Here is a 69,830-nt window from a genome sequence, read left to right as displayed (position 1 = left end):
CCGCCGATATGAACTTACACAGTCAAACTGGTTAGAAAAATGATTTATTGTATCAACGATGAGAAGAACTTATGATGTTCGGAACAAACCTAATTATGATTTTTTGGTACACAAATTAAGCATTCATATGTTCGAAACCAACATGTTAATGAAATATTTGAAAAAAACGGGTACCATTGTGATACTGCCCAATGAAGTACATTTCCCTAAACATGATTTCGGCCACTATACATTATAGTACACAATAGTACACGGTGTATTGGCTCAGACTTGGTCCCTTCCGATTATCATTCTTTTTTATCGATGGGACACGTATTGGCTGAGCATCACTTCGTTTCCTACGAGGATGTCGAAAATGGATGACAAATTGGTTTGCTTCAAAAGTCGAAGAATTCTTTCGTCTGGGAATCCACAATTTAGCAGAGAGATAGGAGAAATGTGTATCTAGCGATGGCACATACTTTGAACAAAGTAGAATTTTTCATTTCACTGTAATAAACATTTGATGTCTGAAAAAAGTTCGATTCTCAAGTTTTAGGCCGGTATATCCCTAGGACCAACTTACCATTAATTGTAGTTTTATTGTTTTTTGCTTGTTTTTTAATTTTTTTATTGTTATTCTTTTTTATAGAGTAGGTCGCCTTGTGGCCTCGTGAACTGTGTATTATAATGAAATACACTGTAAAAATTACTATCAATGTAATTACTATTAATTTGCTTGGCACTCAAATGCGAATGCATGAGAGAATCCATAAAATACGCCATTTGCAGCGGTATAAAGAGCCACGCTCGGACCAGTACTTGATTCAATTAACTGCAATAATCAACAGTTAACGTTTCGTCAATATGATGCTTTCATTCAGTGTTGTTTGATTTACCCAAATGGCCTTTCCGACATCATTCGGTTCAATCAATTAACTAGCCTTCAATTTCATCTATTTCGATACGGGAACTTTAAGAGCGTTGCAAGCGAATGGTGAATTGCTAGTTGATGGTCTACTTCTGTTATAAGGACATTCTGATAATTCACATCATCGAGTTTGCTGCGCTCCACGCTGGGAGCATAGTGCTGTCGTCAGAAACTTCCATCCTGGGTGATTCGCAGCTCTCGCCTTGACCTGTGTCCAGGTCAAACTCGGGTCGACTCTCCTGATGTCATCGTTGAGGCTGTGACGACAAGAACCTCTGGGTCTTCCTCTGCAGCGACGTCCTTGCGGGTTCCAGTCTAGCAGATCTCGGTACCGTTCCTTTGTAAAGTGTTGTCGACCCACCGCCACTCCTGATGTCATCGTTGAGGCTGTGACGCCAGGAACTTCTGGGTCTTCCTCTGCAACGACGTCCTTGCGGGTTCCAGTCTAGCAGATCTCGGTACCGTTCCTTCGTAAAGTGTTGCCGACCCACCGCCACTTTCGCTCCAGGATCTCTGTTGATATTGGCCTCTGGTGGCAACGCCGGTGAAGCTCTCGCTTGCGTAGAGCAGCACAGATTTCACGTTGGAGTTGAAGATCCGGATTTTTGTACGGTGTCTAATCTGGTTTGATCTCCATGTATTTCTCAAGCTCGCATAGGCAGCTCTTGCCTTCTCAATACGTGCGCATATGGCGGCGCAGATTCAGCCATCCGTCGCTATCTGGCTATCAAGATACTGGAAGTTTTCAACCGTATCCACTGCTTGCCCATCTACTGTGAACCTGAGAGGCGTGACCGTGTTTATGTCCATTACTCTACTCATACATTAAACTCTACTCATACTGCGCTGTTACGAGGTCGACTATCTTATCCGGGACTCCTTTGCGTCTCAGGGCGTTCCAGAGATTCTCGTGGTTCAGCCGATCGAAAGCTTTTTCATAATCAATGAATACCATGTAAAGGGACTCCTGGAATTCATTGATCTGTTTAACAATGATGCGCAGCGTGGCAATATGGTTATTGCAGGCTCTGCCCGCTCGAAATCCTCCCTGCTGCCGCCGTAGAGTCGCATCGACCTTCTCCTTGATTCGATTTAAGATAATCTTACACAGTACTTTTAGAGTAGTATACAGCAGCGTGAACTTGAGGACCTTTATGAGGATGTCCTGCCTCCAGTCGACCGGAAAAGTCACGGTGTCCAATACAATTTAGAATAGTTTATATAACATTCGCGCTGATATTTCTGGGTCGGCTTTGAGCATCTCAGCTTTGATGCGATCAATCCCCGGGGCTTTGTTTGTCTTCATACCAGATGTGGCTGCTTTTTTCTCCTGCAGTGATGGCGCCTCTGTGCTTACGCGGTTGATGCGTCTTGTTGGAGGTGGATCCTGCCGAGATGTTGGATGCTGGTTATTCGCTGGCACTTGGAGCAGCTACTCAAAGTGCTCGAACCGGCGTATCTTCGTATTTGATCTCGAACCGTTTAAGCGTCATAGAGGAGACCTCATAGAGGATTCGAAGGTCCCCGGAAGTTGCGGTACTCTCCCCTACGTCAGCAAGGGAGTCTGTCCACGCTCGCTTGTTCTGTCGACATGAGCTTGTCCATGACCATGTCGTTATTTCCACAGAACTCTGCAAACAACTCGCCATTTTCGCTCATTTTGCCTAGACCATGGCGTCCCATGACGCGATCATAGTCCGTGTTATCGGAGCCAATCTTTGCATTGAAGTCGCCCATCAGGATCTTGATGTCACCCTATGGAATCCTATCCACGACGGCATTTAGCTGGATCACCTTGTCGCTAATAGGTTCCCACCGTAGCAGTACCGCGTGGACCTGTACGCTTAGTAGGAAGCCAACGCCACGGTGTTGCGGAGCCTTGTCTCCTCGTATGCCAGAGTATAATAGCACCTGTCCTGATGGTAGTCGTTGTTCTCCATACTCCGTCCAACGAACCTCGAGAGGCCCAGTACCTCGAGCTTCATGCGCCGGGCCTCATTTGCTAGCTAGGCTAGCTTACCCGTCTACGCTAAGGTCAAAATATTCCACGTTCCAATTCGTGTCCTTTGTTTCATGCTTAAAGTCGTTGCCATTGAATCAGTTTGGGAGTTTCTAATTTCGGTTTCCGTAATATGTTGAGTTAGGGTACAATATGTTATTAGCCCAGGGTCCCTATCCTCCGTGGTGGGGCTGCAACCTTAGCTTCGGAGGAGGAGCATTTAGTATCTCAGTCGCTGGATGCCAGACAGACGCTGTGCGAGCCGCACCTCACCTGGAGAACGGACGCTCAGGTTTCGCACCCCCTAGCTTAGCTACTCCGGACGGAGCATTTCCGGGTCAGGCCACGGGGAGTCGCTAGGTACGGACTCGAGAGAGGGGCTATATTTTGCGCTCCATAGTCTCTCCAATTCAAACCCAATTGTGATTGTGATAATTCACAGAGTAATGTAACATTGTTTTGCGATGCGATTTAAACTAAGGGTGCATCAAGTGTTTGGATTTAAAACTACCGGTTACTTGATTTGACCGGACGAACATCAAACTTGTAAACATTTATTATAAACTTTAACATTTACGAAATAGGACGCTATACACTGGTAGAAAATTAAGAAATATTAAAACGCACGAAACTAACTGTACGAAATTTGAGGAGCTCATTACATTTAAGTTCATTTCCACCTCAGTGATTATTTTAGTAAGCAGAGTTGTCGTATTTGGCGTACGTTGGTAGCGGAATTGCGGACATTGCTGTTTTTGATTAATTATTTTGATTAAACGTTTGTCCGTGAAGCGGCTATTTTAAGAGTGGATACATCGTTTTTTACAGTAAAATAGAAGTGAACTAAAAAGAAGGTTTTTGTCGGTGTATCATAATGGACGAAACTTGGAACAAACACTTTATTCCAGATCCTGAATGATTATCATCATTGTGAGTAGGGTCCGGAGAAATGCATATTAGGCTACAAAAACGCAAAAGTCGGATTAGAAGGCAATAGTTAAAATATTTTGAGATGCAGCTGATAGTAATTCATTTATTAGTTTGTTTCAGGAAACAGGACGATTTGAAGGCAGTGCTTTCCTAGGAGATCTTTTTTTTAACTCATTGACCTTTGTGCTCAGTTAGTCTCGCTGAAATAAAAGGTATTTACAGAATAATTAAATTCTTAAATAAGAGTAAAGTGGGAAATCAAAATAAAAAAGAGCAAGAAAAAGTTTTCCGTACTACCAAGACTATCAAAATGGGCAGGCCAAGAGCAAGGCTTCCTGAATTGATATTGTACACCACGTAGTGTAAACGTGCTGCTATAAGTACGACTATGCGGTTCGCTGTTAAAAGGTTGCGCAAACGAGCGAATCGGAACCAGAATGAATGGAAAACTAGGAGAGGGTTACTGGAAAAGAATGAGAAAACCAGGAAAGGGAGGGAGCTACTGAACCACTACCACTCTTTATGTCAAATGAAAACATTTTCTGCTCACTTCAATTGGGTTAGCCTAAGTGACGGAATGCCATGTAAAATGTTCACAAAATACAAGCCTTATTACACCATACCAAATGGCTGTTGGTTGGTTGGTTGTTGGCATGAGGTGGACCCAATGCCTCATTCCGCGAATTGGACGTCGAAAGCGAAAATGTGGAACTTTATGCATGTTACACAAAGATGCGAAACAAAGTTGTTTGTGTACATTATGTAACGGTTTCATGCAGTTTTCAGTCTACGTGCCAAATCTTAATTGTTGGAGTAAATATGTAAGACAAGGTAATTAATCAAAGTATTGTGGAAACCTTCAAATTAATTACTCTCCATATTGTCTTGCTACGTGCTGACGTGTAGCCTATTTATCACCCAACTTCTGAGTTTGAGGCCTGACATTAGATGTAGCTAGACTTCCGTTTTTCACTTTATGCTTTGCCGTTGAAAGGTATGGCCCAGCACGTCAACATCAGCGAAGAGCACGGGACACGGTAATGCGTAATTGTATAATTGAATTCATCACTAAAGCGAGACAAACAGCGTAGATAGGCCGGGAGCGACATGCCAGCCACCATGCTCTTTGAATTGAAACCTAAGGCTCTGCTTTAATGATGATTTGTCGGGAAGCATGCTCATTCATTCAAACCGTGCGGGGTTTAGCACTAATTTTTTGTTAAATTTAAGGTAATTTCATCAACGCAACGAGGACCTGGCCGTTTCGATTCGTATACGTCCTGTTGTCGAAAGCATACATATCATCTGGCAACAACAGTATCTGAATTTTGATAATAAAGTATGTTGATTATGCGATTAATTTGATAATGCTCCAAACTTTTTCGTCAAAAAAAACTTAGGCTACCTCAGTTCATCGGCATCGATGTGTCTTCGTCATTGGTTATCGTTAGCATCATCGTTTGTCCGTTTAACAACCCATGAATTAACATTTTATATTTATACTTATCGTTCAATTTAATGAATTTTGCGAATGAAAGTTTTCTTTTAAGATTTTACTGAACGTTCTCTTGTTCGTGCATTAAGACTAAATTTGAGATCTGTTCTCCATAGGTGTGCGTCACCAATAACTAAATCTTACTTCCACTTATTATTTGAAACGAAATGTTTGTGACGCTCAACAGCTAAAATAAAGTTGATTGGCATTACTAGAGGTATAAAAAGTAGTAGGCCTTTTTTTATACTTTTCTTCCGACTACACCTAAATTTGTTGATCCCCCGGGAGAGTTTAGCCGTCCTTCAGCGTGCTCTATATTGTTCCGTATTAACAATCGTCCTGCGAAATAAGGCTTGGAAAAAAGGTGCAAAATGAGAATATTTCCTAGCGAGCCACGTTCGCGTGATACATCTTTGCGCATACGCAAAGTGGAACGTTAAAGAGCCTCTGCATACCAAGCTGTTCAATAAGTTTTGCGGATCGATAAGACAAACACAATTTTAGGGTTTGAAATACACTTTATTATTCAGTGTGGTCTCCCTGAACATCTGGAAAAGCTGCAAATGGATGCTTCAAGAATTCGGAACAATTCATGGATTTTTGTCAATGTCAAAATGCCCTGTTGACACGGTGCATTGTCCTGATGAAAAAATCCTTTTTCTTCTGCAAACCGTGTCTTATTTAACGAATTTTCGCCTTCAACTTGTCTAAAAGCTACAATAATATTCAGAGTTTATTGTTTTACCAGTTTCACACCACTCTTTAGCCTCTTGTTTTGACTCAGAATCATGGTGAAATGGTGATGGCTCGAAATTTAATGAAATTGAAATGAAACTTCTCGGCCACTGAGCACGGCTTTGTTATTCAACCATGAAACTTATAGAACACCCCAGCACATTTTGCACCTGGAGGGACCTACTCCCCAATTTGGATCATATTTCTCGTTGACGGACATTCATTAACCTAACGAATGGTGCGTGCAAGGCACAGCTATTATCTCCCCACAAGCCGTAGGCCAAATTCAAGAGTGCTTTCGTTCTTTTAAAAAGTGACAACGTCATTACACATGTACTCATCACCAATCAACTTTTCCAGACATTTTCTTATAACTTATGCAACATAATTGAAGGTTGATAAATGTTTTATTTCTGTTATAACATATTGAACAGAGACTTTTTTAAAAGAAATACAACTTAATAGCATTTAGAAAGCCCAATTAAAATGTGTTAACGATGTAAAACAAGGAAAGCTTTTGCCATCACACACACATAGTGGCTAAGTTTCTTATCAAAGTGCCATTAAAACGTTAGGACGGCTCGGACCATGTTGTCACGCATCGCGATTTTCGCAGTTCACTTCGATGTCTTCGTCATTACGGGGGTCTAGCGGAGCAAGTGATTCGCAACCAATGCTAAACGAGTATCCTCATAAATTAAGTGAAGTATCTCCGTAAACAATGATACTTATTAACCCAACGTAAGCATAATCTATGGTGCTTACTGTTTTCAAGCACAGTTTGAAGGCCGTATCTTGATGGCACTCACATGTGTTCGGATTTTGGCGAGTCGGCACTGACCATGTGTGCCGGGAAAGAGGCAGTAAGCAACGTGCAAAACTTAAGCACCGTCTAATCTATAAAAGGTCACCTTTATGTGTGGTTCGGAAAATTGTCTGTGTTTAATAAACGGCGAAGAGTATAATGTACGGCGAAGTTTACCCTGAAAATAAACGCAATCATGATATAATCATAACTGAAAAAGGTTGAGTAAAATCAAAGGTGAATGAATGGTCTCATTTTCTGCAAAAAATCTCAACTTAAATCAATGCTTTCATCAGTTTTTAAACTCAATTGTCGATGAAACCAACTTATAAGGCCTACAAAGTTTGTGTCTTCAAGTGAGCTAGATCTTATCGTTCAACAAACAATTATATATTTTACTAAAAATACTTATATCTTTCAATCAATCATCGAAATTTGGATTACACATTAAAAATTGCTATGTAGTGTCGCACGCGCATAGTAGCTTGAACATCATTTTAGACTTATTGTAGAAAGTACATAAAAAACCTACTAAGAGCTTCTATTGAGGTGTTAAATGATGGAAGGAAACTGAATTAAATGGAAAAAGTAAGCCAGGTCGAGTTAAACTGCTGCCGAGCTGTGATGATTGTGTTTATTCGGCTATGACGGTTACATGGCTGTTGTTTGTCGGTCATGGGCACTGCAAAGTTAAGATACTACAAAAATCAGCTAGCTAGTCAGCAAGCGTTCGTCGAATATTGATACCGCACCGACACTCGAGATGTCCACTCGAAAGTCTGGTGTCGGTGTCCTTAGACAGGTGTCAGGATATGTAGAGTGACCGGTATAAGAGCACTCCGGTGTGAAAATCGGCATAATCGGAAATGCTTTTTTAGGCCTCAGTGTGGATCGATAATTTTTGGAAATGCTGTTCCGAGGCTGCCGGGTCGATCCTGCCGTTGCTGCAAACCGAAACGAGGGTCCGTGGCTTTTCTGGCCAACTGTGACCGATATGATCGACCGGGTTTGCCACGGCAGAGTGGAGTTTTAGTACAGCTTAATGGTTTTCCCTCGTAACGGTTCGATATGAATAATTTAGTATCTATTCCACCCATTTTTGGTTCGCTGCAGGAGCGTATACCGGGATGTTGGCGGTGTCTTGGTGGAAGTTTGACGGGTCTGTCTGTTATAGGAGATGCACAGCTTCACTGCGGGAAGGTCGGCTTGCTCTATTTGGTAGGTTCTTGTGTCGGGTTCTTTGGTGTGCTGTATGATGAGGATTGATTGAACCCTGCACTAACCGGTGCTAACCGGTGAAGGGACGCGGTTCTTTCTGCTTGAAATATTGTTTGCTTGAAAATTCGTCGATGACTCTCCCTGGAAGCGCTCATCAAGTTTTATTATAACCACGTGCACAAGAATACGTAGCAGGAACGATTTATATCCGATATCGGCGCTAGAGATGTGATAAAATTAGATCAACGACCTTATTTGGGAACCCTATGCGAATGATATTAAAAAACAAGTAACATACATTTTCATACAATTTTCCCAAAACATTAATCAGGTAATCGGATTCTGTAGGTGTTAAATTTCAATAAAAAGTTACACAAAAATAAGCATCCTTGAAAGCATCGGTAGCAATATGTCGAATAATTATGTAGCAATCTTTACGATAATGCGTTCGACAAAATTTGCTATGCACTCTCGTGAGATCAGGCACGGCTCGCTGCGTGCATTGGTGTGTTTATTTGCGACGGTAAAGTTGCTGGAAACTTTTCTTTCGGACCAACTTTCGGTACTGTCGGAAAAGTTCAGAACTGACTGCTCACCGTGATGGTGATGAAAATGGATTAGAGTTAGTAACAAAATATTTTTCGCCATTCTGCCGAAAGCCCGCCTGGTCAATGAACGAAGTGTAGCCGTTTGCGTCGTGAGTGTCCGTTGAAATTTGGCTGGCGTATTTGTGGTTTCGGTGAGATTTGATCGAGTTGGGCTGAAAATAATTTTGCTTCTTCCATTTCTGGACTTCACGATGGCAATGGGAGACGTTTCAATCGGTGACATGCCGCTATGGCGCGAAGGAAAACGTTTTTTCTTCAACCTCGAGTTTTATAACACGAAATCGGAAACTTCCTAAATAACTTCTTATTGCAACCACTTTCCCCGTTGGCGGCAGAGCTGAAATGGAGTAGATTTGATTCAATTTCTTTCAAACCAATCAACTGTCCAATTGCAAGGGACACGTTAGGCAATCATTTTTATCTTCACTTTTGAATCCAATTTAACACTCTCCACTGTGATGGCAACTTTCCCGTACATTTTTGCCGGTATGTTGTAAACTTGGTTACTTGGAGTAGTGATCTCAGTCCAACAGCCCCACGCTGAGAAAGGTCATAAACGTGAAAAAGTCCGTTGGAAGTATCACGTATCACCTGCCAATCGATGTCTAGTACAACGGATTAAATGTGTTGCTGCAAATTGCTGTCGCCTCCATTAAATCGACTAATACAATATCCGTGCGGCTAGGAAAATACACTCAATAATGGGTGAAAAGTCCGTTTCACAAATGCTAGCGAAATATTGTGCATAATTTATACTCCCAACCACGGTTTCGATCGATTTGCTGCCAGAGCTATGTGTTCCCGCGAAGCTTCAAGTGCACTGAGGAGGAGACAGTTGGATGTTAAGAGTTGCTAGTCCAGACTACGGTTAACCCTGACATAGAAAAGCATAAGCAGAAAACTCATGCGGTTCACATCACGTTACATCCGTTCCACGCTACACGGAGCGGAAATTGGAAAGGAAATTATATCATATTCAATCAATTAAACCGAACATCTTCCTATTGCTATATTTAGATGACTCCCAGTTGTGACACAGGTTGAACAGCTTAGCACAGCACGTCTCTTTTGGATTAAACGCAGCCGTTAAGTAGTCCCATATTCCATTGAAGTCGGATCATTTTACAAGTGTTTGAAGATGGTTCATGGGATTTTGCATTTCGAAACACGCCGTTCTGGATACCATTTTTGACGTCGAGTATAAGTAGATGACTGTCCTTCGGTGAGTGGACGCTTTCTCGAAATTCCAGCACGCAAATCACCTAATTCGCTTACACGTTTTATGCTTCCCGTTAACGAATATTCTATTTTTATTTCAAAGAATGAAAAGAGCCATGTTTTGTTCTTTTTAAATTGTTGCGTGTAGATTCGGCCGCTATTAGAACTCGGATGCCCGAATGGGACGATTTTAGCGATATAAGTTTTATTTATGTACACATGTTTATGTTTATGTACTTTGTTGTACAAAAATCCCCGACAAAGTGCCAGCGACAAAGAAAGAAAGTAATTAGGTCTATCAACAAAAATGAGTTTGCCGGGAAACTCGTCTGAAGCACCGCAGTGTCGGAGTGTTTCCAGTGTTCTGCATGCTTCTGAATGTGGAGGGATCGGTGATGATGCTTCACAGCGGCGGTGAACTCGCCTTAAAACCATGATGGCATAATCAAGTGACGTGGCTCAACAATACGAACAGCACACTCGTCGCTGACGAGCAAAGAACAAACTGGCAGTGCGCACACTGATGAAGGACGAGCGGAGTTAACCGTGACTCCGTGTGGAGTGTCTAGCAGCTGGAGAAAGCATAAACAAGCCGTCTTGGAAATGCTACCCTACGCGGCCTAACTCTGTCGATGATGAAACGTTAGCGAATCGCAGCAGACGAAGAAGATGAAATGTTGATGATGGTTTTGTTTATTGCTCGCAACCGCACCATCGTCACCGGAAGTTGCGGAGAGGTTTTGCGGTCGCGTTGAGACGCTAAGCTTGAGTTATGGTTGATTACAAACCGTTGAACCGAACGCGTATAGCAAACCTGTGTCAATACGACTGCAAATAGAAGTTTGTTTGACATGCTTTTTCACTTGGCAGAATATTGTTGACTGCAATAGTTGGTATAAAATGGAAAAGTTCGACAGACAGATGGGCATAATAATAACAAGAAAACCCCCAATTGTAATTACTTCACAATGCTGCTGAGGAAAGCTAGCTTGACAAGGACGGCAGTATTGCGAAATATTTGGGTTCTTATCTGGTGAGCACACGGGTCCAGTTTGCTCTCTGCCGAGAGCATATGCTCCTGAATCGCAGATGTGTGCACGGAAAAGCTCCGATTTTCCCTCTCTGCGATTCTAAGCTGTTTACTCTCCTAATTTCAATTAAGCTCCCGGTCTTGGCACCGCAGTTCACTCACCTATCCTGCTGCTCAGGCCATCGCATTTTCCTGCTGCTCAGAGAGTGGCCAGAAACAGCGTCGGCCGTAACAGGTTGGTATTGCTCTGCCGCGAGAATGGGTCAGTCCGAGATAAGCTTTTGGCCGGTGTGGTCGTGTACGGGTCGTGACGGTTTTGCTTTCAGCGCGCATCTTTTCGAACAGTGTTAGCATAGAAGTTAGTGTAATATTTGCTTGTCTTTCCGTTGTGTCATTGTGGTGCGATGGAAGTGAAGTGCAAAGTGATAGGCTACACTATACGAGATCCAACACTAAATGATAGCATGCTGATCTCATCGGCTGCAAAAGTTGCCCTCTTCGGATAATGTGCGTTGAATTTCGAAGACGAAAAAGCAGTTGCAAAGTGTAATATGAGTTTTGTGTTTGCCTTCATACTCAGCCTTCTGTGCAAGCATTTGCGTTACGGTACTGGTTCTCCAGATCCCCGGTGCTTACCACCCGCGATGCTAATTGAAACATACGAGCATAAGCGTGAATTGAAAATGAAATATTTTCAAGAGAACGTTGGCCGTTTTTTGTGTAACAAAAAATCCAATACGAGATTAAACTCACAAGTACACATGAAACAACTATAATACTATTTAATTATTAACAAAACGCAAATAAAAAGAAACATAAACGTGGCCGTGGTAGTGGCAATAATACATATTTTATGATCAATGTTTCGTTAGTGAACGTCACTTCGTGATGTGCAGGAAATTTTATTTCACATTCTAGCAACTGCAACAACTTTTACATTGAAATCCACTTTGCAGCATCGCATCGCGTAACATACGAGTATGGTGAAAGAAGGGCGAGTGTTTGAATGCTCATGAATTAATAGATTTATGGATGGATTATAGATCACTCATTGCTGGAAATAAGGTAAGTCGTACATTCTTCCAATCGATTCTTTTAGTTTAACAAACTTGCTACTAACGACTAAACTAACGACTTGTGCAAGCCGCCGTTGAATACGGCTTTATGTTTTTATACAAAACTTGTTCATCCCGGTTGCGGTTTCCTATCGTCACGGAACGACGCACACGGTTTAGAGGTTGCTGGCGCTGAAGGTTGCTCGTCATGTTTATCATCATGTCTTCCTGCGGTTCATGAGCGAGATTTATAACCTACTGGAATTTGTTGCCTTTCTTCTGGAATTTGTTTATAACCCAACACGGTGGGCAGCTTGAAACAGCAAGACGAGAACTGCGTTGGAGCATTGTACAGCCATCCAACATTTATTGCAAACTGAAGATTGTTGTTCTGGATCGAATTTTGAGTAGGTTAAGGTTTCACTGCGAGTAGAGATTGTTTACCGAACACTAATTTCGGATTGAAACCCGTTTCACTCTCTGGCAGGATATCTACCCTAGTGCAGTGTGGCAAGCTAGAAATATGACGTGTTTTCGACACAATCATTAAAGGAAGAAATCGTTTGTCAGAAATCTGAACTAGTCTGCAAACTCGGCACACACATTGTTAGACTTGTAGCGGGTGCTCTTATTCCGTGCGCGTGAAGGTGAACACCGGGTGGCAATCTGAATAAATAAATATATTTAATTTAAGCTAAACTAACGCTGTTGGCGCTACCTGGCCTGCCTGGTGTGCCACCGGGGTGCCCGGTTATAGGTTTTTTGCTCTCCCGAACTCTCGATTCGGGGTTCGTTTTGCGAAAATTTGCCATCGAAAAACGGTGAAAGGGCAAAAGAGCGGCAAAACACGCAAAGAAGAAAGTGAACGAAAACAGCGCGTGATGGCAAAAAAGGCGAAGCATTGACGAACACAGGCTCGTACGGTGCGGCTCCTAAAATGAGTCGGCGTCTCCAGCGGCGTCACTAATTCCTGTGCACCGTGCCGCTCTAGCTTTGCGTTAGTCATTTCACCGGCGCCGTGAAAAATAACCAAAATAAGGTGTTCTTAAAAAGAAACGGAAAACCTTTGATAAGCCCGCGTGTTGAGTGTGTTCCCGCACGCGCGCGCGCGTGTGTTCGTGTATGGAAATGGGAAAGAAAGCGAACTAACAAGATGCTCGAATGGGCGCTTGGCCACAAACAAGTGATCATCGTTGTGTAAACAAACAACTTCATGTTCACTTGCGCGCACTTTGCCAACGTGCGTACGCTGGCGGCAACTCCTTGTGGCCAGCTCGGCTCCTGAAGCACCATGCGTCTCCATCGGGGGCCGCGACAGGTGGGAGTGACTTCAATTATATTTATATTACGACGGGCACGGAAGCAGAAATCGAAAGCAATTCATGGCGCTTATGGCGAACGGTGTGACAACAGCAGGGCCCGGACCAGCTGACAGAAGCTGGGTGGCCAAGGATGAAAGTGGGAAAAACATCGCACGCGCGCACCGCCACACGTGGCGCTGTTGTGCCGTTAGACACCGAGTGTAGCCGTTTATCTACGTGTGGTTCCTTCGTGCGCGTTTATCCCGGGTTTCTTACACGCTAAGCACCAGCACCACCAGCAGGAAGGAAAACTGTTTGCCAACCATCATTTCCGGATTCGTCGTACCCTTTTTGTGTGGCAGCGGCGACGGCGGCGTTGTTATCGATTATTTACAAATTTTATCTGTCGTTACGATCCACCGTGTTGCTTCCGCAGTCCCTGGTGTGTGCCGGGAAAGTGAATGCAACCGTGAGTGTGCGTGTGTGTGTGTCTGGATGCCGTGCACGTGACATCATTTGACTTGCTTGTCACCTTTCATTTTAAAAGTACCATCTTTCTGCGGGCTGAGGCCTGTGTTGAATAAAACACCACCCCATCAGACAGACGCGCACCGGGTGCGGTACGTTATGTAATGCGGCGAAAGCAACTTGTGGCATAAAATATACAGTGTAATAATAATATCCAACGTAATAACAGCAATTGAGGAGAGTGCTCTCCCTTCGCTCCCTACGTGTTGCTTGTTTTACTTTAAGTTAGTTTAGTTTTATGTGTGTTCACTGCTCATATTTTATGAAAGTACGTACAAAGAGATGCTCTTTTAATGTGGAGCTTGAACGGCGAACATGCACGCAACTTATCTCCAACACTTACTTATCACGCGGCCCGGTATGAAATAGGATTATCGGAGGTATTTGGCTGACACTATCAGCTATTTCGAGTAGCTTCCAGTAATTTCATACGATATTAAACATAGCGCTGGAAGATATGGGCGTGCGTGTTATGTCAACAGATCCGTCTTTAGAAAAGTGCCCAAAATCAATTAAATTGTACGGTCTATTCATAAGTGTCGAATATGAGACAGTTTCAGTTGCATAATAATCGTTAAATCAGCAAAATTGATTAATTATCAGGTTAACGCCTTGTACACGATCACCGCGCGAAATGCTCAAAGTGTTACAAACGTGTGATGTTTACGCTGCAACAAATTAGCAAAGAAACTTTTTGAGTTGAACATAACGGTGGCTAAGTGTCTTTCACAGACGATGCAAGCTCATCCACGGGTATTACGTGGCGTGTTTTCCGGTTTCGCGTTAAAGGGGCTCTGATTTGTCGCGGAGAGCATGGTCGTGCCTTTGTACAATACCGCAGGCGTATTGCGCTCTTTGTTGACATGCAGCATTTTTTGTTCGGTGCCGTTCGGCGTGAGACTGTTATTTTATCTTACTCCAAACATTATACACAACAGACGTGAGTCAACAGACGCGCGGAATCGTAGCGATCACGGTGGCGATAGCACGGCGAGACGGTGGCAACACTGGCAGGAGATGCTTCAGAAGCTCCGCCGATCGGCAGGGGGATAGTGTTTAAATATTTACCTAAGCCATCTAAAGCTGGGACCGTTTTTACTGCCGCCAGCACATTTTTTGATGGCGCGTTAACGAGCCGCAAACGCCTCGGAATGGACTGTGGCCTTTTAATCGTGTTAACTCTGCTGTGGCCTGTGTACATCATGAGACCAGGAGAACACACCGAAGCAAGTCCGTGGCTGGAAAATTGCCGAGCAATGACAAGCGAAATTAATTTATCATCAGCGGGGGAAATTGTTTTCGGCCTCCGTAGCGTGAAAACTGATTTTCCTTGTTTATGGTGCGTTAAAAAAAAACGGTTAGCTAGTTATAATTATTAATGACGGTCCCGGCTACCTGCAGCGGCGGATTTGTTTCTCTTAATTAAGTTTAATAAGAGTTTTAAACTTGAACCACCTTAACCACAATCTTGTTTTGTTATAACTTAGCAATGACAGCAGGAAAAAAACATTTTGAAACAGGCAAACAAAACATAACTAGCATGTTAATACTAAACGTTGGAGAGCTTGTCAGAGGTTTTGAACGATGAAGTATTGGAAAAACATGATTATTTGACCATGGATCTAGAAAGAAAACACCAACTTCCAATGATTAGCATTGTTAGCAAGCGTACGATGTTAATTACTCACAGCTATTGTGCGAACTGGAGTAGGATATCTGTTTAGTATGTCTTAACAAAGCAGCGAAACTTCAGCATAATCGACAACTTCTCGTACAGTCCGTGGAGTGGTCGTGACTACAAAGAATGCGGGGAACGATGAAAATACTGATTACAAACGCCATCAAGCTTTAATAAGCATCATTAATCTAGCTCCATTGCACGGTCTGATCACTTGTAGGTTGACGAGGCCTGGACTCGCTGGTCGCCAAGAGTTTGTTGTAACGGTAAATGATGATGATGATGATGTTCATGATGCTGGTTAGGACAGCTGTAATGAATCGTGTGATGTTTCTGGCAAGGTGGCGTAGTAACCTGCGAATTGTTGGCAGTCTCAATTGGAATCCCATTTGCGGTCATCCCCAAGTATTCAGCGTTAACATTGGGAAGCAATAAACGTGTAATAGATTAGACAATGGTGTAAAGGTAAGATATTGCCGAACTTTACTAGGTGTTGAGCCGAATCAGGTGCGTGTTTTCCAAGTCTTTCTTTCTTTTTCTTTTCATTTAAATTTATCCAATAGCAGAAAAATATGCCATTATATGAACTGTCCAATAAGAATATTTAAAGTTTTCACCAGCTTCACCATATTCACGCGAGCAAGGAAGGGAAAAAAATTGAAATTTTGCTAGAAGAGCCTCAACATTAGCATAAATTAAAATATAGTCCTCTCAGTTCAGCTGACCCTTGAAGAGCGCTTACGGGCTGGGACTTTCAATGCCCTTCAGAACGCTGAGAAAACGCGTTTGGTGTTTAAAGCACAGCTTATGTGGCACTAAGGACGGTTTTATAGAAGGGAAGGTCAATATGGGTGAAGTTAATTTTACGAATTAGTACATGACTGTCACGCACAGGCGCACACGTTGGATGACTCTGAAAACATAAGATCAGCAACATAAAAGAGATGTGAAGAAAAACATTACAAAATTTGTCATAACAATGCGAACTTTATTAAACAGGTTGTTGTTCCACATTGAATTTCGGATAAGTACAAAAAGGTGTTATACTTATTGAAATACATTTTAAAAATATTCTTAATACTTCAATTAGTTTCTATTACATCATTATTGCGTGATTCTTCCAAAAAGGCGTACTGCTTGTAGCACGTGTGTAGAGCAATGTTCTACACATCACCAACGGAATAATCCATGCTCATTTTTAACTCCTGTGTTCCAATAATCAGTCAAATGAATGCTCGAGCCGGCAGAGGCAGATCGTTCGTTCACGAAATCATAATTGGTCTTTAGTCCTTTATTACCGTTTAGTATACTGTTGTTTGTTTTCCGTTGCAAATTACAATTCAAACACGTTTTTGTTGCCCAGTTTCATACCAATGTTCTTCTTTTGTTTCTTGTAACGTGTCGAAAAATACCCCAATAGCGCTGTGCATGGCATTCGTTGTTCAAATGTCAAGATTTGCGGTCGAATTGTGGAAGTGCTTGACCATGGCATTAAAAGTCATATTATTGAAGAAATGTGGTTAGTTTTTCATGTACACAACGCTTTGGTTTAAGGTATTTAAGATGGCGTTGAAAGAAATGCCTTCTGATAAGCTGTAGGACGGATAAACATACAACTGCTCTTGAATTACCTCACACTTAATGTAAGGTACAGTGAAATCTCTGGCAAATGCGATGAATTCTGTGAATCCGCTTCAGAACAATGACAAACCAAAAAAAAAGAAGTTTAATATCGATAAGACAAAATATTTGAAGGTAATCCTGAAAATTTGATATTTTTTCATAAATTTGGGGTGCTATATTGATTTACGTGTCCGCCAATAAATTTAACGAAATGTAAAGCTTATAAATTTGAAGGTTGAAATCGTTTGAAAGTAGATCATAAATGCCTAGCCCATGCAACCAAATGCATTTCCTGTCTATGACCAGTGTTAGAAAAAGACGATCGAACACGATTGTTCGCTGGGACTCGAACCGCCAGGTTCCACGGACCCGTTCGCTGCAATAAACCGAAAATATCGCTTGAGGAAGTATTAATCAATAAGTCGATTACACGCTCGGGGGCTACGAAAAGTGTTTGCAGGATGGCACCGGGTTGTTGGATCACATTGCCGGCTGACTGACCTCTAGGACTACAAGGGAGGTAAGATGTGACGCGGGCGGTTTTCGCCAAGAGCACATTTTTTGCACCAAGCCCGATTTTGGTGTACGGAGCGGATGTTTGCTGTACGTGCAACCATAACATTGAAACCCCAGTTGCCGGTCCCATAGCTGCCGGATCGTTCGGATACGAACACGGAAGACTGTGGAGAATTCTGAGCTTCACGGTTTCAACGTGTCACTCAAAACTTTCTTTATCTTCGTCGCTGGGAATCTTCAGCAGCTTGTAATACACTTTCTGCCACCGTTACCATTATCTCCGTCTCCGTTGCACGCGTTGCATGGTTTGGTGAGGTGGAACACGCACAGAAATTTTCACGCAGATTACTAATCCCCCAGGAGGTGGTGGGCCTCCGCTATCGTCTCGGCAGGTGTAGAATTTAATAACATTAACGTTACGGTGCGGCTTACCCGACGCACAGCGGGCGCCATCTGTGCAACAGGTGTGTTGGTGTGCCTCTGCCAGTGTAGGCGAGTATGGTACTTGTTGAAGTAGTAACCCTCCCGCCCAGCATTACGTTCGTAAAATCCATACTTGCCAAACCCAGCCCATGTTTTATAGTCTAAGGCTCGGATTTTCATAACGCATGTTGGTTCGTACATATTTCACGAGACGCCTATCTATCGATAGTACTAGGCTGTTCAATAAGTTTTGCGGTTCTTATCGAACCGCACAATTAAAGCACAATTTTATAATTTGAAATACACTTTATTATTCAGTGTCAAACACTTGTTTTAACGAGATTACAATTTATCCCTGAAGCTGGAATCTGGCTGAAAAATATACTTCCACAGCTGTTATGAGCTCATCTTTTGATAAAAAACGCTTTTGTGCATGATTGTTTTGGGTTTTTTTTTTTACAGTAAGGTTTTAAAAATCTTCTAAACACGTAGCGTGGGATTCGCTACCGCGCCTACCCACTAATTATTGTTTTGGGTCTGGAAACAGATAAAAGTCGTAAGGGCCAAATCTGGTGAATACGGTGGATGCTCCAACAATTTTGAACTTTAATTCATAGATTTTTGCCATTGTCAAAATGATGTTTTGGACGTCCTTGACGTGGAACGTCTTCAAGCCTTGTACGACCACATTTAAATTCATTCATTCATTCACATAAATTCATTGTTTTTTTCATTGTAATAAAATACTGTGATACGGTGATACGGTACGGTTGAAAACAAAGAATTAGTTTACAGATTGAAATGAAACTTCACTTACGGTCATACCAAGACTGTAGCGACATAATAAAATAAATTTTGTGTTAGACCTTCGCCCTCTGTTATTGAACCGCAAAACTTATAGAACCATGGAGTTTTAAAGAAATTACTGTTTAGAGTAAATAACATTCTGTCAGAGTTATTGTCCATGTTGTACATTTGATACGAACGAACGAACACGAACCACGAACATTTGTTATATTTGATATACTTGTTTTGGTTCTTTTAGAGTAAACTTTTAGACTGATTGTAGACTCTGAATTATTTTAGTTCATACATATGTTTAAGTTTAAGTTTATGTGTGCATTGTAATGCTGCAACATTATTAGTTTTTAATGCTTTCCCCAACCTGCAATATGTTGCCAATCAATACTAAAATATAATCATTGTTGTTGTTGATACGGCTCGCGAAACACGGTTATAAAACGCCCGACCAACAGTCCAACGGTTATCCTTACCTAATTAGAGGGATGAAGCAGAACGATGACATGATGACTTCAAATTTTCCTCCAAAGCCGAACGGGTACGGTGAGAGTAAGGAAAACTCGGCTCTTCCGGTTCCCGGTCAGAAGTTTGCCGCCCAGAAGGAAAACTGGTCACATTTAGGACCTTTCTGAGGCACTCAAGCGTGGAAGGACGATAAATACTTTTTACTTCTTGAAGTTGCTTCTGAGCTCTTGAGGGATTACCACCACGCGAAGACTCGTAGAAAAAACAGAAGAATGTCAGGTTTTGTGCTTTTGGTCCCACTCTCTCTCTCTCTCTCTCTTTCTACCGCTCGCTTTCTTTCTGTGTCTTTCTTCTGAAAGGCTGGTGCACCCTTTTTCGGGTGCTTTTTCTTGTGGTGCGTGTACGGCTTTTCTTGCGGACTATTCCGTAAACTCATCGTCCGCTTTTTCCGGTTGCGTTCTTTTGTTGAGCGTTTGATAAATGAAGCGCAAACAGTGTGGCGCTGGCGCGGAAATGAGCTCAACTTCACAGAATGATAAATCTTCGACCGAGCGGCGAAAATCTGCGGAAGTTTCCTCGTCTGCCACTATGCGGAGCCATCGGGTAATTCAGGGAGTCTAGAGAAACTTCCGACGCCCAAAAGAGGACCGGACGTCTCGCACCAGGTTGGCTTAAATGAAATCCTCATTTGGATACTACCAAACCGGAACAGGCCACAGCAAAGCTCCAATAGTCGATATTTGTTTGGCGTAAAGCTGGAGCAAGAACATGTTTCTTCGGGCTGAAGGTGGGAAAAATATATATGTTTCCAATCGGATCATGGCTGAATAGCATTACCCGACACTTGGGATGTTGGATTGAAATTCAACATAAACGCTCACCGTTTGGATAGTCAGCATGGTTTGAGGTATTCATCAAATGCGCACTAGAGGTGGAAACCTTTCATGTCAGATGCAGATTTGCATACGTCTTCCATTCACACGACACGATTGGATGCCACTTGTGCATGGACACCTCTTTCCATAGCTAACGGGATAACTGCACGACGAAATGTGGTACTACTAGCCCCACTTTCCGCGTCTTAATGCAAATAGGATTGCTCATATGGGTTGTTATTTTCGCAAATCGTTTTATACAGTAAGGTATTTGGATTTGGAAGCAATACAAACCGTTTTAACATGATTCAATAAACCATTATTTTAGTCTTGAATTCATTTTTGCGATGGAATGTTTACTGTTTTGGCTCACATTGAAACCATGACATTGGAAACACTTTTTTGCATCATTTACGGTTTCCGATTGGAGGTAATAAAAACTTATGTTGCTGTTAAAAGCAGCAAACCGTATCTTTTTGGGATGTGTGGCCATAACTTGTGGATTGGAGATTGGAGATCTAAATAAGGTAATTAACTTCCTTCGACAACTTAGTCAACAACTAAAGAAATTATTGAATACGACAATTTGACGACAAAAAATGCTCCACAGATAATGGTATAGAAAGGATCGGTAGCTCGTGGAGATGGGTAATATTACGAGTATATTTTATTTTTTTCTTCAACAAAGCTTAGCCGAAGAAGAAATATATCGCTTTACGATGTCTTTCAACTGGTTCAACCGTTTTGCAAGCCAGAAATCCCCTTAAAGAAAAGCCCTGCTACGTTTGATGGAATTCGGACGTGCCTCCGGGAAATGTGGTTTATTTTACATCTATATTCGGACGACCTGCAATGCCGCGTTCACGGGGATCACGATATTCAAGGGAGCAGGCTGATGAAACTGTAAAATAACTCTCAACCTCCGTAAAATTGTAAAAGCAAGTCTTTCGCCTCTTCGCGGTATGAATTTGAAATGAACCAGGTGTTTGGCTTACAACCAATACACCCCCCCACAGGAAAGGAGTCAATAAAAGTTTCCGATGGATTAATGGTGAAGAATTAAGAGTTCGAAGAATCGGAAGAAAGAGAGAAATCTTTTAAAAGATTATCATGAACAGTGGCAACTACATATGTTCCAAGGAGACTGACTTGCTCAATGATTTGCATTTGTGGAAAGTCATTTAAAAAGTTTGTTTTCAGTTACGAAACAGGCCACTAATGAATGTTAACTGTTTATTTTGAATGCCTTTTAGGATAATATTCTGTTTCAATATTCACGGGAAAGTATAATTCGAACAAACGTGAGATAACAAGCAAACATTACAAAATGTTGGTCATTTGAAAGTGGTAATTTGAATTAAAGTTGTTGTATTCATGCTCTTCCTCTATTATCGGCCTTTGTGAGCATATTTACTGTTGGACAGCTTCCCATATTCCGACCCTTCACCATGTTCGATCTTTCCCATAAAGTTTACCGCACAAAATCAAGTTCAATAAATATTTAGTCGAGAAAGGCAGGTCAAACAGTTAAATACTTACCTACGTACGCGAATAAACGTGATCCGACTTGCTTCTTCTAACATAACCCAGCAGTATCAATTGAAACTCCGGTACGGGCCGAAGCCCACAGTGCGCAAGTGTGCAAATAAAATACGATAAAAACGAACAACCATCGCAACCTTCTAAATATATATAATTCCTATGTTGTTTCCATAAATTTTACTATTCTTCTTTAGGCCCCTCGCCAGTTTAAATTCTCTAAAAGACCTTTGACTCTTTCGTGACGTTATCAATCGATATCGGTAGTAACAAAACTTAACATAAATCAATTTCCGCTCAGTATTTTATTTGCATCCGATTTTCAATGCTTTCGTTTGCCGGTTTCTTTCGCAGAATGGCGTCATCGAGCATCTCTGGTGTGGCCTGCGGACACCGTAAGCAATAAATTGTGCACCGAGCCGATGTAATTTTCCACCCAGCCGATTGCATCGAGCGCATCAGCGCCTGGCGAGCGGAGACGAGGGGAGGGAAGTTTTATTATCCAGTGTCCCCCATGGCACCTAATTCTCGACCGATTGGAGCTTAACGCACACAGACGCGAACGCGAAGACAAATGCAATCAGCATGGCCGCTGCCATAGAGGATGCCGTGTTCAATGCTCTTCGCGGCCATCACAACGAGAACACAAAGCTGCCAGCACCGCGCATTATAAAAATCTACATAGCAAGCTTGAAAGATGGTAAGTTTGAGCCTAAACCAAACGCTATCTCACCAATGATGCTTTTGTAAAGTCTTTTGGTTAACGCTGAACACCGCGTATAATGCTTTAATTTAAAACACCGTATTTCTTTGCTGCCAGACTTCAAAGAAGAGCGCCGATTATTGCTGGAAGTGATTGGACCGGATCTACAATCGCTCTACGATGACAGACAAATCGAGGTAATCGATCCCGTTCCACCAATCCTCCCAATGGTGCAGCCATTTGTCAGCGTTGTTCCACTTTGCATACTTTTCACGCCGATTTGCTTCTCACCGACAGGTCGAAATAGTCGATTTCCACTTCGGAACTGGCAGCGATGGGTTGACGGCCGTGGACCTAGATCCGTACGTGCTCGAGGATCATCTGGACGAGATCGAAACGTGTCAATCCGTTTCGAAGAGCATATTTTTAATCGTAAGTAGCCGCCGGGTCGGTGTGATGACGACTCACAGCGTTTTCCAAGCGTTTTTCTTCCACTGCTTCGAGTTGACCCGTCACCAAGGATCAGCGTCACGAGCAGAAGGATTTCAGTTCTTTCGCCCTCCCTGGCGAGATTGATTCGTAATGGCATGTTTCTCTTCCGGACGATTGAATTGATTTATCAGCAAAACGAGCGCACTGGAGGAGGTTGCGTAAGCAGGGCTAGTGTGAAAAAAGTTAAAGCATTTCCTTTTTTCTCGGTCACTTTGTCGAAGCATCCCGGCGGATGGAAGCGAGAAAAGTGCTCCGTCACAAGTGGACTCGTAGATGAACCAGCAATAGCTAAGGCTATCGCACGGTTGAATGAGGTAGAATTTCGAACGAAATGAATATGCTTCCGTAATGATGATTTATGACTGGTACAAAATGGCAGCCCACAAGACATGGGGTCGTTTGTTTTCGTGCTTCCCGAGTGGCGTTAAAAAAGTAAGATGCATGCTCACCTGAGCGCGAATCCGCCCAGTCACGCTCTAAGCAGCATTTGAGAAAGTACCTTATTATGCGCGCTATAGCTGTCGTATGACTTGAGCTTGTTTAAGTCACAAAATCTGGCCAACAGTTGCACGAGTGAAACAATTTACAGTTCAAATGTACGACCAATCGACCGTCTAGGTTTCGTTTGATGTCGTTACGCCAGGCTGAGATGGGCGGCCGAGAGGTTATGAGTTTGTCTCCGCCGGCGTCACCGTCGTCGTTTATCAACGCTGCATGATGATTGGTATTTCCGGAACGTCTCTTACGTTTGTTTCGAACTTGGTCCATCCCTCCGACAACAGGTACTGCTCGGGTCACGTGTGGGCCATTTTTTACTGCCCACCAAACTCGACCCGTCCGTATTCGAGGCGCTTTCGAACGTATCTACCGAGCCCGAAAACCGATGCCTACGGAAATGGTACACCACGAGCTGCCCGGGGACGAACGGGCGGCGGACGCCACCGGTTGAGCAGGACACGGAAGGATGTTACTGGCTGGCCACGGACTACAGGTGGGTTGAATTCCATCTCGGTTTCTGGGTCGATATGATTTTTGCACTGTCTGTGTGTGTGTGTGTGTGTTTGTGACGGAAGGAAGAAGGCACGACGGATCGGACCGTGGACCGATGATGATGGATTGATTATTTTTATTGAGGACAGCGCAGGCTAGTGGCTCTGAAACCGATTGAAAATATTCTCAGCCTGCGGTCGTTGGTATTTTTGTTGATCAACGAAACGGAGACGCATCGTACCGTTTCTACGAGTTGCGATATTTACGAGGCGGAGATGGCATCTATTCTACAACCGGTGGATTTAGTAATAGGAGTCAAACAGATGAATTCAATTCATTTAATGGGGTCCGTTTCGCTCCGCGATTTTTGGAGCTCTGCACAAAAGTTTAATCGAATTTATTTATTAATAAACTCCAGCGGACGGATGTGGTCAAATAAAAAGAAAAGATGAATATGGTTTGAATAGAAAACAGGATCAAATGATTGCCGTTGACCGGAAGGCTCGAAGCAGATAAGCTTTTCAAGAAAACCATAGTCCTGCCCAGGTTGGCTTGCTGTCCTCGATGAAGGAAAATCTCAGGAAAATTGAAGTTGTTTGCTGTTCGGCTGGCAAAAGTAATCTGGCACTGGGTTAGGGTATTTAATTAACTTAGTCCGCAAGTAAGCCGCCCGCCGCCAGGACGACGAATCGATAGAATTGCAACAATTCGTTTGTGTTTGGTAAATGAAACTCAAACACTTTATCCCTACCTTTTGGCGTGGATGAAACCGAATCGAGTAGCCTCAGCTTACGTTTCCGGTTTGGAGCCAAGCCGAGTTTCTTTCTACGGTATCTGTGTGCGTGTGTGTGTGCGTACGATGGGGACCAACTTCGATTTGTATGCGTTCCTCGCACAGATCGGCAGTGACGTAATCCGGTTTGGTCGCGGGCCAAACGCAATGGACACACACTTTTATTAACCATCATTTTTCTGTTTCTTCCCCAAACGCAGGACGCTTGGCCGGGACGAGTGGGCCGCGGAAAGCGAGCAATTGCGGGTCCTGCTGGAGACGAAAATTGACGACATTCTTCGGGCGGCCCAGGGAACGAACGCGACCGCCACCGAAACGAACCTCGGCGAGCAGCAATTCTGTGATAATCTGAAACGACTGAAAACCAGAGCTATCGCACGGGAAATTGATAAGGGTTTAGGTAAGTGAATTGCAGCAGGCCGCATGCTTTGCTGTGGCCTTATGCGTACCTTATGCCTTGCATGACGACAATCTCCGGAGCGACACCTGGTGACGATGTTTGTGCCGTGCGATATTTTCTGAGCAATAGAGATCAGAACCTCTAACGTGCCAAGACCGGTTTCTGTGTTCGTTGTCGTATACATCCATGATATAGCAATAGATCGAGCAACACTTATATGAATATTGCACGAATCATGATAATACCGCACGCTTTAATTCGCTCGAAATGGATGCACAACAAGGTTAAAATGGTACCAACACCTATTCTATGGTCATCCTCTGTTCACTCTCAGCCCTCAGGTTGATGTATTAACGGCCGACCCGCGTAATTAATTTGTACCGATCCGGATTATCGCCGAATCATGCGTTCGCGTCACGTCGACAGGTTAATTGAGAGTTTGATGGAAATCAGTTGTTGTCGTTTTTCGCACAATGCACGAAACGTGTCCACTTAGTGTCCCCATTATGGCTCGGGTGCTCGATTAACTGGCCATATTATTGACCAGTGCTCGGTGCTTTCGCGTGGAGGATGCTGTAGTTGATAAGTGGCGCCTCGGGCGGCAATGGACCGCCATGGTACAGCCCGCAATGCCCCCGAGTTGACAATGAGAGGTTCCGACTTCGATCGATTCCGTTTCAACGCAATTGAGCCATAACGGTTCAACGGTTTGTTCGATTTATTTTTAGCCAATGTAAAAGAATAGCGCTAAAATGGTTGCTATTTCTGGTAGATTATTTTTAATGTTTCCTATGAAATTTGTTATTTAAAGAACGTACGGCAACATTGTTGCAATGGGCAGTTGCATGGCCAAAATCATCGGAGTCGCGGTGCGCAAAAACGGAAAAGTTTGCATGTCACTGAGCGAGGCGAAACTGTGTGTGTCCTACGAACGTTTAGCTTCATTTTGCGCCGTGAAAAAGGTTCATAAAATGCCCGATCTGGCCCATTCGCCCCTCATAAAAAATGCCCCTCACGAACGCAGAAAAGCGACCTAAATAAATAGATAATCAGCTCTGCTGCGTGGCACGCCATTAACCATTCATCCATCTTTTTCCGTGCCCTCTTCCACCATCTCGCTTACGTTTGCCTCCGCCTCGGCTCAGCAAGCTCTCCGGGGCGCATTTTGGCACTTTTTCGGCACTGGCAGAACCAACCGGACAACGGGTCCACCGGCAAGGACGACGCTGACGGTTCGAGCTCACCTGGAATCGAGCAAGTGGCGGCCAGGATAGTGGCAGCGTTACCGGCCAGCAATCAACAGACGCTAATGTAAGTAGCGCCCGCCGTTGGTGCGAACGGTGGTCCGTGGTTCTACCTGTTTATGACCCGCATCCTGCTCACTAAGGCTCGGGATCTGTTTTTTTTTGGTTTCCTTCATTCGCCATTCTTCGGTGACGTCAGAATGTGAAGCAAAAAAAAAAGACCAAACTGAATATTCATTTGCAAAGCATTCTGTTTGTTTTTCTGCTTTATATTTCTACGCTGGCCCGCTGGCATTTTCCGATATTTTCTCTCTGCGCGGATGTTTTCATTACCGTGGACCCGGGACCGGCACCGTGCAGCGTTGATTGGGCGGAAAATGGAATCGACCCGGAGCTGGAGTGCCACGATCTCTACCTGACTGGCTTTAGGAACAAAATGTTCGAAATGATGAAGGCTTCCATCGATCAGGACATGGCCAAGGACCCGAACGGGGGCAAGGGGCGCAAAAAAACCGTACAGGTGAGTGTGAATTGAACCGGGAGCCGCCAGCCGCAGCCCAATGAGTTTATGTTTTGCGAAACGGTGTGCTACTTTCGTATTATGTGGCCCATAATCCCCGGCGTGCTGCATTTTATCTACTCTGCTGCGTTGTGCTTTTTCCTGTTTGTTTTGGATTTTCACGGACAGCTTTTTGCAATGCAGCCGACACAGCACATTTTCGCCAGTAATCTTGGCAATGAACACGGATCGTGAGATTCAAAATGGAACACACACATCAATTTGTTCCAAGCGCGCACACGCATAAGCTTTCAAATATATTGTTTTCGTTTCTACGCAAATGGCTAAGAACAGTAACAAAGCATAGAATTTTAGCTAAATCATTGTTACTATACCGTTTAATGATTCCATCTTACACGATTTAAAATCATCTAACTCACAGTCGTTTGGCTTGCTAATGTGTTAACGTAATTGGGGAGTTTAGTGATAACGAACTGTACGTGGAAATTTTAATGCCAACATTCGTGTTAAGCATAAAGGGGATCAAGCCCTAGAAACGTACGTTGCGGAAGCAATTCGTTCCAATCGAGTCCTGGACCAATCAGGCAATGTAACCTTTCCGATAAATCGTTTTCCAATGAGTTCCGGAAAATCTGTCAATCCTACAGTATCTGGAACATATCGTTACATTGGCAGCAGCACATAGAAGAGGAGGTGCTTCCGTCGCATAGCTTCGTCATTACGCGTGGTCCCAGTGTGTGTGTGTGTGTGTGGAAGGAATGTACAATTCGGAACGCTATCAACAGATGCTCGGTGAAAATCTTTGGAAGTGTTAAGCCCAGTTTATCAGTAGGATTATGTGGCTGGCACGATTAGTCGCACGTATGGTGGAAAAGTGTGGTGTCGTTGAAAAATGGTTGGCGGAAAAACGGTTACGTATGACGAGCCGATTCCCGAGTAGCTGACAGGTTTAAGTTCTTTCAAAAGCCAGCATATTTGACCCGCGGGAACCCACGTTGATAGATTAAGGTGTTGGTGAAAGCAATCTATAGTAGCTTAGCTGAGATAAGTATAAAAATAAGTACATAACATACATAACAGGGGTGTGCGTTGAGATTGGGACTGTTAAAAAGATGATTGTACCTGTCGATTGGGACTTCCCAGTTTAGCGGTTCATTCATCATTACCTTGTTTTGACATCAGGTAAATGATTTCAGGTCACAAAAAAAAATATTTCGGTTTGCAACCCATCTTTGAAAGGGTTAGACCATGTCAACTTTTGTGCCTCAAAATGACGTTTCGCGGGAATTAGTTTTTCTACTTCTCTTGAAGAAAACTGCTTCGGAATCGCACCAAATGCTTGTCGGGACTTGTGTTTGGAAGATCGCAGTGCGTTAAGTGGTTTAAAAAAATTCAAAATGGCGATTTTGACTTTACAAAAAAAAGCCTTGAAGGACTTTAAAAAACGGACTTTCTGGTGGGACAGAAAGGTGTGGTGTTTCATAAGTTCCTAAAACCTGATGCAAACGTTAATTCCGATCGCTACTGACAACAAATGCCCTATTTGAACCATGCATTGATCGAAAACGACCAAAAAGCCGTTCCAGTTTCTTTAAATGGAGGCGCCTGGTGGCCCGTGGCAACAAGCACCAGGCGCCCCAAAAAAACAAAACTGTTTCAGGATACTAACAAATCACTTGGATGGGAGCTACTATCCCTCCCCGCGTTATTCCCCAAACTTGGCTCTTTCCGAATATCATTCATTTTCATCGATGGGACACGTATTGGCTGAACAGCCCTTCGTTTTTCTACGAGGAAGTCGAAATGGGATAACTAATTAGTTTACTTAAAAAGTCGACGAATTCTTTCGTCTGGGAATCCATGATTAAGCAGAAAGATAGCAGAAATGTATAGCTAGCGATGGCACATACTTTGAATAAAATAGAAAATCGCATTAAAATTTTATAAACATTTTTTTGTGTTAAAAACAGTCCCAATCTCAACGCACACCCCTGGTAAGTTGTGTGGCAAACTAGTCATGATACAAAAAGAGGCATTTTCATTAGTTCAGTCTTTATGCACGGATTTGTGGCATCGATGCCGTGTGAATGCTGGAACAAGTAGAAGCTAAATAACCAATATTTACTATATATTTATATTTATTAGCTTATAGTATTACTTTATCTAACCTTCCTTGCTTCGCTAGTAGCAACATAATCGATTATTTTTTTTCTACTATCGTTCAGGAAATATTTCACGAACACTCGACGCACATAATGAATTTGAATGAGCACCTGAGTGCAAACAAATACATCTCCTCCAAGGTTCCGGAGCGGATACGACAGAACGTACAGATGAACTTCCGTTCCGGCAGCCGACATCCGCCGTATTTCATTTACGGTGCTCACGGTAGCGGCAAGAGCACGCTCCTGTCGCACATCTACACGCAGCTAACGGGTTGGTTCGAGCACACCAAGGTTCACCGGGTCATACGGTACGCGTCCGCCACGCCACGGTCGGCCTACAACCTGGAGTTGCTGCGCGTCGTCTGTCAGCAGCTGGCCATCATCCTGAACATTCCCGAGGGCTACCTGCCGAAGGATGCGTCATTCGATCCGCTGTACATCAACAATTGGTTCCAGAACCTGCTGAAGCACTGCGAGGATCTGCACAACGAGATACTTTTCCTGTTCATCGACGATCTGCACCGGCTGCATCCGCTCGACTGCGACATCGTGGCCGCCCTCTCCTGGTTGCCGATCAGCCTGCCGTGGAACGTGTTCCTCGTGGTGAGCACCACCGTGCCGATCGAATTGCTGAAACTGACGCCGATGCAGAAGGAGCGCTTCAAATGCTCAGACTACTTTTTCGATCTCTCGCTGGAGCAAAACGAAACCCTAGTGCGGCGCTGGTCGAAAGCGGATCTTCGCTCCTCGACCACGACGACGACGGTGGAGAGTGCCCGGGCGTCGGCCGGTGCCGACCTAACCTTCGCCCAGTTCGTGAACGGAATGTTTGATGCCATGGAGCAGCGCTTCGGGGTGAAGGGTTTCAGCCGATTGGCCGTCTACATAACCTGCTCGGAGTACGGGTTGACCGAGACCGAGCTGCTGGAGCTGGTGATGCCGACTCAGGATGCCGACGTAGCCATCGATAGCCGCGAGGGAGATTTCAACTTTTCCACATTTCGCACGATTCGCAATCAAATGAGTATGTATGACTTTTGGCAAATTAGTGCGCGCCCCGCATGTTCGTGTCGTACTGACCTCGCCGTACCCCCGGACGCCGGTTCCCACACCGTTCCGTTCGCAGGACTTATACTGCGAGAGAAACTTATGTCCGGTAAGCTGCTGATTGTGTGGCGGCACAGCATATGTGCGGAGATAACGAGGGCACGCTACATGACGCCGGACATCACCCGTACCATCCACTCCGAGCTGGTGAACCTGTTCTTCCCTCCTGACACGGACGACAGCGAGGACATGTCGACCGCCCAGCACAGTCGAAAGTCGAGTGAGTACACGGTCCAACGGTGAAGGTGTATTGAGTGCATGAAGTTTCAATGGGTAGCGGGGGGGAGGCAACACAATGCACTGCCTGGTCTGGCCGGAAACTATAAAAAATGACGATGTCATCTGACATAATACCTCAACTGTTTCCTAATTTGAGACACTGTAATTATGTGTTGTATGCAAAGGCTCTCGATTCATTTGCCTTGACTACGATTTGAACCTGCAGGACGGTGTGCATCGGGATAACATTTAAGGATGATCATTTCCTTCACATATAATTAGTTGTGTCTCAACATATTTTTTTCCGTTTTGCCAATTGCGATTTTAAACAATAATCCTCTTTTATCTTTGAGTGCTTTCGAAACTACAGAACTTGTCCGTTTTTCGAGTCGAAAGACAGCTGGTAAACGTATATTTCACTACTCGGAGACTGGCAAAATGCGTCCTCGTCCTCGTCGAGTACTAGAACAAGGCACATTGTTAGCATCAACCAAGAGTAGTGCTATCAGAGGATATTTCTTATCGTGTATTCGGCTCTACGATTGTCTGCGAGGCAGTTGAAAGAAGCACTTGAATTTTCTTACCTTCGTGAAGAAAGAACTTGAATGTTTTCTCTTTGTCTGGCGCCTCTCATTGAGTCTGCTACGACAGCGAAGGCGGCAGAAGTTGAACTTTTCATTTTTATTGGCTTTAACAATAGACGAAACAATGGGTACGGGCATGAAAACTAGGTCCCTAGACACAGTTTCAATCTCCTCTAGCACAGCGCTTCTGCTAGTATCTACACGAAACAATAGGCGGAAGCTTTCGTTATTACGCCGAGCTAAACAAAATAGGAAAGTGCTGGGCCATTGTTTCGCACGGTTTTATGTTTCTGTTCGGTTTGATCCTCCATTCAAACGGAGTGACTCGCGGCAGGTGACTCGTTGCTGGTTTTCATTTTTTTTTATTCCCAGGTGTACTTTTAACACAAATGGAAACTGCTAAACAATAGTGTAAATGGTTAGAATTGATTACGGCTTAACCGGTATAGCAACAAAGCTGTGAATCGGCCCGTAACGGGGATGAAAAATTAAGTGTCGGATGTAGCTCATGAATCCATGCGTTAGCATCCTTTTACTAATGGTTCAGGTGATTAGGAACATTGTTTTATTTTCAGTTTCTAGATACGTCGTAATTTTCTCTATAATTGAACGAAACGTTTTTTTCTGGAATGAATACGAGGTTTGTTCAAAAAGTATCGCGACTTTTCAATTTCCGCGGGCTACGTATATCCGATTTCCGATGTTTTTGTGGCGTTGGATTGCTACACATGTCAGTGATTTTTTGGTGAAAAGTTGAAAATTTTTCAAAAATCAGTCAATTTTTGACAATTTTTTTAGTGTGCACGTGTCTTGGCCCATCGTCGATTTTTGTCTCTTCCAAAAAATGGATGGCAAAGAATCTTTATCAAATTTTGTATGAAAAACGAAATTAAGTACTCGGACGCAATCGAAATGTTGATTGTGGCTTATGGTGAAGCTTTTAAGACCAAAAGCATTGCTTATCGGTGTTTCAAATTTTTCTCAGTAGGCCGAGAAGATGTGAACGTCGAAAAGCCTACTTTGATCGATTGCGAACAGTTTTGCTTGCAGTTTTCTTCGATTGCAGGGTCGTGTTTCATCACGAGTTGTTGCCAAAGGGTAGAACGGTCAATAAGGAATATTACCTAAAAATTATGTGCAATTTGCGCGAAGCAATCCACCACAAACGTCTGGATTTGTGGAAAAACAAAAATTGGCTTTTGCGACACTGCTAACACATCGTTGTTTCTGCGCGAATTTTTGGCCAAAACAACACTCTAGTGATGCCAAAGCCACTTTATTCCCCAGATCTGGCCCCCTGTGACTTTTTTCTGTTTTTTCCTGTTTCCAAAACTTAAATTACCGCTTCGTGGTCAATTACTTTTGGAGTACACAAAAATCGACGATGAGTCAAAACACGCCCAAGCAAAACAGCTGTCCAAAATTTACTGATTACTCAAAATGGCCGAAATTTCTACCATAAGTCACTGACAAGTGTAGCAACCTAACGCCACAAAAACTTTGAAAATCGGATATACATAGTCCGCGGAAATTGAAAAGTCGCGATACTTTTTGAACAAACCTCGTACAGTGGAAAACTTAGAGGCTCTAGAAGACTGGTGTAATTTTGAAATTGTATGAACCATGAAAAGCCCCCTATGCCATTGAAAATAACGAAGGACACTGCGGTTCTGACGTGATCAGTGACGCTAAAGTATTAACTTGAAAATGACTAAGCCACATCTTCTATAACAGCCAGTAGGATATTGCCGAGTTCTGAGGGTAGCTTAATTATACAAAAAAGCCACCGCTGGGCAGAGGTATTGTAAGTCATGGTTAAGGACCGTCAACATGAAATTATCCCCGTGGCCAGATTTGCCGAAGCATCCGAGTGTCTTAACCATCTTTTAATGAACCGTAAAAGCGCTACGCGCCCTCTCAGTCAGTTCTCAGTCTGTTGCATGACCCCTAATACGGAGCTCTGGTTAGTTTATGTCACAGTATAATGTATACGCAATAACACCGGGGTGAAAAAAGCGATCATTTCGCGGCCTTTTAGGGTCATTTAGAGGTGTCATACTTTTTAAGATGTTCGATTATCGCACTGTGTTTGGGCGTTTGGCCGGAAGAAAGATGTTTCTTGGGCAGGGTCCCTTTTCTGAGCACAATGTACGTCCCGTTTCCTCCCTGCCAAAAGGCACCGTCGATGAATGTTTTTTTCCATTAATCACCGAGGCTTACATAAGAAAATTAGGTAACTGCCGGTCATGGTCGTTAGATTCAATTTTGTTCCGCCCGGTTTTAAGGCTGTCAGCAGCAGGGGTGGTGTGAGATAAGGTACCTTTTATCAAATAATCAGCTATCCGGTCCGTTTTTTGAGGTCGAAAAAGTGCCAACATTTAGCCACCATTTGGGGAGGTGAGTTAAAATGAATTGTGGAGAGCAAAGTTTTTGAGGTACAGCAAGACATATTGCAAGTAACGCCGAAATGGATTTCAATGGTTCCCGCGGGTAGTTTGGATGCCCTTCTGGTTATTCATGCAACAAGCCGAAGGTTTTGTGTGGTTCGAATTAAACTTCAACTTTATTAAACTCAACTTTCAACTTTATTAAACACGAGTCCATGTTGCATTATGTGACAATATTCACGAAACACCGTTCATGCAACTTCTGATTGAATCAAGCCACTTTAAAAACTCAATCAGAAAATTTAGGTCCTCGAAAACTTTCGTTCTCTTCCTTTTCTGCCAAGGTATGCAAACGCAACAGGACGACAACGTAACGCAAGTTTTGAGCCTTGGTCCGGACATCTCCTACAGCATACGGCACGTGGAGGAAGCGTGGCATCATCTGATTAAGTCGGAGGACACCAAAAAGCTCAAAGAGATTGCTGTGTGCAACTTCGACTTCCTGCTCGCCGCGGTAGGTTGTTGCAGGTTTACTTACTCCGTAGTAACCACAAGTAACTTCGTCACTATTATTGAAACATGCCATCCCCAGGTGCAAACGGTGTCCATAAGCTATTTGCGATGCCTAATCGAGCACGTTCGCTGCTACATCCTGGACAGAGACATCGAGCTGGTGTACTACACGATCCGGAAGTCGAGCGATGTACTGACCCGCGATCCGATGCAACTGGGGGCACAGGTACGAGCGCACGCTCTCTCTTTCTCTGGGTCACTGCAACTTCCGGCGTTGTTTCCCCCGCTTCGCAGCTTATATCCTGGTTGAAGTCAGTCTCGGCCCACGAAGGACCTCAGGCGCTGCTGAGTGTTACAGTGCAATCGGCGACAGCGTGGTGCGATGGGTACACCGTTCCGCTACTGGTGCCGCTAACTGGGTGGCTTCCGGTCCCGCTGCCCAGCCAAATACGATGCATGACCGTGCCGGGCCCGGGACCTGTCCGGTGCATCGCTGTATCACCGTCCAAGCAACACCTCATTCTATCGCCCAAGGTTGGCGATCCGCAAATGTGGCACATAATGAGCAATAACTTAGTGCACACATTCAAAGGTGAGTGAACGAAGTGCCATGATTTTAACACTACATACCAAATTAAATTGCATGAAACAGCTCCAAAGCAACAAACGGAACAGATAGGATGATAATTCAAATAGAAATCTTCTTAACAAACTTTATTTCCTGATTCGCTACATTTTACCGGAATCTCTCAATTGCTTTTCGGTTTCGTGAGAGAGAGAGAGAAAGAGAGAGAAAGAGAGAGAAAGAAAGAAGAGGGAGAGATAATCTTGCTAAAACATTCAAACGGCGGTTTAATTCAAAGATTTTCAGGCTCCTCTTGATAAAGCTATTTGCATAGTGTTTGTTTGTAGCTTTAATTTTTTTTGCCCTCTTGTGAAAGTTGTGAAGGGAATGAAAGTGAGGTTTCAATGGTTTTAATTAGAAGGACGGAAAGCATAGAACCAAGGCACGAGATACCTTGAATCTTTTCGACCCTGGGCAGAAGGTAAACCGCTCAAAGTAAACATAAGATGTACGTTCAAATCGTTCAGTGCGCAACGACAAGCGATCGAATTATGTTCGGTTCGGTTCGTTTGAAGGAGCACATGGATCGATGCTGGTCAAAATTAACAAAACGTCAATAATAGCATTTTTGTAAAGTAATAGATGGATGGGTCATTTACAGTCAATCTAGCAACTTAAACATTTATTATCCGTTAGATATCCGCCGATTTACGCCAGTCGACGTTGGCGCTACCGTGATCCGACTCGCGTCTGAACAGCGCTCGCTAACAGACGTGTTTTTGCCCGTGTCCGTGCGCAGACTTGATAAAAGAGAAAGGTGTATAGTGAGAGAGCAGTTTTTTCTCTCCTGACGGTACTCAATATATCTTTCCCTGCAAGCGATCAAAAAGCATGTAGCAGCATTTCAAAGGATTTTTGACGAAGCTAGCAAATTTCAGGAAGTAGAAACCTTTAAAAAGTGTGGAGTTAAAAGTTTTGTGTGAAGTGCGGTGTGAAATCAAAAACTCTACGGAAAAGTGCGTTTTGTTGTCCGGTTCCACGAATTCCTCCCGGGTCCCGTCATAGCGTCGTTTCAAAGAACCCGTGTGGGAGTTTCATATGTTGGATTTTAGGAAAAGAAACTATAAAGGCAGGGAATATAAAATGTGCAAAGATATAGGAACTCTTATAGGTACATGGCATTAAACGAGGGAAAAGTGCGAGGAACAAAGCAGTGTGCCTTCGTATTTATACGGGAGGAAAAACCTTTTGTATGTAAAAACTGAACATTCAAGTGCTTGAGAGTGAAGCGAGTACAGATAATAGTGACATTTAATTGGTATACAGTAATGAAAGTGTAGAAAATAGGAATGTACGAATGCTAGGCTATTACAGCTCAAAATCTCTATAATACAAAAGAAAAAAAAAAAACGTTCAAATCGTCGTTATGTTTTTTGTGTGCATGGATTTAGCATTCATTCGTTAATGAAAAAGTTTCACTGAAAAAAGGTACCAAATTTAGTTTTTGGTCGGGTTACTTTTTCGGAAGGAAGTTCCTTGCGTTAACAACCGTAGTGTCGTATTTATTTACCCATCCGTTGTTACTGTATTTAAAAAAAAATCACTTGTCAATAAGAGATTTCTATGACAAAACAGAGGTAGAATAAACGAAATAAAATATCATGACGTAGGAATAATACGACAATGGCAGAAAATAAGAGATGCAGGTATAGATAAGTAGAGGGAGTTTTCGGAAATACTTGGCATACTTTACATAAATTAAATGTTGATTAGCTTGTTTAGCTTGTTACTGACAGAGAAAGCATATTTGCTATTCTTTTCTACACTTCAGTGAACTGTCATGTATACTTTAGACACTTATGTCTATTTTGCGGCAAAGACAACGTATTTTATTGCTTTCAACACAAGATCAAATCAACGTACGTTTCACTTTCCATTTCTGTCTTTTGTGTAGGTCACACTGGTCCGGTTACGTACATGAAGGTCCAGTCGCAATATCTGGTCACGGCGTCCGAGGACACTTCCGTTATCGTCTGGGACATGAAAACGTTGGCAATAAAGCTGAGATTACGGTAAGCGTACAATGATGCATCTTTGTAGTAATACCAACAATGTAATGTACATTTTGGCGTTAAAACTGGCCTCAAAATGAACAACGATCCTATAGGAGCCTTCTGGTAGCTTTTAGAATATGCACAGCGTGTGATTTGCATGTTGCGCCCTGTGTTGGGGACAACTCGATCTTGTTACAATAGTTGGAACATGAAACCACACCGAAGCTGAGCATAGAACTTGGAAGAGCTGGGATATCGGCTATGCGACGACCATACCATGCGGTACCATTCCTTGACGCCGACATGCAAATGAAAGCACAATAAGTTTCTAGATCATCGTTCGAGCGTACGATTTATCACTCCCTGCGTTGTGTCATCAGCATTACCACATGTCTTGCCTTTCTGCCATACCCATAAATCAAACTTCCAGCGCTCAGAAGGGTACGGTCCTTCCGTTTTTTTGCATTTTCGTCCACCATAGGGCGAGGCGTGTTAGAAAAAAGGAGTCACGGTCATGTCAAAGGAATCCCACCAGTCCGGGGGGCGGTGGTGGGAAGGTGAAATTTGAGAAATTAATGAGTTTCTAACATGCTAAGGTGGCAAATCATCGACTCTCTCCTTTCCCGTGGTGCCCCGCTGCCGTTGTAAGGTGAAGAGCAAGGACCTAGAGCGCTCATCGCGCACGGTACGTGCGAGCAGCAATTGGTCGTGTCAGCAGGGATTTGAATGAGAAATCTAATTTGCATATTCGTTGCTGGCAAGGTATATTTTTGTTCCAAGAGCGGGACGCTTTGCGAAGGATTTGGTGCGTGAATTCGGTTTCTTCAGCCCTGTGAAGATGCGCAACAGCAAACATCTAACGAGGCCAATCGTGTCGAAGAAGGACAGATCGCTGTTAATGAAACGGTACCACGCTGGGTGCGGAAAGAAAACCCCCAATCTATGTTACTTTTCCAAGGCACGTATTAGTGTGTGTTCCTTACTGGAAATCGATAAAACCATGATAACGCAATTTGCGTACTTCAAAAAAAGTATGTTCATCGTATCGGTGGACGAAGGTGACTCTGAAATTGCGTTACAACCTCACAACCCAAATTCTCCTGAGTGATGCTTAGCAACGGTAACAGTAAAAAGCCGGTCCATAGACTGTCAACAGTATCCTTCACAAGCAGCCGCAGCAGGTACAATGATTGATTATTGAACTTCCGGCAAAGGTATACCCCAAATGGGTAGTAATGAGTAGAAAACACATTCGCTCAAGCAAACAACCGAAAACGAAGCATTACATTACCCAAAGCATTAGACTTGCGTCTAATCGATCCTGAACGTGTTCCTTCAAATAACAGTTTGGGGAATATGAAGTCGCCAAAGGAGATAATATCTAGGCAATATTTAACCTATTCTTTTTTTCTAGTTGAGTTGAGTTTAACCAGAATAATTTCAGAAGCTCATTCGGAACAACTCTTATCAGTAGTTGTAGTTCTCCCAATTTGCGAAGCGATTTCCGTCATATTTAAGCAATGTTTTCTTCAATTTCAGTAGTTCTTGAATCGCTTGAGCAAGACAAATTATTAACGCAATTATGATCGTTTCTTTTTCGAATTTGAATATCAATATTTTTGTGCGGGGTAAAACAGTTTCGCCAAAGAAATTAGGTTGAAAACACAACCCAAACGCAAAACGTGCCTGAGGTGACACAACGAATTGAGCGATTGAGATGAAAGCGATTGAGCGAACGATAAAAACCGTCTACTTTTACACGGAATGCATAATGAATTTTCCGGAAATTATGTGGAGTTTTCACATTTCCGGTTTAACGAATACATTAGAATCGATATTGAATAAATTCTCTCCTTCATATATTCGTTTTAAATGAATGGTCATGAGTAAGGTATATGATATATAAATAAAGAAAACACAGAGTAAGTCCTCTGCTGTTTTGGCCGTCGATAAAAGCAAATTTTCAGAAGAGAAATAAGGTTTAAAAAAATGAGAAAAAGTATGACGCTACTACATATTGATGATATTGATTGATATTGATGTTGAGATTATATTTGTTGTTGAACCTGAGTCAATGGTCAGTCAGTAAGAGCTATACCATCCGGACAGCTGCCAGTATTGAGCAGTAATAATTGTTGTGAATTGCGTCAATAATCAAAAAGCATATTATGTTGCCTTCTAATTTGACATTTCCTCTTTATGTTACACTTTAAGGGCAACGTTTTATTGCTCTTTGCCAAATATAAATACAAAACTAAATCTAAACGAACGGTGTACCACTCTCCAGTGGAGATTCTTAATTTTGTGCATGATGATGAAAAATCACGTCTGGTGGCAAATTTTGGCCTTTAACCCTTTAATTCGACGAACCCTGCGAAGGCGGCCAAAGTAGCTAAAAGTGAAAAATCTTTAGAAAATATCGCCACATGTGCTACATGCCTCGTAAAAGGAGCGAAAAATCGACTCACAAACCTTCCGTGCAGATGGGCGCTGTTTGTGATGCAAATGCCGGGCACTTTTGGCCGGTTTTAGTTTTCTTTTCGCCGTATTTTGCCAGTACAGAGCAAGGATTAAGGGCAGGATGATGAAGAATACGACACAGAACGACAGAATAGCCGCCGTCCTTTGCGGGATGTAAAAGGGATGCCTGGGGTCGGCCGTGCTCTAGACGGCGAACTATTCGCAAGGAGTGGCGCAGCTTTGTTGTGCCACGATTGTCGGTCGCCTTGACCGAGTCACAAAAGAGCCTTTAGCATATTCAATGTTCCTTGGGTATGACATCATCTGCCAGCGATGTCGGGCAGGTCGGGGCGTCGGAGCACGCTGTGTTCCATTTGCATTGATAAGCCCCAGCGTACTCCCCTTCGGTTAGTGGCCCATATTTTACAGCAGATGGCGAGGCGATGCAGCCTGTGACTCCGGCTCGTTCCCGTTCTCGTCAGAATATTAAGTTTTCAATTAACATCGCCACGACGGAAAATGGTAATTTCATTTTATCATTTGTAGTCTTGCGCCATCGTTCTAGGCTTATGGCAGGTCGATGTGATGGGGGCAAAAGTGGCCAACAAAAGGGCAGAAATTGGGATACTATTCAAGCTAGAAGAAAGTATACTATACTGAAATTAACAGTAGTCATTCGAAGTTGCTAATAACTTTGAGAGCTGAGAACAATTTTGAACTTTTAAAATATGAATGATGAACGTTTTTTGTATTGATTGACAAAAACCATCCGTTCATAATCTTTTGATGAAATTAAAACGTCCCTCGTAAACGTGTCTCGAGCCTGACAACGGCCAATTCCAACCAACGGAAGAACTTCGTAAATTAGTATAAGTAATAAGGCAAGCTCAACGTACGCCACTATGCACGACAATAAGCTGAAGGACACTTTAAATCACGCATTGCTCTTGACTTTTTCTGACAGAGAACACATTGCTCCTGCCTTATGCGCGACTCTAGCTCTGGACAACAAGTACTTTATCAGTGGAAGCGACGACTCGAGCATTATCGTAGCCCTGTTCGACGGCGGAAAATTTGTAAGACATTTAATGGCGTTGAATAAATCACGCGATCGTGCCTTTCGTGGTTTGTGCGCAAAATTGTACAGGTTGGCTTCCGTGTTTCCGTTCTCGATTAGGTGACAAAGATAGATCATCACCGTGGGCCAGTGACGGCGCTCCATGTGAGCTACCCGAGCGAGGTCTTGGTCTCGTCCAGTCACGATGCAACCGTTTGCCTGTGGTCGTTGGAAAACTTCTCGCTGCTGAACTGCATTCAGCTCTCACAGCCGGTACTGAACACCCAGATTTCATGTGATTCCGTAAGTATTTGGGAGTACCCTGTCCACAAGCGCCAGCCCACAGCCCGGGCAGATAGCCCAAAGAGCCGTCGACTTTCTGACCGCAAACACTTTGTTCCTATGTTTTCTATCATTCCACCGTCTCATCATCGTCGGGGTCTCCGTAGACTTTTCTGCTGGTGCACTGCGCGGACAACGGTCTGTATCTTCGCTCGCTGACCACCGGGACCGACCTGCACGCTCTGAAAGGGCACAAATCGAAGGTAAGCAGCTTACGGGTGGCACTAATCCTATAAACGGAAATTACGTGGAAAACTTTCATCTCGCGTCGCGTGAGTAAAAAGCGCAAAAATACGGAACATCGGAGAGTAACACAAACTCACCAATAAGTCGCCCCCAAATGCGGGCGGCTATCGGGGAACGTTTTTGATTTCCTTGGCTGACTCGTCGTTCGCTGCCGACTGGAACGATTCGACTATGCTGAGCAAGAAGTTGATGCGATAAAAAGTGCAGTGACTTATTATTGATGGTTGGCACAGATTGTATCGAAATCGGAGCCTTCGGAAGTGAAAGTTTTATGCTTTTCTCCGGACCGTAGGGCCAGAGTTAACGCTGTTTGATTGCGATAGCCGTGGGTAGTAGTGAAACTGTAGGTAGCAAAATGAAATCGAAATTTGAGTTTCAATTTATTCAATTAATGATGTGATGAAAAGTAGTTTTCAATACTGTACTAGAGAAGTAATACCCCAATAGTAGATCTCCGGTTGACTCGTGATCAATTCTTGTTCGTTTTTGCACAACAGACGATAACGGTCTAATTATGCAGATAGAAATCACGTTTCCAGATGTTATTAATCTTCTCACTTTATGCTTTATGCACTTCTCGAGATGCTTTGGATTTGATATACCAAGGCACGTTTTTACTAGGTCTAAGACTTGAGAACCGGACTGTTAAAAAGCTGGCTGTACCTGCCGATTGGGACTTCCCAGTTTTGCTGTTCATTCATCATTACCTTGTTTCGACATCAGATAAATGATTTCAGGTCGAAAAATAAATTACTTCGGTGTGCAACCCATCATTGAAAGGGTTAAACTATGTCAACTTTTGTGCCTGAAAATGACGTTTTGCGGGAATTATTATTTTTCTGCTTCTCTTGAAGAAAACTGCTTCAGAATCACACCAAATGCTTGTCGGGACTTGTGTTTGGAAGATCGCAATGCTTTAACTGGTTTAAAAAAATTCAAAATGGCGATTTTGACTTTACAAAAAAATGCGTCCAAGGACTCCAAAAAACGGACTTTCTGATGGGACAGAAAGGTGTGGTGTTTCACAAGCTCCTACAACCTGATGAAAACGTTAATTCCTATTGCTACTGACAACAAATGATCAATTTGAACCCTGCATTGATCGAAAACGACCAAAAAGCCGTTACTGTTTTCTACAATGGAGGCGCCTGGTGGCCCGTGGCGCCTAGCACCAGGCGCCCCAAAAAACAAAACTGTTTCAGGATACTATCAAATCACTTGGATGGGAGCTGCTGACCCTCCCCGCGTTATTCACCAGACTTGGTTCTTTCCGAATATCAATCATTTTCATCGATGGGACACGTATTGGCTGAGCAGCCCTTCGTTTTTCTACGAGGTAGTCGAAATAGGATGACTAATTAGTTTACTTAAAAAGTCGAAGAATTCTTTCGTCTGGGAATCCATGATTTAACAGAGAGATGGGAGAAATGTATAGCTAGCGATAGCACATACTTTGAATAAAATGGAAAATCGCATTAAAATTTTATAAACGTTTTTTGTGTGTTAAAAACAGTCCGGTTCTCAACTCTTAGACCTAGTATATTTAGCAAAATTGATATAATTATATTATTCAGGAAACGTTCTATTTAGTCAAGCTGGATCGATCAGCATTAACGATTAATTATTAATTCTTACACTTTACACATGGAAAGGTTGAATTTGGTTTGGAAAAGGTGAAAAAGCACTTTGAAATAGTCGGTAGCCTAACACTTTTCACAAACATTTCAGATTCTACAATTACAACTTTCACGAAATTGCCCAATCACATGCGCACAGCCTACAAAAACCAACAACAAAAAAATACAGTAAATTACAAGAAAAATGGTTGATCACAACCACGGCAATATGCTGCGCACGTTTCGATGCGGCGTGAAAAAGTTTCTGACGTTGACACACATTGAGCGCTGCGTCACATCGGAACTATCGGAAACCGATCAAAACGTCAACACCAGCGCCGTGATTGTTTTCGCCTGTCTTTTCCAATAAATATGCACGATTATGAGCAGCTTACGGCTGACGGGCAGAGACGAATCAATGGCGCACCGCAAGTGGGTTGCGGTTTGATTCCGATTCCGGTATAAATGACAAATCAATTCGTCACTCCAACGCCGCGATGACATTCCGTTCCGTTGGCTTTTGAAACACAACCGGAAACTCACTGTCTCTCCGCCTTTCTCTCTCACACACACACACTTTCGGGGACAGTATTCATCTCCGTGTGTCACATTTCAGCAATCAAAGGATGCTCTTCATGTTCCGGGTGGCGGTGTAGTGCCGCCACAAAATGTGGCACCTTCGTCAGCCTTGCAAGCAGCTCTGCGTGGAGTCGTTCCTTTCGTTCGCAGCGCGTGTGACATCCAGGAATGGATCCAATTTGAATCACGGAATCAGCGAACCCCGACATGGTTACCGATTCCGACCTGAAAGTGGTCCTTTCCGCGTCCTTGCGTTGTACGCGGGGCAGACATTGCGCCGGGTGATGTCTCGAAATCGGATTTAAATGTTATTTCGTGGTGGAAGTGTGAGCAAAACAATGGCAAGTAAAAGTACGTCTCCAAACCCGGGGTTTCTCTAGACGAATCTCGACTTCCGTTGTGAGCGCTGGCCGGGCCAGGGCCCGGGTGGGTCGCTCCGCTTGCTTAGTGCTTTCCGCTGAACTTATTAACTTTGACTCGATCGATCTGAGACTCGAGAGTCGAGCCCAAGAAGGGTAGCGTGAGAGATTGAATTTCACCGCTCGCCGGTGTGTATTATGGGGTTTCGGGAAGGAACTTGGTGCGAATGTGAAAAAAGGCTCAACGTGGATATTAAAGCGCACCGTACCGTGAAGCTCCGCTGCGGCGCAAGGCTTTGCGGAAATTGGATGCTTCGAGTGTTGCCAAAGTGCTAAGATGCACGATTTCCATGCTGTCATAGGCAGGATACCGGTACAGGCGTCTGAAAGCCTTTCCTGGTCCTGGTCCGGTATTGTCACTGTCGTCGGAATGCGAAAAAAACGCCAGGGAGAGGGTGCGCCAATGTGATATGCTTGCCAAAAAGGGAATTAATGTTTGTCCCTGAGCGTCAACTGATAGGGTTCCGGATAGTGGTTCTGGAAGACGCATGAGATGGATCATCTGACATGCACGACATGCGAATTGTCCATGAAAGTAATCCAATTCTTAATGAACTGGCCGTTCTTAGGTCATCGACCATGTATTCGGGTTTTGTTTTTTTATTAACTCATGATGATGTCCGTATTCCTCAAATTCGCATCTGGGCGTAAGAAATGGCTGGGTTTCTCAAATCTTAACTAATTTCATTACCTAAGCCAATTCAAGCGGATAGTGAATTCTACACGCCAGTGACACCAACCCAGCATCAAATTTGAATAATAACAAACCTTTTTTTGTCTTTTAAAAATAATTTTAAAATTTCATCGGCGGCGGATACGTCTGTCGAAACCTTTTATTTAAACTTCAAAATATTATTCCGTTCAATATTCAATAAAGAACAATATTATTTAAAAAAATTCCGTTCAATATTTTGTTTAAGATATTTCAGATGGTCCAATTTGTGTCAAATATGCACCGTATTGTTGGAAAATTTTGTTGCCATTTTAAAAGTAGCTTTATAATGCCTCTCTTATAAAAATCTTTTCTTTCTCTCTTTTATAGTTATAGTTATAGAAGAATGCCTCTATTATAGAAGTTTCAGGTCAATCGCTAGTTTCAAACGGCCCAATTGTTGACAATAGAGATCTGGATTTAGTGTTTGTCCGTACGGAAGCTAAAGGCCCGTTTACACGTAACGATATATCTGAACGATGCCTTGTATGAGACCAATCGTAACGATATATCGTTACGTGTAGACAGCAAAATAGTACCAATTTGCTTGTTTACGACCATAGTTTCAGATCAAAAAAATCTAATGCGTCGAGCATCAATTTCGGTCCGTTGGATCCAATCTCCATACATGTGTGCGTGTGCTGACGGTGGATATACATGTGTGCCTGTGTTGATTGTTGTTTTGGCATGTTGTTTTGAATGTTTTTAAAGCAAAAGTTTAACGTGAGAATAATGGCTTCGCTTTAAAAGCCATTTCCTCGACCACTGGGACTGATAAGTACTCTTGGCACGTTCTATTTTTTACTTTTAACCGAAACGCACAATGCCAAGAGAAACCAATACAGTGTTACTTCCATGGCTGTCATTGCAAATCGAAACGATACATCGTGGCGTGTAGACGCTCCACCTTGGCTACGATATATCGTTACGATTAATCTGATACAAGGCATTGTTCAGATATATCGTAGCGTGTGAACGGGCCTTAATACTCATTCTGAAATTCATAATAAATGATTCCCTTCAAGCCTCACCAAATGCACAGTAGGCCTCGATCGTTTTCGCATAATATTGTCGTATGTATCCCATTTCTCTTCTCCATTTAAGAAATAGATCGATTCCGTTCCGTTTGGCTAAAACTGCGCAACTTGAAATTTGATCCATCACGTCTTTTGTGCTGATTCGTGTGGCACCCAAACATCGAGCTTCTTTGTGAATCCTGCTTTGTGCAAATGGCTTAAAACTGTTTGATGGTTATTCTTTAGCTCCTGACCAATCTTCTGATTACTAACATACCGATCAACTTTGCTTATTTCTGTGATTTTATCGACATTTTCAACGACGGGTCTGCCGACAAAAAACAAAAAACGGTAAAAGCATTTTCTGAATTGTGAAGTCATCTTGATAAGGAGCATTTACTTGAAATTGTTTGAGCCATTCTTTACGAGGAATCGATCACTACAGCCATCCACCGAGAAAATAATGGATTTCTTTTTAGACAACCTAATATAATTTTTGTAAAGTTTGAAGAATCATTAAACTGTCTTCACAAAAATCATAACCTGAGTGAGTCCTTAATAACATACTTTATCTGGCAAAAACACACACGGGGTTAAAAATCAATCTGAACATCTTCCTCATGGATGCTCTTAAGAGGGTTTTATCATTTTTGGAATATGTCTCAGATGCGTATTCGAGTACTAGGATTATGACGATTCTGTGTAATCCCAGCTTGGACCACCTCGACACGAGATGTGAGCGAAATAGTCTTTGTTATTATTGCAGATATAAGACAGATTCATCAAAATGATTGTGTGATTGCATATGTGTTTCCGATTCATCCAAAGATCCGTTAGATATGCTTCGTCCAACTCACGTAGCAAATATCCCGAGACATGTAAATATCGTTCCTCGAGTCCGAATTGTGTTGTCTGTCTATTATTATACAATTTAGTTTCACATTAGTAATTCAAACAGAATTAGGAAAATAATAAATGACGTTCGAAGTTGAGACCTGAAAATGACTGATGACTGTTTCGACCGGCAAGCAAGTAAGCAGTTCTACGAAACTTTCACTTCCATCCACAAACCGCTCTACAGGGTCGATTGGCTGGGTCGGGCTTAAGGTTAGTTGCTATTCAAATGTACGCAGGTGCCGTTAAACGACTCCCCGTCAGGCAGACGAACCCCGGTCCCGGTCAGATTAAGACACGGGGGTTAAACTGTTCAGCCCATTGTTTTGTGCAAAGGATGCGGACTGCGAACGATAATACGCTGCGACCGCAAACCGCAAGGATTTCGAGGATTGGCCAAGTGTGGGGCCGTTTGCACCGGGAACGGTTATGGGCCATGTTCGTGGGGGATTATTAAAGGGTTTGATTTTAATTTGATTGCTTTTGCTTTTCACTGACTGGCACTGACTTGCTGGCTGAGTTTGCCGTCGCCGTCTCGTGCAGTAGCTGTGCCTCCAATGGGGGTTCTTTCATTCATGCTTCTTTTGTAACGTACGAAGGACTCGCGCAGGATACGTTGAGTCGAATGATGCTCGTCGACATGGAAATGTAATGGAATGCGTTTCGATTGCCAGGTACGAGCGCTCTGCATTGCGATGGACAGCCAGAGGGCCATCGTCGGCAGTGAGGATACGCGAGCGCTGATCTTCGATATGCACTCGGGGCGCATCATACGCTCGCTGCCCCCGAACCCAGGCGCCGTGACGGCCGTGTACGTGATGGAAAAGGACGACTACCTGATCACTGCGGGTGGCAACAAGATCACCTTCTACTCATTCCGCAACGAAGATTCCATCGTCAATTTCTACCCGAAGAAGAAGAAAACGCTCAAAAAGTTCCACCGCAACCGGTTGGCGCTCCAGTCGACGTCCAGCCCGGTGCTGTGCTTCGACCTGTCCCGCGACTCCACGATGGCCGCGGTGGCCTCGAGTCGCTGCGTGCAGATCTGGCAGCTGAACTCGCCGGAGCTGACCAGCATCCTCGAGGGCCACACGGCCACCGTGACGTGCGTCGGCTTCGCCCCGAACTGCGAGCTGGTTGCGTCCGGCTCGGAGGACAAGTCGGTGAACGTGTGGAGCCTGGCGCTCGGCACGGTCACCACCACCTTCAAGGGCCACAACACGTCCATTACGTCGGCCATCACGTTCATGATGGACTCGCGGCGCATCATTTCCGCCGACCGGGACGGCTGTCTGTACGTGTGGGTCGCGGACTCCGGCATCGTGCTGCAGAGCGTCCAGGGCCCGCACAAGTGCCTGTCGGTGACGAACAACATGAAGTTTGCGGTTTGCACCAACGGCGACCACAGTCTGCGGATTTGGTCGCTGACGCGCGAGGACGAGAAGTACACGGTGTCGCACTCGGACGAGATCACGTGCTTCGTCATCACGGCCGATTCGCTGTACACCATCACCGGGTCGCGTGACATGTCGCTCAAGGTGTGGCAGACGACGGGCGGCAAACTGGCGCAGGTGCTGGTCGGGCACACGGATGCGGTCAGCTGCGTGGCGGTGTCCGTCACCACCAAGAGTCAGGTCATTTCCGGCTCGAAGGACTCGAACCTCATCATCTGGGACATACACACCGGCGAGGAGATCCACACGCTGGCCGGCCACCTGGGCCCGGTGACGTGCGTGAAGGTGTCGGCCGACGGAACGACGGCCGTATCCGGCAGCGACGACAAAACGCTGATCGTGTGGGAGATCAAGCGCGGCCTGGCGCTGACCTCGCTCCAGCTGCACGTGCAGTTCACCCGGTTCGACATCAGCCAGGAGTGTTCGCGCATCGTCGTCCAGCTGGTGGACAGCTCCTGCCTGCCCATCATCTGCCTGCACAATTCCCCCGCCAGCTACATCAAGCTGCCGACCTACTCGGCGCCGGCGCGCGACGTGGAAGACTTGCGGCCGGCCGGACCGAAACGGCCGGCACGGCGGCTGCTCAAGAAGGAGGTGTCGCTCGATACGTACACCTGGCAGAAGAAGTACGCCCATCTGACGTCCTCTGTCATGATGGCACAGGTTGACGAGCGGCTGAAGCGCCGCTTCTCCGTGTCCGCCAGCATGGAGGAGATCTCGAAGCTGGCCGAGGCGAAGAACGTGGAGTCGCAGGCCAACCTTGGCCCCGAGCAGGCGGCCCTCGCTCAGTCGCAGCACTTTGACCAGCTGGAGGCCCTCTGGAACAAGCGATCCCCACCACGGCGCCGACTGAATGCGGTAAGTAGCGCCGACTCCGACCACACCACCTTCCGACAACTAATCCGACTCCAATCCATGCTCATTTCCGTGTCCGTTTCGCTAAAGTCACTGTCACGCCAATCGTCGCTGGTCGAGGACCGGATCGACTCGTCGGACGAGGACGAGTTTCAGGAGGAACGCGCAGGTATGTCGAAGAAGGTAGCCCTCCATCAGGCCGCGTCGCGTCCCTTTTCGCTTTCGGTAGATGCATGGAACTGTTCAAGTCTATACTCCTCAACCACCTCTTCTGCCACCGCCAACACCCAGTACAACCAACCGTACCATCACCAGTGGTACCAGTGCCACCACCAGCATCAGCATCAGCCCGACTTGCTGCGCGAGGTGCTGTTGCTCAAGAAGCAGTACTCGGTGCCAGCGGCGGGCAGCGGCGTCGATTCGGGCGAAACCGCTGACGCCACGCTCAAGCTGTCCTCTACGCAAACGGATATGCAGGCCCTGTTTCGGCACTGTACCTTCGGTACGCTCAGCTGCCACTCGCGCCGCCGACAGTCGAGCCCGGAAAGCGATCAGTATCACGTCCGCCGACGCCGCCGGTCTCGCTCGATCGACAATCTCAGCCACGAGATGGCGGCGATGTGTGTCAAAAAGTATAAGCGTAACTCCATTTCTCGATCGTGTCGCATGCAGTGAGCTTGAACGCTGTTGCTGCCGCTGCCTATGCCCTTATGCTCGCCCTTAGCTTGGACGTTTGTGCTATCTGAGAGCAAAGCTTCATGACCGTACAGATCTTCTATTGATACGCTCGAGTCAATTGGTAGGGACACGGAACGAAAAAAATTGGCTATCTAACCGTGCATGTCGCTTCGGCCCATAAGCACCATCGGCCCAAGTCGGCCATAGGAAGGTTGGCGAGAGGGTTTGCTACTTGGAATTGGTGCCTCCTCCTTGGTGCTCCGTTGGACCTACGCTTTGCTATCTCTACTTTGCTTGTTTTTCTTCTAACTTACTACCTTTCTGCAGATTCCGATCTACCACCGTCATTCTAGTCAATTTGTTACTCAGCACTTGGTCTCTCTACCGTAGCTAGAAGTTTACAGTCCCGTAGAATCACTGCTTTCCCAATTACTCTCCATGGACGTTAAAACTAGCGATTACTAGTGTTCTTTCGATTAGTGTGTCGAGTTTATAGCATGTGTAGCACACCTTTCAACCTCTAGCGTACTCTCTAGAGAGCGTTGCAGCATTTCTTCGATTGGCCTAGCCTTCGGTGCTTTACGTAAGTAGTATTCAAACAGTTATTCTCCTTTTCCATTTACTGCATTTTCAAAGCTCGCTCGTCTTTGACCATTCTGTTCACTTTTGCTACTGCTTGCTTTAACATCAAACTTGCTACGTCTTACTTTTGCATCCTTAGTGTCAGCGAGAGACGCAAAGAAACATCTCATCGGTTCACACGGTTCTTACTCTCTTCATTGCAGATGTTCTAGCTGATTAAGTTACACCGGATAGCGCCGGATTAACAACCCACAGAATAGCTATTGAACTGTTTGCCTTTCGCGGAACTCAGCGTTTTTGAGACGATGTTTTGCTGACCGGCAAATCCGGAAGCACCGTAGAAACAGACTTTAGATTACATTCCAGGACGTTTCTTGCCGAATGCTTAACTCAAGCCCAACCGCGAGGACTTCAACTGGAGCCCTGGAGGAGCTTCCTTAGCTGGAGATACTGTTAGCTGTTTTCCTCCCGCCACAGAGTAGTGCCCAAAAAGCTGGTCAATATGGAGCTTTGAGCAAAGTGGATCTCGAAATCGTATCGAAAGCTCTCTTTTCGTAATCAGTTTTCGCTCATGCGCCTTAAGGAAAATTTAGTTTCTTGTTCGTTATAGAAAAAGCTTCTAAATACCATTTCTAAAGCTCATTGGAAGGCCGTGAAAAGAACGAATGTGCCCCGTACAGCCGGTGGAATCGAAAAAGCTTCTGTTATTTAGCTCGATTGAGTGTTAGACGTTGCGATGTTAAGCTCGGGCGCCAAGTACTTGCCAAGTGGTATTGGCGGCAATAAGTTTGCACAGTTTTCCAAACTGTTTTCCATTACGATTACGAATGGACCGTAGTAATATTGTGTGTTGTGAAGTAGAGCGATGTTATGATATTACAAAAGCAAACCTCCCGATACATAGAAAGCAAACAAACGATTTATAGCATAGCAAAAGCGGGAACGCTAACGACAAGCCAACAGCAACCTTAATATGTTCGATGCGGTAATAAAGCAGAACTCACCGTTTTGTGGCACTGTTTAGTGGAAATGGATGTTCTTTCTAAAACATTAATGTCTAACGATTTTATCGGAGGCTTCAATAAGAATACAACATACCAACGGGGTCCCATCATGCGCGTGACTGCATCGCGGCGGGAACAGAGTCATTAACAAGTTGTACCGTAAAGTCTAACTCATCTGTGGTGTGTCTAAAAAGCAACATAATATTAAACGTAACGCCATGAAGCCAATCACCTTTCGAAGAAAGCAACCAAACTGGGTACTACTATTATACTATATATTTTATGTCACTGGCACTGATCTGAAATACCTTTAAGGGAGATACGGGCAGGAGAGAGTCTAGTAGTAGTAAACTGAACCTTTTTCTAGCACCGACAATCAACCATTGTTTGTTAACCGATTTCTACAATCAAACAACTTTCTGCAACAGAAAACGGCGTTTTGCTACTAACCTTTCGTACAGACGCATTGGTTGTCCCGTTATATATTTACTAGTTGATGAAGTGTTTTAGACTTGTTGAGACAAATAACGCAGAAAACAGAGACGGACCGATGTACTCAAGCTACACCCATTAGCCAGTAGGAACTTGCAATGCTAATTTGTCCGTATCATATCTGGTTAGAGATGTAGATGTATTCATTGTATGTGAACATTTTAAAGTAGTGAAACGATAAACATAAATCTTGATTGAACAAATCACCGTAGGGCTCCTCGATTCCACGAAAAGTCATGAATTAAATCACAACAGCGAAAATAGAAAATTCTTATGAATATTTCCACCTTCGCGTTACTAACTGATGCAACCTGTAGCAAGTGGCGTATCTTGCGAGGCAAAATAACATGCGATTAGCAATGCATTATGGGTCGTTTTTTGGAATGTACCGGAGCGGAGCAAATAACAGTTATGAGAAAATAAACAGTAACAAACAAATAAACTTTATTACCATGTAGCCCCTAGCGACGATTGTCAATCATAAACAGTGAGATACTGAAATAAAGAACATTGAAACTGCAATATAGTATTATAGCGTTATGGCAATAATCAAACTATTAATGACTTTATTATCATGGACTCGTGGACTCATGATGTTCTGTCGGTAATCTATTGCAATGTAATCTCTTTTAAATCTACCTGGTGGCTAAACACCTACCTTATAAGACGCTTCTACCGAGTAAGGCTCGTGTGTATCCAGGAGCCCCATAGCGAAGCAACATCGCTGCTCATCGTGCTATTTGTCAATGACGTAGTCTCCGTAGCAAGATACTGCCGACGATTACTTTACGCTGAAGACACCACATTATTCGTGTCCGATTCGATTATCCCTTAAACGGACTACCGGCCACAGGGTGTAATGTGATGCAGGATTTAAGCTTAACCCTCGGCAATAAGCTTAATTTCAAGGAACGTAAGGAACTCGGGTTAAAGCAAAATAGCTATTCGAATTCATCTTCAGATTGGCGAAACAATTTTGTAACTCTATGTGTGTAGGACTCCTGAGTTGGTCTGCTCGCTCACGATTGCCTTCCTTCTCGACTAGATGCCTACTTCTTGGTCTAGACTCTAGAGGTACTATCAGTCCCTCAAAACTCTGCACAGTGCTTCTTCATTGCCTACAATTTGGGATATGATTTATCGCTGCTGTTTATCACACGTTCCAGAACACAGGTGGGTCAAAGTGAGGGTCCAAATTGCGGAAATCAGTTATCAAATCGTTATTCCATGTCAGATACGTTTTTGTTATAGAAAACGTGGTATAGTGACTTCACGGGAATGCGTTGGACGGGATAAAAAGTATCATGTATCCGTTCCCTGGTTCTAACCTACCTCACAACCAAACCAACCTCACCGATTTTCAGCCAAATCGGTTTAGACGTTCGTGAGTTGTTCATATGGCAACTAATACGATTTTATTTTATATATATAAAGAAGAACAAGAAGATAACGCAATAAGATTCGATTGACTAGAGAATTCTGTCCATTTCAAAAATGTTTACTTTCGACACGAATATTTTGATTTCATTTTAATTAGCTTCTTTTTACTGCATATAAATATAAAAATAGGCAACAAAAAAAATCATTCCGCACTACATTAATATTTTAAAAATAAAACAAATCATCTCTCATTGACATCTTCAGTCTATGCCGTTTTAGTTATGGATCAATTTACTGTAAAACAGGGTGCTAAAATTGTAGCGTTCTACGTTGAAACTAATCGTTCAACTGTGAAAATTGTGCATGCTTTTAAATGCCGAATTTTTATGACTTGTTTCTGTGGCGCTATTGGAAAAATAAGGTTTATGCCAGCCAACCGAAGACCATCGAAGAACTGAAAGCTAACATCAAAGCGGAAATAGCTGCTATTACGTTGTCTATTACGGAGATGCTGTCAAATACAATAAAAAATGCCCATAAAAGGCCACAAAAAAAATAATAATAAATTCAAAATTATAAGGGTATTTTGGGAAGGGTAATCCACCCATAAAGGATACACTGTTGATATCTAAAATGGGTAAGAACGCACCGTCACGATGAGGATTCAATTTGCAACACAAGATTCAAAACTGTAATTTCGCCCATAATTTAGCGAAACATGAATCCTCGGCATGAATCCTCGAAACGCACCTCCGACCTTTTTCTCTGCCGAACGTAAAATCTTGAATTGCGCGTTGCTCACTAATGGTGGAAGGCACTACAGCGACGCCGGTTGGCAAAGAAACCATCGCGCCCAGGCCCGGTATCCCGTGGCAACGAGCCACACAACAAACGGAACCGTCATCCTCGGAGCTCTCCCAGGAGTCGGTGTTTTTCGCAGGCGCCACTGACCAGCAGCAGCGGTTTTGTGTGTTGAAGAAAACGCGACAAGAAAAAGGCGAAAAATTATTGCATAAATTAGAACGACCGACGATGACCGACGGTGGACGGTACGTGTACTGCAATGGGCGAGGACACGAAGCCACCACATCGAGCGTAGAAGCCGGCAAGCAACACGGCTCCTCGCGGTTGGGTAAGTGTTCTAGTCAAAGGCTAGTCGCTTTCTTTCGCTGACCACATACGGTGGTGGTCGGGAAGGTGTCGTTGAGCCGTTGAGCGTTAAGCATTAAATTAAAAACAACTTGCCACCTGACGCCGGATCTCGGTCACGCACCCGCTGCGCAGGTATGAATCCACGAAGTGTTACGAACCGCCACATGAACTGGCTGATACACGGACTGTACAGCAGAAAGCTGTACGGCCACTGCAAGAAGCTGATCGATCGTCAGCTCGCCATCTGCTACGACAAGGAGTATTTGCACTACATGAAGGGTTTGATTCAACGCGACGAGGGCAACACCGCCGAAGCCATACACTGCTTCCAGCAAGCGATTGCGGCCAACAGGAGGGAGCCTGAAAACTACAAGGAGCTCGCCAAAACGCTGTTAGTGTTGGAGCGTGCGTTTGTGTGAAAGGATTTTGATTTAACATTGTTTTTGGTAGTTACACGATTGGGAAGTTCAAAAAATCTTTGGAAGTGTTTCTGAAGGCCGAAAGCATGCTCGAACGTCCGGACCACGAGATCTACCATCACATCGGCGAACTCTACCATAAAGACTTTGGTCAGCCGCGGGCAGGAGTGGCCGAAGCAAAGCACTACCTCAACCAGGCCATCACCTGCGGGAAGCACGTGGAAAGCTACAAGATTTTGGCCGAAATCTACATCGAGGAAGGTGACAACATGAAAGCGATCGAAATGATAGAGAACTGTTTGCTGTAAGTTGCCGACGCGCCGATTTGCTCGTAGATTCGGTTCAGAATTTATTGCATGTTTCTGTCGCTAGTGTGACCCAAGATGACGTGGCTCTGATGACGCAGATCGGGATACTGTATCTGAAGATCAACGAGTACCAGCGGGCGTTCGAGAAGCTGCTCGACGCGACGGCCACCGACACCAAGCATACCAACGCCCTGTTGGCGTTGGGCTCAATTCTACAGGTTTGCAACAATGTTCCGCACTTTAGTGACGGAATCGTTGATTGTGATTCATGAAAGCAATCCAATGCTGCTCTTTCCCTTACCACGCACAGTCTAAAAATGACATAGACGGAGCATTGAACAAGTACAAGCAGATATCGAATCTTCCGGACGAGAGCTGCGAAGTGTGGAGCAACGTAGGGCTGTGTTTCTTCAAAAAACAAAAGTTCATCGCAGTACGTATCGATATTCACCTTCATTTCTACACGTTTGCCCTACGCCACAGTTGGCGTAAAGGATTACTGTAAATCTGCTTCTTTCAGGAGAATCTAGATGGCCTTAAGTCCAATCAACCGTTCGATCCATGCTTCATTTAGTGTTCTGGGTCGATTATTGCGATTTATTACGACCCGATGTTAATTACGCTTTATCAAATTGTGCGCCAGAACTTTCCACTTTCTAGACCTGTCGAGCCATTGTGAAAAAGTTTGTTCATTTTCCCAAAGGGATGCGTGCGGCACGTGGCTCTACTGTTCTCTGAAATCTGTGAAGTAACTGTTTATTATTTCTTTTGGCTCACTTTACCTTCTCACAGGCAATTTCGTGCCTCAAGAAATCCGTGTGGACGTCACCTTTAAACTTTAATGCCCTCTACAACCTTGGGCTGGTGCTGGTGACGGGTAAGAATACGGGGTTCGTCGTGGGACAGATGATATCACGATGTTCTAGTGTTTTTTTTTTCACGACAGCGCAACAGTACGTTAGCGCGTTCCAGACGCTGGCGGCCGCCATAAGCTTGCGCCCGGAGAACGCCGAGTGCTACATGTTGCTCGGAAGTAAGTGCAGTGTCTAGCGTCTAAACCAGAAAAGGCCTTCGCGGATGCAGCTTTACCGTGCTCAATTTCTCTTTCCGCAGCGTGCTTGCGGCATTTAAACGATCCGGGCAATGCTTACTTGTCGCTGGAAAAGTCGACCATGCTGCCGGAGGCCATCAAAAATCCACTCATCTATCTCAACTTTGCACTGTACTGCTACGAAGTCGGCAAGCTCGATCAAGCCGTAATGTACTTGAGCAACTTTCTTGAGATGACGCAGCACATCACCGTCCACCGTGAGGTGAGTACGGTTTGATTGCGCACGAAACATTATGCGACAAAACAGAGGAGAACTGAAGTTTTTTAAAGGGAACCGGAAGAAAAGGGATAACTTATTTATGCTATCTTCTGTCCGCTGTCTGTTCGCTTGTAGTATCTGAAAATGGCCGACAGACTGAACGGAGCGCTCATGGTGGTTGCCCGCGGGTCGGTACCTAACCCGATTGAACCGGAAACTGGACACACCGATGGACCCGCACCGAGGGCCATAAAGGATGGACGGACCGCGATGGATGAATCATTAGCTACGCTCGGTGATCCGCAGGAGAGCACCGATTTTGATAGCGCTCTGCTGTGATGTGCCTAAGGCAACGGCTGGTTTGGCAGGACTTCTTGAAAGGAATAGAGGAAAAGGAAAACGATGCGCTCGTTAGTAACTTGCCCAATGATCCAACAATATTATTCCGCGAACGCAGTAAACTACAGATTCTGCGACCTGATTACGATGGACGGATGACCCGTAATTCGAGCGAGGGGCTTAAGACTGGCGACGCATAATTTTACCATTGAGGGCCGCATTACGTGAAATCCTGTTAACCTGGCCTGGACACTCTGATTGCGGGCTGAGAAATGCTCCTTCTGCGGTGCGTTCATAAACAAAAAAGAAAAAGGGAACCCTGAGGTTCTTAAGGTGAGGTGTTGTGTAAAATGGCATGGCACAAAAAACGTTCTCGTAAATTTTAATCGTATACAGCAATACCATTTCGTTTGGTAAACCACAGAATAAACCTTTTATTTTAACTTGCACGAAAATACAACACAATTTGGAGAGCGTTTAACATAAACACCAAGTATTGGCCAATCGTCAGCTGCTGGAAGTACAATGAGTCCGGCGAAAATATATAACTATACAACTACAACAACGTTAAAAATGGTTTTTTGGGCATTTTTTTGCCTTTTCATTGGTCTGCTGACTGACACATCTAGGTGGAGAAATGCAAATTGTTTTCTTAACGTTTTAATATGCAAAACATGTGCTCGGTTCGGTGCACGGCTGCAAGACGATAAAATTTGTCTCGCCATCCATTTCCGTTTCATTGATTTATGCTGCGTTAAGACTTATCGTAGTAATTTCAAAAATACTGCCCATCGTTTTAAATTCGATTTTCTATAATTTGAAACTGGTTCAACTCCCTGGTTTGGTTCATCTATAACGCTATTGTTCTTCCCCTTTGTATAAGCTCTCCTAAATACGGAGCTTTATCACGAGATGCATAAGTCCGTCCGTGCAGCCGCATGAGAGTATGAATTGATATATATTGCGAGTCGTACGTTGCTTCCCTCAAATCGCTGGTGACTGGCTAGAGGCTGGTCCTAGTGCATCTGCACTGATTGAAACTCGTTTCGTTGTTATTTGGTTGCACTTTGTCCACAATAATCGACAATACAGCTACGGCTGCGTTTGAGTTCATGTGGAACAATTCATACTATGGAATTGGGAGTAGGGATAACAAAGCACCAATTGATCGATTCCGTGTACACTTCTAAGGTCCGGCACTTCCGTTGTTCAATGTCCAAGGAAAGAGCTGGGGCTCAGTGGACCTTTTCTTGGACATTGCAAAGGACAGTGGGGAAGAAACGGCGAGTAAACCGTATCTCCTCTCGAATTGATTTTGTCGCGGTGGGGAGTGAAACAATATTGAGTCACCAGTTACAAGCTAAATATTAGGGGCCAGTGTATCTTCCTCGCTTGGTTTCTTCGTTTTACACCAATGACGACAGCAATGCTTAATCTATTCATTGGCTTTTTGTTCTGGCCACAAGCTGACTGAGTCCCTGAACACGGTTTCAAGAGACACCGATCACTATTTATTTCCTAGTTACTAAGCCTATCGAGAAATTCGAAACAATATTCGTGATTCCCGTGGTTGGTTTGTCGAAAAACAAAAAATATATCTTCGAATTTACTCGCGTCGTAACCATCTCAAAAGTGATACACAATTTCAATGGATCTTCTAAAACGATTCACTATTAACGGTATTTTGTAGCGTCTAACGAGTGTAAGTGCGGCCCTTCTCCCCATTGCCCGTTAATTGTCGGTTTACTAAATTTCACATTTCACTCGGCAATTTCGGTAACACTCGCTTGAAGTAATAAATAACTTTCACATTTCTCTTCGCGGTCTTCGCTGTTCGACCTATGTACACTCCAGTATGGCACCGGTTTCAATGATCATCACAACTCCAACCCATGGCTGGTGAACGGTTTTTTGCGCGGGATTGTAAATATATTTCTTATGCTGGTTTTCCTTACTGTGCACTGTTTGGTTTGGACATACAAAAACCTCTCTACCAGAGGCGCACGCATAGCGCGGGAACGAAACAAGTGTTGCAGATAGAACTACTGCTACTTTAACGGCCACCCGGGCGAGCGGGCAGCATTCGCCAACGGCTATTGGTCTACCATTTGCAACTTCTCACGGTTGGTGCCTTCAGACCACCGGAACCACCTGCGGCGGGCGGTATGCGGTGTCATTCCAACCGACTAACCTACATAATGAGCTGAATTGAGCAATCGCAATTGTGCTGTACCTCGACCCAGCAGAAAGCCTCAAAGTGTTGCCATGAGCGTTGGTCTGCTGAATATAATTGTGTGGATGCTTGGATGAATGGTTGCCGGTGGCGTTACAGGACACAGGTCGCTATGGGTGATGTTGCTGGGGCGGCGGCACCTGGCCGGGGTGGGCAGTGATGGTAGACAGCAGCGATCAGACACACGTGGTCGTGATACCGGTCATAGGCGTAGTCTCGGCCCTATGGGTTGGAGTTTTGAAAAAAACCGACTTGAAGCTCGTCCGAAACTGCTTCGACATCAGGCCGTAGAGGACGAATCCGATGGCAGCATTAATTAAGGCTAGCAGGTCCATCGCCTCCCCGAACAGCCCGTAGCAGCGGCGGAAGAAACACTTCTCGAGCATTCCACTCATTAGCCCCAGGATGCCCTGGGGAAATTCGGTGAACAGGAACAGCAACAGGACCGCCACGAGCAGTGTTGTCGTGCGGTCGGCTCGGCGATCCGTTTTGGGATGACTAACGTGGTCGTGGTTGCGTCGGCATGGAAAGAGAGCACAAAAATAGTATGATGCAGAAAATGTCTCCTGCCATGGCGATGCCCGTGTCTCGTTAACTTATTTTTCAGTGCTAAATTGGTCCAAGCTGTTTATGGCGCAGAAACTGTAAACATTCACTGTGGCTCATTTCCGATTGCTCGATCTCGACCGATTAGAAATCATTTGGCTCGGCACAACGTTATCGAAGCTTATAGAAATTTGCAGAACCGTCCAAATTTAACAGCTGTTTGGCACGTACGCGATCAACAGTTATTGGAAACATTACAAATGTATTGCTGCATTAGTGGACACACGTGGTCAAAGTAAATAATGTCCCTAACGCCAAATATCCAAATATTATATGCACAAATATGTGGTGACTAATTCACTTGATTTTTCACCGTAAGATTTTGCACGGTTTCCAACACATACATAAATACTGCGATGATCTAAAGCATTCATCGAAAAGTATCCACCGAATTGAACTTGAAATCATTTGAAATAAAAAAGGAACGATAAACAAATTGTTTTATTGTTCTGAAAACCTTTTTGTTGCACTGTGTGTATGCCCAAAACGAGCACTTCATAGGACGCATTAAAAATGTGTTTCTGTAACCTCTCCGTCAACGAACCGAAATCATAATGGGCCTGTAATTGGGTTAATGAAGCAGTAAACTTGTTTACGATGCATGCGTTAGCGTTGTTCGAGCGAATTAAAAATAACCTGACCGGATTTTTTAAAATAGCACCATACGGCCGTTTTTGTATTACTTTACTTATCACTCGGGCAGGAAATTGCTTAATCAGCCACATTAATTGACTGTAAGCCGGGTTGCGAACAATTGGTAATTTTACGAGTGCAAGAGAAGTATGACGCACGTTCTAGTGCGGAAAAGTTTACATTTTGTTTCTCTTTTTTCTATTTTCGATTTCGAAAGCATTTCAGATATTGTGGAAATGTTATACAAATATTACGGAAATAATGTTTTAAACTATACCGCTAATGAGATGTAACATATTATGTGTTAAAACCAATTTATCCTCTCAATAATCTGCATTCAGAGTATGCCTTGTAACGAGCCGATTTGAACTTTTGAACGCGTCTCGCAATAAGCCAAGCAACTTTTACGACACGCTGTTTCCGCTAGGCTACTCTTCACCAACTCTGCTCTACAAACACACAGACACAGCATTCCCTTGGGCTCATGCTTACCGATTTCCGTTGCTGGTGGGTGGTGGAACACAACTAGCTCCTCCGCCGCTTTGCGGAGTCACCGAGGAAGCGCCAGTTTTGGAGTAGTTTCCGTCGCCCTGTTTCAGCTTCAGGCGTCGCTTGCTGGCTTTACACAGGACCTGTATCAGGACACAGCTGATGACGGTCAGGATGATGCAGGGCAGCAGCTTGATAATCACGGAGTGAATCCAAAAGTTGTACCTAGCCGTAAAGTGGAACCAATGAACGGGGGGCTCTCTACGAGCGAAGGAACGGAAAGCCCTACCGGTAGATGATGGTATTTTCGTCCGCGTCCAAATGGTAAAGCACCAGATGGGTGTCGCCTTCTAAGACGAGCGTCTGGCGTATCGTGAAAACAAAATAGGTTGGAAAGCACAGGATCGGCGCCAGGATGTAGCACAGGGCAATAGCCTGGCCGTAGTTCGATTGAGCGTAGATAGCCAGCGAACCGTGCGGATGTCTGACGCGGACAGAGAAAGGAGCACTTGAAATCAACGATATCGTTTGAGACGATTTCCGTCAATGGGCGACTGCGAATGGGTTATGTTGGTTGTGCGAAATGAGCGTAGGACGATCGATGCGTAGGACTGTTATGTTTCAAGACTTCTCAGTTACTCTATGTTTGACGTCAAATACAGATTGCCCTTAACCTTATAACACTATCGGAAACCAGCATCTGCAAGGCTAAATGATATACTTAAAGTTTTGCTTGATCTGCCAATTTGACAAAATCTACAAGAAAATCGTGCAAATACTTTCATTACAGACGTTACTTTAAATATAGGGCGTTGCCAGCAATAGCAGCAAAAGTTACACGAATCTGCACGTACACTAAATTCATATTACTATGCTGGAAACGAAAAATACTATGCTGGACGGGAAAGTAATAAGTCGCAAAAATCAAAGGCAAAATGGAAACTTGGTCTACTAAAATCCGTACTACCAACGGAGATTGTGCGACATGCTTAAAGACTGCAAAATATGAAAACATAAATGTAACGAGAAACACTAGTAGCATGCAGATGCAGGATTACGCCCAGAGAAAGTTATCTTCCGTTATATTCAAGCCCTGCCAAAGAAAGATATTAGGGATTCGGTCCCTAGGATGCGGACAAGATCATGGGCAACCCAAGAAAGAGAATCCCGGATGAGCTTGTCAACTGCAGTGGCAGTTATTGCGAACACTGAACAACGTCAATTAACCTAATTCGCTCGACGACGTCGAAACAATTTGGCCAGCCTAGTTTAACCAAAATGGGGCCAGGGGAAAGATTGCAAGCCAAATGCTTTTTTCATCTTGTTGTTGACTTTTGTTGAAAAAAGTTAGTAAATTGGCTTTAATAGCTTGTCACCACCACAAGAACTCGTATTCATAGCGTTGCTCGAATCAGCAAGAGATTTGAGAAAATTGAAATTAAAAACAGAACCTGCATCCATGTTTTCTGACCTAAGCATAAATACGAATGACCTTTCCAAAATCAATGCCAGTTTTTTTCCACAACCACCTTTTTTTGGTTCTGTCGATAACGGAAGTGTAATAACGAATGATCATCCAAATGTAAAAGTGTAACAAAACCGGGTCGCACTGTATTTTTGAAGCAAAGTTTGGGATAGATTGTTAAGAATGAAGTTTGCCTGCATGGAAATGAGTTAATGGCGTATGTGACGGCTCATATGATGTTGAATAAAACGATACGAGATTGTAGTCATCAACCTTGATAGAAAGTCCGTTCACATGTAGCCCAAATCGATCGGTTCTTCGTTTTCGTTCGTACGCGATGTGAAGTAAACTTACTTTATAGCTATGTATCTCCAAATGGCCAATGTAACCGTCAATAGTATAGAGATGGTGTGCAGAATTTGAGTGAAATGCATGTGAAACATCAGGTAGACGGCCCACGAATACGGATAGTCTCTGCGGTCTGGAAAGAATATAGTGAAGAACACATATTTGAAGTTAATTAAACTTAAGAATAATAAGGTTGCCCTCTTTCGTGAGATTTATTTGAATCTACTTCTGATAGTTTCAATATTTTATAACATTTCAACATAATAATAATTGTTATAATTATATTAGAGCTTGAAAACTGGTAAAAAGAAAATTTATCTAGAATTGTTGTAACAAACGTTTTTATTCGAAACTTATACGGAATATTTCCGTTCTGCATCCGTACGAGATTTCATTAATCAAAGTACGAATTATAGGTATGTGCCTACCGATCAATATTCCGATTTTTGTTTGTGAATAATGAAACTAATGCGCCTGTCAAGGAAAAAAGTCATTTGGATTCAGATGCCTTCTGGAAAATCTCGTCAGTTCAGAGACCGTGAGATGTAGCAAAATTACATTTCAACCCTTCATTTGACTCCCACTTGTTTAGATGCCATCGAGCGCTGTAGTTTACGTTCGGTCTCGGTTCATCGGAATAATTTATCAAACGCAAGATGTCAGAATATTTTCAGCGTGTCATCGCTAGATGATTAATTGAGGCATATATGGAGCGTATTTCCGTACTGAAGTGGAAAAAGCACACACACACACAATCAAACTAAGGGCGCAGTTTGGCCACAGTTCCGTGAAAATCATTTCCTCGCATAGTTTCGACTGAATCGATACGAATTTGGCAGGACTCACATGACCAGAGAGCCACGTCCCGGAGGCAGCCAAGATAAAAACGATAGACGAATGTTTGTTTTTATGACAATAATAATGAGACTGCCGAGAAACGATAATTCTGAACGGCGTTCAACTGAGACGCAACGACGGGAAACATGTTGCAATTCAGTGTGGGGGAAAAATTGGCATTAATCCTATTGACACCGTTTTATGACAACACTTCTTGGAAAAGATCGGCTCAGCCTATGACGTCGCTCAGGCAGAACGACAATCTATGTAAAGCGTGAGAATAGGAACAATTGTTCACGGCGGTGGACGACGTTTGCTATCTCTGGGAAAAGAATTATGTGTGGGTTATCGTACCGTTATAGCTACCACGATTACAAGCTTTTGGTTACCAATGCTTCTTTGAAAGACAGCCATCAGCTTTCAATCTTATTACATTGGATATGTTGCGGGAAAATATTACAATCACATAAATATGATAATAGACAAACTAACTTGGATGACTGTAAATCTAGAGGACTTACCCGGGAGTATCAAATACATGTAACATGCAAAAGGGATGTATTCAATCATTACAAACATATCTGTCGCCGAGAGCCACTTTAGAATACGATTTATGGGCACTTTGTTCATGTCTTTTCGCGTGAGAACTATAATGTTGAGTATGTTGGCGATGGTACCAAAAACGCATATCTGCAAAGATATTTATAATATTGTTGAAAAAGCCATGTAAAAATATTGATAAAGATGGTGAGCTTATAAACATATTGACTTTAGATACTGTTCATTTTTTACTGTGTTAGCAAATAATTGAAAGGAAAACAAATTATTGAATACGCAATGTCGATAAAAATGAAAGAATAAATTGATAGTGCTTTGCAATAAATTTGGTTCCCGTCAAAGGGCACACTGTCAGGGCATTTATCTTTCTGCACAAGAACACGAGAGATTTATCATTGGACGTTGGAAAGATAAGCTCGCGTGATACTGTTTAATGTTTAACATGAAACAGAAATACATATGAACCCTTTCGAGTAAAGCTTTCAGTTGAAAATAATCAGCTTACTAGAAAACATACACGAAATACATTTGAACAGGATTTTAACCGTTATGATTTCGTTGCGCACTTGATTTTTCATGTCGCTACACTTCGTCGATTTTTCATGTCCTTACTCCAAAATTTTGTAGCTATTTTCTTCTGTAACATTTACATATTATACATAATCTATCAAGTTGCGTATCAACACGAGAATGTTTGAATATACATCAAATATGGTACCCTAGACGGTTGGATATGTGTTTAATACTATATAAATCATGCCTGAGTAGACTAACAGGTTTAGCAGCACAAATTTGTGCCCTAAGCTTCCCAGCAAACAGTGAAATACGGATTAGAATGTGAGTTACTTTGAGGCGATTTTGGTTTTGATTCGGTTACTCATAACCTGCTCAATAAAAGTTACCTGGATTAATCGACTACAATCGAAAGGGCAACTGAGAATCGATCAAATCATTGAACTATTTTAAATTTGTCTATCTTTGTCCACTCGAAATTCACTCAGATGAGTAAAACAAAGACACTGAATATTTTACTCCATTTTTCATTTTGCGAATCGCAAGTGTACGAGCAAACAACCCAACGAACCCAACGGGTTTACCTTCAGCCGTTGAACCAATTTGTTTACAATCAACAAACACAGAATCACAGCAACTGTTTGTGGAAAGAAATAACAATAAGAACGAATAAAAGGGAATGTTATGTGTTTTTGACAAACACACGGTAGGAGTAATGTACGCAGATGGCATTTGGGTTTCATTTCTCAATTCTACATTCGTTCTACGCGCTGTTTGTGCTCAATGAACCGCACAATTTTGGGTTTTGTGATCACATCAACGGTCGTCGGAATCAATTTCATCCTCAAACTCCATCCGCAAGTCAAACAGAAAACCATTCGATTTAAACGCTAAGATCCTTAAAAACCTATTCTGGGTCAGATTATGCTCTCTGTTGAGCGCAGTCTGGATCAATACGTATATCTCCGAATCAGTGCATCCATGATGGGGATTAATTTTCCCTGTCGTCAACTGTGATTATCTTCAAGCCGAGACTCACCGCACGGTCAGTTGGAGATGAAGTGCTAATAACAGTGTAACTCTAAACAAATCAACGTCTGCCCGGCTGCCTGTAATGAGGCCCGGGCAGACGGAATCGAACAACGATCGAATGGCTTACCACGAGTGAAATGTAGCCGTGTAGCAATTTGTACTCGAGCAGAATTTCCCGGACGGCGCCTTTGCAGTAGTCGCTGCAGTTCGTTGTTGCGTCCACCTCGTCCGGCTCGGGCTGGTCGAAACCGGACGTGCGGTTCAGGCGGTTCAGCGATTGGAATAGCTTTTCCAGAAAATCGTTCACGTACTCCTGGGTGATGTTGTGCTCGGTGATGTTCTGGAACTCGAACGCGTGCCGATAGTAGTTCACATTCCCGTCCATGCTGGAAAACCGCGAATCGAGGATGTACAGCAGTCGGCGCCGGAATTCAGTGACGTTCAGCACGACGGCCGACGCGGTATCGTTGCTGTAGATGTAGTGTAACCATTCTAGGACACGTTCCTCCACACTGTTCTCCATGGTCGCTAGATCAATCAACGCCGCCAGGCGGCGTTAGACTGTGTACACGGTTCCTGAGGCCAAAAGGATCCATTTTCTGCAAAGAAATCGTACCGTTTTCCAGGACGATGGGATAACAGAAAGCATTCCATTACAAGGTGCGATGTTTGGTTTTTAATTTATCATGTCGCTGTGATGTTTATTACGAACTGGTTCAGCAACCTGCAATGGGCCGTGGATACGCACCGAAATGGCTCCAACTGGCATCATCAGCATCGTCAAGACTAGTCAAGGATTCTAATCCTCCCTCGAAGAGTTATTGAATTGAACATTTTTCATCAGCGTATCAACATTTGTCATCATTATCTATCAGCAGGTTGTACCAGACTAACTTCGGAAAATCAATTGTACAGAATAGCAAATTGGTAACGCGTGTAGAACACAATGGTTTAACCGGTAACGGATCATAACAGAACTGGAAAATCAGAGAACTTGCATTATCTTCGCAGCTCATAAGAACACGATTTCTTCTGTGCTTTTTTTTTTGTTTTGGGTCAATCTTATCTGATTGCGTTTCCCACAAACCGATTTACTAGAAGAAACTATTCCTAAGCGTACAAAGTTGTTCACTCAGATGTTTTTGAATTTTTATTACGATTTCCATTTATAGTGCAATGTTTTGTTATATATATTTAAATGAGTATATTACATTTAAATGGCCATTATGCAATTTAAAACACCTGGAGGTTTAAATTGTACTATTCCAGGTTTCAAATAGTGCATAGTGCAAAACATTGTCTCACTTTAATTATGGGATTTTACTAGGTGTGTGCGTTGAGAACCGGAATTTTAGAATGATGGCTGTACCTGCCGATTGGGACTCCCCAGTTTTGCTGTTTATGCATCATTACCTTGTTTTGACATCAGGTAAATGATTTCAGGTCGAAAAATAAATTATTTCGGTGTGCAACCCATCATTGAAAGAAACTATGTCAACTTTTGTGCCTGAAAATGACGTTTTGCGGGGATTATTATTTTTCTGCTCCTCTTGAAGTAAACAGCTTCGGAATCGCACCAAATGCTTGTGGGGACTTGTGTTTGGAAGATCACAGTGCTTTGAGTGGTTTAAAAAATTCCAAAATGGCGATTTTGACTTTACAAAAAAAAACGTCCAAGGACTCCAAAAAACGGACTTTCTGATGCGACAGAAAGGTGTGGTGTTTCACAAGCTCCTAAAACCTGATGAAAACGTTAATTTTGATCGCTACTGATAACAAATGATCAATTTGAACCATGCATTGATCGAAAACGACCAAAAAGCCGTTCCTGTTTTTTTAAATGGAGACGCCTGGTGGGGCACAATGGCCATAAAACCTGGCGTCTCCATGACCCCCAAAGCAAAACTGTTTCAAGATACAATCAAATCACTTGGATGGGAACTGCCATCCCTCCCCGCCTCCCCTAATATCATGCTTTTTCATCGATGGGACACGTATTGGCTGAGCAGCCCTTCGTTTTTCTACGAGGAAGTCGAAATGGAATGACTAATTAGTTTACTTAAAAAGTCGAAGAGTTTATTCATCTGGGAATCCACAATTTACCAGAAGGATAGGAGAAATGTATAGCTAGCGATTGCACATACTTCGAATAAAATAGATTGCTTAAAAATTTTATAAACAACGCACACACCTAGTACACAACACCAAATTAGTAAATATAATTTAATCATTCACAGATTTGAAGCGCGAGGACTGTGATTGATATTTATCGGTTCTGTAGCTTGAACGTACTAGTTTCGTTGCACCATACGCAGCTTCCCGATTAAGCCCAGTAACAAAAGGAATGATTAAATCAAGTTTTCCTGGCAGCACAGAATGTTTGGAACCTAGACTCAATAACCCACTCGAGCAAAGCTGAAAAGCCTAATAAAAACTTTTATTGAGCAGGTTTTCTATTCGAATTACATTTCCAACATCATGTCGGCCAACCTTTGGTTTTCTGTAATGCGGAAGAACGGCACGGTAGGCATTATTCTTTATGGTGTGGCTCGGTGAGATTGCAGTCTGCATTACAAGCACGCCCGTTTTAAGGCGACTGCAGTAACTGCCAGTTGCATACGAGCTGCAAAGAAACGATTATGAATCGTGCAGCGATAACCGTAAAAAGCTTAAAGTGTGCAATAAAAGACAGCATAAACAAAAATGTTCAATCTCAATCTGCCACGAGAAAAGGTCACCGTTTTCTGCAATCCACCGAATTGGCGACAATGCTGTAACATCACTGTTCCATGCTTTTCCACCTAATCCACTTGGTATCAAAAAATAGAATCTCGTGATAGCCTCTCATTGGCTGGGGTAATTTGATGCGAAGGCAATCTGTTCGGAACAACTCGTACCAAATGTCTTTATATGTTCTGCGATTTTTTGTTGCAAATGCGAGTGCAAGTACAATCCCGGCGTGACGTGGCATTACACAAGCATTAAGTGTGTAGAATTTACTGCGCTGAATGGAACGGAATCTGTAGCCTTTACTTTGGGAACATTTTCGTTTACGGTCTGCCATGGAAGCTTACAAACAACCTTGGTTATAATGGTTATGGCATATAATATACTTACCGGTCCATAAAAAATCTCGAATTGCCCCTGAGTAGAAACGCGCTAATAACAACGCTGTATATTTCGTAGATATTACTCTAAAGGCTTGCTACGAAAACATTTTTAATTTAAACGACTCACATTCACATAAAATTTTAATATTTTATATATTTAAGACTTCGCACTTTTATACTAGCTGTGTGTATAGGCAAATCTTTAGAAAACAATGTAAATAATAAGAACCGTTGTATTTGTAACCCGTGGAATAACCGGCGCATCGGCAAGAGAAGAAAGCACTAGAAGGTAGCATCGCTACACTAAAACTTTGGTTCTTAATTGACTCTTAGTTTATCAAGTTTATTAGGACAAGGAATACCATTTTCTTTGTACCTAAAACATACAATCCTGCATATGCATATGCAATGGCGCTGATCTCATAGTACTCGGTTTGATAGGACCACGTTTGGGATTGATAATGCAACCGCAACTATTGTGAATCAATGTCTGTTTATTCGACGACTAAAGTGAACGAAGCCAACTTTAATAAGCCAATCAATATTCGAGTGCTTAACACTATCCCAGCACCCAATCCATCTTCTGGCGCCATTGGCACAGCGTGTGGGACATGAAGTGCTAGTGCTAACGAATTCGTTCCAATCGCTAACGTCTGCGAAAGTGTCACGCTGCGTTGATGGCATACGACGGACTTGACGATGGACATCTTTGTGCTCGACAATATGTTGGATGGGTTTTCTTTCTATTTAGGACTTTGGCCAAAGCTTTAGATTCTTGTGAAAGGTTCTATTATTAAAGTCTAGAATTATTTAATTTAAAAGTCTAAAAATATATGGAAAACAACGATGCTGCAGCAAGTTTTCGACGTTTCTAAATGCTTTAATGAATGAATAAATTAATAAATAAATTTAAGCTTCAAATTGTACGAGTATGGTGCCGAGCATGTCCAAGCAGAAGTGTCCAATCAAGAACAAGAATCAAATACTCCTCAAACAACATAACGAAACGCATTACGGCACACGGAACTACCAGCCGTTAATTGGTTTCATGCTTATCTATTTATTCATCAGACAAATAAGCCGCTGAACGGTTGCTCACTAGTAACACTCAAAGAGACCTTCCAAAGCTCACTGTACCTCATTAAAAATGAAATGCTCGCTTGAGATTCTTTCGCGTAATCGGGTAGCATTTGTCGGATAAACCAGGACATTGCAGGGTAAAAAGAGGCAGAAACCGAAAGCTGATAAGGAACCATCCAAAAATTGATTTAAAAAAACCGTGAAGCACTGGAGCACGGAAACCACTAAAAACAGAGTGTAAAGGTTCGTAAAAAAGGGGCACTTTGCCTAACTCTTGTTCAACGCACGTTAGGCACGTGTTACAACCGCGCCCCTTTTTCAAACGACCTTTAAGACATAATTTACGACACAATCAAACGCCGATGACCGACGGTGGTGTTATTTGAGAGCTTTTCAATCGACATAAGATACAACAACAGTCATTAGGATATGTTCTAAGAGCACTTTAATGCACAATGCTGTGGAAAAAATAACGGTTCTCAACCCAACGAAAACTCATTTTCCACTCCATCACATTAATCATGTCAAATGGATACATATTCGATTCAGAAAGGACTAAATCAATTGACCTTATAAACGGGCGGTAAACTGTTTGGACAGCTTCGATAAAGCCATTCAAGTTGTTACTTAATTATATTTTCCATTTTAGTCTGGTTCGTAAACACATAAACATGTACATGTATACGTCAGAAAAGATACCAATTGATTATTCAAAAACTAAGAAAAATGTATGAATGTCGCTTTAGAGGATCGTATGCAAACTATTTGTGAACGGCCTTTACGGCCGTTAACGGTTTTGCGGTCAAATAGATGTGCTGTCAAAGTCTTTTGCGTAGGACCCGATTAATCAACTCAGCGTAGACGTGTGATTACTTATCGAATATCATCATAGTTATGGTAACTAAAACAATTTCAATTTACCTATGAGCCCCACACTAAATTAATATTCCAATATGAGCAAAATTAACCACCCAATTGATGTAAGTTCCGCCTACAACTGAGAACGCCTTAAATAAAACTAACAATTTTACATTGTGGCACGTAGTACCACATGGCACGGTGATTGTTTTTATTAAGGTCGTTATCGACAGTTTAAGAAGAAGCGAAACTCAAATGTAGAACTT

General features: G+C 43.4%; 3 protein-coding genes across 3 annotated transcripts; 2 read left to right on the top strand and 1 right to left on the bottom strand.

Annotated features, from left to right (window-relative positions):
• The first annotated feature begins 22,337 nt into the window (after positions 1–22,337).
• Positions 22,338–48,813, top strand: LOC128278958 (protein qui-1). Its single transcript, XM_053017681.1, has 18 exons — positions 22,338–22,452; positions 22,573–22,652; positions 22,753–22,887; positions 23,730–23,938; positions 24,931–25,130; positions 26,276–26,441; positions 26,735–26,894; positions 29,120–30,083; positions 30,186–30,386; positions 33,701–33,870; positions 33,949–34,095; positions 34,164–34,461; positions 36,389–36,506; positions 39,913–40,024; positions 40,126–40,308; positions 40,455–40,550; positions 46,504–48,141; positions 48,229–48,813. Exons 1-18 carry the CDS (start codon positions 22,338–22,340, stop codon positions 48,811–48,813), a joined length of 5,577 nt encoding a protein of 1,858 aa, XP_052873641.1.
• Positions 48,814–53,306: 4,493 nt separating this feature from the next.
• On the top strand, positions 53,307–55,802 carry LOC128278957 (Bardet-Biedl syndrome 4 protein homolog). Its single transcript, XM_053017678.1, has 9 exons — positions 53,307–53,406; positions 53,559–53,817; positions 53,877–54,149; positions 54,218–54,371; positions 54,464–54,586; positions 54,946–55,030; positions 55,100–55,186; positions 55,267–55,466; positions 55,599–55,802. Exons 1-9 carry the CDS (start codon positions 53,307–53,309, stop codon positions 55,800–55,802), a joined length of 1,485 nt encoding a protein of 494 aa, XP_052873638.1.
• A 2,409-nt stretch (positions 55,803–58,211) lies between these two features.
• On the bottom strand, positions 58,212–65,039 carry LOC128277876 (G-protein coupled receptor dmsr-1). The gene is made up of 6 exons (XM_053016472.1): positions 64,644–65,039; positions 62,935–63,103; positions 61,583–61,709; positions 60,053–60,247; positions 59,767–59,988; positions 58,212–58,533 (listed from the first exon to the last, which is right to left on the bottom strand). Exons 1-6 carry the CDS (start codon positions 65,037–65,039, stop codon positions 58,212–58,214), a joined length of 1,431 nt encoding a protein of 476 aa, XP_052872432.1.
• Between the last annotated feature and the right edge of the window lie 4,791 nt (positions 65,040–69,830).

Source organism: Anopheles cruzii, chromosome 2, assembly GCF_943734635.1.
Source record: "Anopheles cruzii chromosome 2, idAnoCruzAS_RS32_06, whole genome shotgun sequence".
NCBI lineage: Eukaryota > Metazoa > Arthropoda > Insecta > Diptera > Culicidae > Anopheles > Anopheles cruzii.
The sequence above is the reverse complement of the archived record's forward strand: the minus strand, read 5'-3'. Positions and strand labels throughout refer to the sequence as shown.

Coding starts and splice junctions, on each gene's coding strand:
- LOC128278957 (XM_053017678.1), top strand. CDS start 53,307: ATGACCGACGGTGGACGGTACGTGTACTGCAATGGGCGAGGACACGAA. Junction 53,818..53,876: donor AAGGAGCTCGCCAAAACGCT/GTTAGTGTTGGA, acceptor TGTTTTTGGTAG/TTACACGATTGGGAAGTTCA. Junction 54,372..54,463: donor CGTTGGGCTCAATTCTACAG/GTTTGCAACAAT, acceptor TACCACGCACAG/TCTAAAAATGACATAGACGG.
- LOC128278958 (XM_053017681.1), top strand. CDS start 22,338: ATGGCCGCTGCCATAGAGGATGCCGTGTTCAATGCTCTTCGCGGCCAT. Junction 23,939..24,930: donor TGGCTGGCCACGGACTACAG/GTGGGTTGAATT, acceptor CCCCAAACGCAG/GACGCTTGGCCGGGACGAGT. Junction 26,895..29,119: donor GGCGCAAAAAAACCGTACAG/GTGAGTGTGAAT, acceptor ACTATCGTTCAG/GAAATATTTCACGAACACTC.
- LOC128277876 (XM_053016472.1), bottom strand. CDS start 65,039: ATGGAGAACAGTGTGGAGGAACGTGTCCTAGAATGGTTACACTACATC. Junction 60,248..61,582: donor TGGAGATACATAGCTATAAA/GTAAGTTTACTT, acceptor TGTCCGCGTCAG/ACATCCGCACGGTTCGCTGG. Junction 59,989..60,052: donor GAAAATACCATCATCTACCG/GTAGGGCTTTCC, acceptor CTTTACGGCTAG/GTACAACTTTTGGATTCACT.